Genomic DNA, 71339 nt, shown 5'->3' with positions numbered 1-71339 from the left:
GGTTTGGTGGTACTGAATTCTCTTGACTTTTGCTTATCTGAAAATCTTTTTATTTCTCCATCAATTTTGAATGAGATCCTTGCCAGGTACTATAATCTTGGATGTAGATTTTTCCCTTTCAGTACTTTAAATATATCCTGCCATTCCTTTCTGGCCTTCAGAATTTCTGCTGAAAGATCAGCTGTTAAGTGTATGGGGTTTCTCTTGTATGTTACTTGTTGCTTCTCCCTTCCTGCTTTTAATATTCTTTCTTTGTGTTTAGTCTTTGTTAGTTTGATTAGTAGTTGTCTTTGTGTGTTTCTCCTTGGGTTGATTCTGTATGGGACTCTTTGCACCTCTTGGATTTGATTGGCTATTTCCTTTTCCATGTTGGGGAAATTTTCAACTATAATCTCTTCAAAAATTTTCTCATACCCTTTCTTTTTCTCTTCTTCTTCTGGGACCCCTATAATTCAGATGTTGGTGCATTTGATATTGTCCCAGAGGTCTCTGAGACTCTCCTCAGTTCTTTTCATTCTTTTTACTTTATTCTGTTCTTCAGAAGTTATTTCTACCATTTTATCTTCCAGCTCACATTCTTTTGCTTCAGATATTCTACTATTGATTCCTTCTAGAGTATTTTTAATTTCAGTAATTGTGTTGTTTGTCTCTGTATGTTTATTCTTTAATTCTTCAAGGTCTTTGTTAATTGAGTCTTGTATTTTCTCCGTTTTGGTTTTGAGGTTTTTGATCATCTTTACTATCATTATTCCAAATTCTTTTTCAGGTAGCTTGCCTATTTCCTCTTCATTTATTTGGACTTCTGGGTTTCTAGTTTGTTCCTTCATTTGTGTAGCATTTCTCTGCCTTTTCATTATTTTTTTAAAAAACTTATTGTGTTTGAGGTCTCCTTTCCCCAGGCTTCAAGACTGAATTCTTTCTTCCTTTTGGTTTCTGCCCTCCTATGGTTGGTCCTGTGGTTTGTGTAAGCTTTGTATAGGGTGAGATTTATGTTGAATTTTTGTTTGTTTGTTTTGTGTTTTCTCTGATGGGTAAGGCTGAGTGAGGTGGTAATCCTGTCTGCTGGTGATTTGGTTTGTGCTTTTGTTTTGTCTGTTGTGTAGATGAAGTGTTCTGCACAGGATGTTACTGGTGGTTGGGTGATACCGGGTCTTGTATTCAAGTGGTTTCCTTTGTGTGAGTTCTCACTATCTGATACTCCCTAGGGTTAATTTTCTGGTAGTCTAGGGTGTTGGAGTCAGTGCTCCCACTCCAAAGGCTCAGGGCTTGAAACCATGTCTGAAGATGACCCAACGCTGGCAGGGATATAAAATTTGTTGAAGAAAAAACTGAGATTCAAAATGAGCTCAGAGGGGCTGGAGTACTGGACTGTTCCAGCCTCTTCATGGCCCGAGTGGAGGGGAGCCATTGCCAAGGGTTCTGCCCTTCAGCACTGGGGATGGGAGGAGGAGCAGGAACTGGGAGAGGAATGAGGACAAGAGGGGATGGGGGTCACAGCAACTGTGTTGGAGGCCATAGAAGGAGGAGGAGGGGGAGGAGCAGGAGGAGGTAGCAGCTTCTGTGGCAGCTGCCCAAAATACAGATTTTTAATATTTAGTGGGTACGTACTGGTCCACCTTAACCAATTGCTAAATTGGTGAAACTTCCTGTTCTCTGGGTAAATACTTTCCTGAGCACCCTCAGTGTCCCCTTTCCTGCAGAGGAGACATCCCCCCAGAGCACACTCAAGCCCACTTCCCTACATTCTGGCTATAAAGAGGTTCCATCTGGCATTAAGGACCTGCAGCTCCCTGACTCCATCACAAGGTCTCACATCCATTTGCTGACAAGTCCTTGCCCAGAGCCCTGATAGCTGTTAACTACTTTGATTATCAGCCCTGCCTTTAGGCGATGCAGTCTGCAGCCTCTGGGCTGGACCATGCAACCCTGCCTGTGGAGCAGGGATGTGTTCTATCACACATGGCTTTTTAGATGTTTGGGTCGATTTTAACTTTTAATTGGAAAAGCTCTTTTATTTTCAGAAGTGTGTACATTTCCATAGCACAGCACTAACCCTGATCAATCTGGAGAGGATTAGGTAAATTTTTATAACTGAAGGGAAACAGGAAATTTATTTTTAAGTTTTGCGGCTCCAACACATTAAAATAATGTGATTTTTTGTTCAAGTATTGAATGCCATTCCAGAGACATGTTTAAGTTCTTTATAGTCAGCATCAGATGGCAGTACAACTTGAAAAGAAAACAATAAAATATCTATTTCTTCCTTTTAAGCCTGCCTGTTTTCCTTTCCTTCACAAACAGCCATCTAAGTGAGACTGGAAGGCCAACCTTAGAGGAACCTGTTGTTTCTCCTCCAAGAGATTGTTCTGTCTCTAGAGAAGCACGTGTTCTGATTTAATTAGAAACCGGTGGGGCACTGGGCCGGCTGGCTGGCTGCTCTGGCCGCCCTGGAAGCCGGAGGGCTGAGTGGAGGCCAGGGAGTCTGAGCATATCTTTGGGGTAAGAGATTTGGTTACACAAGGGAGGGGAGCTGATGGCTGGTCTGCTCATTTGGAGAAAACTTTCTGGGTGGTAGGAACTAAGGATAGAGCGTAAGAAACTGATACACTGGGAGAGGGGTGAGGTGAGCAGAAGAGGCCAGGCCCTGGCTGCCTGTGTCAGCCTGCGGAGGGCAGCTTTGCCTCTCCCCTGCGTCTCCCCATCTCCCCCAGATGGAGTTCACGGGACTAAATCATGGTGGGGTTCGCCTGGTGCCCATTTCCACAGCTCTTCCTCCTCATGACCACCCAGATAAACCCACTTCTCAGTGCGCTGGCTAACGGGCTAACTTCTTAGTCATCCTTTCCAGGCTTTCCTGAGGTGGTGGAATGGAGAGGAAGGCAGACACTTCTTGAATTCCCTTCCTCTGAAGCAGAGTCAGTAGCTTCTGTGTCTTCTCCCTCTGCAGCTGGACTCTCCTGCTTTTATACCTCCTGCTCCCTCGTGTCCTAACCAGGGCGTACAGACCTCTCTCCCCCGTAGGATATGGATCCTGCGATGCCAATGACCAGACCTTCCCTTGTTTGTAGAGCCAGCATCTGGCGCTGTATCTGCACAGATTAATTCAGTAAGTGGAATATATATTTGCCAATCAAAGGCAGGCAAAATCCAGGCTAGTTGGAAAAGAGAACTGACATTATTGTGTACATTTGACACAATGATACTGCTTTCATGGAATCAAAGGGCAGTGAAGGCCTTGAGGTGCCTGGGGTATCAGGAGTATGAGTCACACCGGGAGAAGCAGAGTGACACAGGTGGGATCAGTGAGCTTTTAGTCATGGCGTGGTTTATGAGCTGGGAAACTGGTTGTCACTCGACGTCGAATAGTCACTCAGATTTTATGCACAATCCTCCAATGTCATCTCAGACATCCTGGCCAAATCAGTGTCCTATTGTATAATCTACATTCACTGCAATTCCAGGTTGAATTTCTTGTGTACTCCATTCCCACCCTATTGGAATTAGCTGAACTCATTTGTTGAATCCCCACAGTGAGCCTAGGAGGTACACCTTGCTGGTATGAACCCTCAAGGGGCTCTGGAAGGTGGGGACCATCCTTACTGTGCATCTGAGGCTCCGGGGCTCAGACTGGTCCCCAGACAGGATGGCCCTGTGCTTGGAGAGACTCCAGACTCTGCCGCTTATAGTTATGGGACTTGGGGGAAGTTACCTAACCACAGTCATGAAAACCAGAACATTTGGAAAGAAATCAATGTTTGTTTTGGCCAACCCATGCTGGGCCAGTGCATTAGAGTGGCTGTGGTAGTGAGTGACTTGCTCCGTGTCAGATGCACATGTATTTACGAGAACTGTGTGACCTCTATTGTTTCCTTTCTCTGGGACGCGAGGAGAGACGGCTCTAAGCGGCATGCCTTCAGCTGTGCTAGTTCCGGAGCTGGGAGGAACCTGTTCAACTCACAAGCTGGACAGGCCTTTCTCTTGGACCTGAAAGATTTATGACCTGATCATCCAGAAGCCCCACCACAAAAACCTCATTGAGCTGCTTACACGTTATCTTCCGAATATCAGCTCAGATGAAAAGGGTCGTCTGGCCCACTGACAACCGTCCATTGGCTTCTGCACAGTGTATTATTGTCCAACGCTTCCTCAGGAGCTATAATTAGGTGATGGTGTAAGGAGGCCACGGCGCGCGTTTGAATAGCGACTCTATTTGGGTCATGATGTCACTCACTTGGGTCCCTTCTCATCATATGGCCTTCACCAGAGTGTGGTTGGAATTCAGCACACATGAAATCAGACCTTCGCTGAGTTTCATGAAGTAATGATAGCCCTTGGGATGAAGAGCCTTTACATACCTGAAATAATTATGACTTACGAGTTGAAGTTCTGGGACCCCACTCTTTAGCTCTTTCATCTGAACAAGCCTCTTAGAGACTTCTTTTGTTCATCTGCTAATTAGGGATCATGGTACTAGTAACTTCTATGGGTCATAACATATGGTGTATATATTACTTGCCTTTCCCTCATCATACCCAATCGACGACTACATCCTGAATGTTCCACCTCTGAAGTATTAATATCTCTCAACTCTCTCCATGGTTCTCTGTCACCATCAGGCCCAGCCACCGTCCACTATTGCCATAGATCATTGCGCTAGCCTCTTGGCTGGTTTCACTGCACCCACTCTTATGTTCCTCTAATCGACAGGCTGCTTCCACAATCATCTTGTGGGCCAATCACCTGGAACACAGCCTGCAGCTTCAAAGCTTCCAGTGGTTTGAACTAAGCCATTCTCTGCGGCTGAAGCCCCAATTCCTCATCTTGACCCGTAAGGTAATGCATGGTCTGTCCTTGTCTGTATCGCAAAGCTCAGGTCATGCCACGCGTCTCCCCGACTCCCACCACTGCATCAGCATTCCAGCCAAATCAGCTTATTTTCAGCCACTCAAATACCTCAGGAGCTCTCCTTTTTGCAAGCCCTCTGCACTGGTTGTTCCTTCTGTTAGCACATTCCCTACCCGTTCGCCATCGCTTCCCTGCCTTGCCAACTCCAGATGCTCCTTTGAGAATCAGTTTGAAATGCTGCTTCCTCAGGAAATCCTCCTGAGATGTCCCCCGCCACCTCCACCGTTATTATAATCTCCTGATAAACAGGCATGCTCTACTTCCCAGCATATGTCACAACTCCAATTAAATAATTACCTGGAAAGCATTTGTTTAAAGCTTATCTTCCTCTCTGGACTGTTTCTAAAATCCGGTTTCATTTCTAGTACACTAAGCGGCACATAACGTTCACTCAATAAAACGCTGTGGAGGGATGAAACTTGTTATTCCTCTCAGCACCCAATCCTGCCATTTTTTGCAGTTGAATATCCTTGGGTCGCCTTTGCTAGTTAATCTCCAGCCTCCTCTTGGTTGAGGATAGAAGGCTCTGTGTGAAGGAACCCCATCTCTAGGTTTTCCTGGCCGCCGAGGGCTGAAAGCATGCTAGGAGTCAGAAAAGAGTCACTAGGCTGCTGAATGTTACAGTTAGAAAGACGCTTAGGGTTCAGTGAACCCCTTGGTCACATTTTAAAGACGGGGAAACTGAGGCCAAGAGAAATGGAAAGTTACGCTCAAGACCAGAGCTGAGGAATGGATTCAGTGACCCTAAAATATTCTTTTCTCAGGCATTAACACACACATAGAAAACATATTTATACACAGTTTGTAGAACATTTTCTAGGTTTCATTTCTGTTGCTCTATTGATCTTTATAGCAGCCTTGAGAAGAAGGTAGGGCAATCATTCATCCTCATTATACAGATGAGGAAATAAGGACAGGGTGCCTGGCGACTTATGCCCACATCCAAGGTCAACCCAACTCACAAGTGCAAAAGCCTGAGTCCCCAAACTTCAGGTTCTAGGGTGCATGTTTTTTCCACTACATTGCTCTGTTTCTCTTACAAATAAATACTTGTGTGTATGCTTAGGTGCTCAGTTGTGTCTGACTCTGCGACCCCATGGACTGTAGCCCACCAGGCTCCTCTGTCAACAGAATTTTCCAGGCAAGAATACTGAGATAGGTTGCCATGCCCTCCTCCAGGGCATCTTCCTGACCCAGGGATTGAACCCGCATCTCTTGCGTCTGCTGCATTGGCAGGCAGATTCTTTACCACTAGCGCCACCTGGGAAGCCCCAAACAAATACTTGGGCAACTCCATTTCTGGTAAGAAATGCATCAGCCAGAGAGTCTCAGATGGGAGCAGAGAAAAGTTCTGTTTCATTCTCTTCCTTGCTCACTTAGTGACTGTGACGTCTGTGACCCAGGCTTCCCTCTGTCAGGTGACACAGGATAAAGTCAGAGGAGGTGATGGGAGGTGGGGGCAGGGGGTGTAGGTGCTAAGAAGTCAAGGCTAAGCCCTCGCTCTGCTGCTCACAGCTGGGGACCCTAACCAGCTCATTAGGAGGCTCTCTGAGCCTTAGGTGTCTTGCTGTAAAACATAGGTACTTGTTGCCTCTCTCTAGCATTGTTCAGGATTAAATGAGATAGTGCTTATAAGACACAGAGAAAACAGAAGGCACTGCTTAAGCACTATTTATCCTAACACCCAAGGCAGCCCTGCAGCAACAGAGTTGAGAAAAAAATGTCAGAAAAGGTCAGCCTTTGGATCAAAGAGGTGTAAGGAGTTCTCAGGAGGGCACCATGAACCCTGAGGTGTGGTTGAAAAGGGAGGTTTGCAGCTGATGCAGACTGTATTTTAGCTGCAGTCTCTGGCTGCCTCCTGATTTCATCAGTCCCCATGTGTCCTGACTGCTGCTTCAGTGCCTTGCTTGTGGTGAGTGGCGGTGGAGTTGGGGGACTAGCTTGTTGGGGGTAGACAGTGTCCTAGCTGCCCCCTTCACCCCAGAAGAATCAACACATTTCCACACAAGTTAAAATCCTGTCTCTGCATTTGGAGTGGAGAAGTTAAAAAGGAATGGGAGAAAACGTTTATAAATTCATCTGACTGCCAATCTGAAAATGGTTCCATTCTAAAAGCCATTTGTGAGCTTTTGTTTTCCTAAGCTGCAACTTCACAAAGTGCATCCAGAAACCACGCTTTAAAGAAATCTACTCGACCGAGCTGTGAACACCGCTGATTTATGAGTACTTTTCTTTACAGTCTAGAAGTTAAAACAGCATCCCTAGTGGTGAAACTACAAAATATAAATTGAGAATTTCATTATCGACATTTAAATTAAAATGTCATGGCAGACTCAGGAGCGAGGAGGCAGGGTTGTGGAAAGAGGTGGCAGATGATCAGAGTAGAGATCCAGTTTAAAAACAAGAGATCAGGTCATTCCTGGGGAGGGTGGTCCGCTTCTGGAGAAATGACGGCCCTGGGAATTTACCATGTCCCTGGGCTGCGCTTCAGCCCACAGGCTGTCACTTGTCCACAGATCAAGGACAAGTCCAAGGGCAGACCCATCCTCCCCAAGTCCCCAAAGTGAGATGGAAGCAGAAGCTGGAATAATTTCCAGCGCGAAATCACTGTGGCAAAGGTCCGGAATCCTACGCTGGCATAGCAAGCTCATTCTCTCTGTGTGGGACTCCTTGTCTAATGAGGGGGCAGAGAACGTCTGAGTCTGCCCCCAACCAGGCCCCAGGGCACCGAGTCCCCAAGCCAAGTCTCCTGTGCCACCATTGCCACCAAACCCCATTGTGAAGGGCACAGCTTCTTTTTCTAAAGAGAAGACAAAGCCTTTTCTCCTTCACAGAATCATACAGTCCTATATTTTTCAAAGATTGAAAATGATGAATCCAAGTTCATAAATGAGATATTCAGCATGGCAACGAAATTGAGGCACGTACATACATATGCCTGGAAATATCTTCTATGGTTAAGGAGTGAGGATGTTACTGTGTGTGTGGGTGGGAAAGGAAGATGGTCTTGGACTATACTGCCTAGCTTAGCTTAGTTAAATTGTTGAGCATAAGGAACCTAGTAGTAAGTGTCCAAGTGGATTGGGGAGACACAGTTGTGATGGTGGGCAACATGATTCCCAGCATCATCACTCTGTCTGGCTCTAGGTCCCTGTTCTTCTGCTTTTGCCCACAACCCTGGGCTCTCATCCCCGCCTCCAGGCCATCAGTGATCACGTGGGTGCTGGTGACCCCTAGCTCTTCATCCTCAGGCTTTACTGTCCATCTTCACCTTCACGTCCCACAGGCAGCCTAAGGGCACCACATCCAACATGGAGAACTGGTCACCAAGCAAGGGCATCGGCTGTGCCCCTCGGTGGCTCCATCGATCCCATCATCCAAACATAAGCTTGGGAAGAGTCACACCCCCAGCTTCTCCCTCTGCCCTATGTCTAACCTGTCGCCACATTATTTCTTCTTTCTGCTCATCACACTGGTCTCACCCTCTCCTTCCCACCCCAGCTATGACTGTCTTGGTTCAGACCTTCAGCTAAGTCTTACTCCTGGGCTGTTGCAGTTGCCTCCAAACTGGTCTCCCTGGCTTCTCTAAGTATCTCCTCCAAGCCACGCTCCACACTGTTGCTGCAGGAATCTTTCTGCAGCGCAAATGTTATTTTGATGCGACCCTCAAGGCTTTGGGTCACCTGCAAGATGAAGTCCAAACCCCTCACCGAGGCAGGCGAAGTTCCCCTGGCCCTGCACCCTGTCCATCTCTCCAGCTTTCTCTTTTCTTCACTTCTCTAACTTCTTCGTTCAGCACATGTTTATTACACCTGCTTGGTGCCAGGTACTGTGCAGGTGAAGGGACATGGTGGTGAAAGTAACCATCACCCTGCACCATGTGATTTGTCTACACGAAGCACGTGCTGTTCAAGCTTAGTGCATTTGCTCACTCAGTTCTCTCTGCTGCTCCCCTGAGCCTGCACGTCCTTCCCCAACATTTGCAGGCAGGAACACTCACCTTTCAGTCCTTAGCTTAGGGCCCCTTCCTTAACAGAGCCACAGAAGAACTCTCCTTTCTCTGCACCCCAGCTACTGTGTGTACACAGGCCTTTCATGAGCTCACAGAATTCCAAGGCCGGCTGTACTACATCTGACCTCTGTGACCTCGGGCAAGTCCTGGGCCTCGGTTTCCTCATCTGTGAAATGAAGGCACTCATGATACTGCAGGGAAGGAAGAACTATACCTTGAACCATCTTAAATGTTCACTTGGGACCCTTCAATAAAAAAAATTAACAGGAGAAAAACGGTTTACTAATATGTGCAGCACACATCATATGGGAGAATCCTGTATAAAAATAAAATAACTCAAAGTGGTGGCTTAGAATTTCAGCTTATCGAGCATCTCAAACAAAGAACAGAAAATTTGGAGAGCCGTGATGGGCCACCTCATGCGAAGAGTTGACTCATTGGAAAAGACTTTGATGCTGGGAGGGATTGGGGGCAGGAGGAGAAGGGGACGACAGAGGATGAGATGGCTGGATGGCATCACGGACTCGATGGACGTGAGTCTGAGTGAACGCCTGGAGTTGGTGATGGACAGGGAGGCCCGGCGTGCTGCGATTCATGGGGTCGCAAAGAGTCAGACACAACTGAGTGACTGAACTGAACTGAACTGATGGGACAAAGGAAAGCAGTTGTAGGCTTCCCAGGGCGCCAAACTGTGGGAAGGTAAATAAAGGGAGGAAACTAATGGAATGAAGTTTGTTTGCAGATCCCTCCTGGGCCATCTCTGGTCTGATAAGAATCTGTCTTCAGAAAAAGGAGAATTTACATCCTGAAAGGGGCACTTTTTCTGACTTCGTTGCCTTTTTTTTTTTTTTAAGGCTGTTCCATGTGGGCATGCAGGGATCTTATTCCCTGACCAGGGATTGAACCTGTGACCCCTGCAGCAGGAGCACTGAGTCTTAACTACTGGACTGGCAGGGAAGTCCTGAGTTTGTTGCCTCTTAATTGCCTTTAGCTCAAGATGCCAGAGGCATATTTTGGGGTGACATATTCTGGTTTCTTCCAATTTCAACGTGATGTTTTAAACGTAACCTGGCCCATTGTGTACCCACTGAATATTAGCTGCTATGATGACGATAATGATGTTGGCAACAAGGAAGAGAAAAATGAGGCAGCTGCCATGTAAAACAGTTTGGTGGTTTCTCACAGAGTTTAACATAGAGTCATCACATGACCAAGCAGTTTCATGCCTAGGTATGTACCCAAGAAAAGTGAAAACACATATACACATAGAAACTTGTACACAAATATTTACAACAGAATTATTTGTAATATCCAAACCCTAGAAACAACCCAAATGTCCATTGACAGATGAATGGATAAACAAATTGTGTATATAATACAAAGGAATATTACTCAACCATGAAAAAGGAAGGTCTGATACAGGCTACAACTTGACTGAATCTTAAAAACATGATCTGTCAGATTACTAAGGGAGGAGTTGGGCCTTGTGGAAAACAGAATTCTAACAGTTTGTTTCAAAGTGACGTCTGTGAACACAGACCTGAAATACTAGGATTTGGATGGAAAAGGAGGGATGCCCCAAACAACAGGGAGCATGAGAGCAGGATCAAGCAAATACCAGGGAACATGGTGGGTGGGTGGAAAAAGGGATTCTTGTCAACACTGGTCAGAGGGTAGCAAGGAGGGAGGCTGGTGGGCAAGGTGCTATGGATGCCATCAAGAGATGTGTGCTCCATCCTCTGGGAAGGGCCTGCAAAAACCAGGGCAGTGAGTGAATGGGGAGACTAGGAGCAAAGGGATGAGGGAGGATTTTGTGGCTATGGGGAGAAGCCTGGGTAGAAGTAAGGCAGCTGTAGAAAAGACTCCATCTTAAGGGAATATATAGGACGGTGTGGCCGGTGAGGCTGAAATCAGACTGTGGGATTCAGTAGCAAATGTCTGCAACTCACAGCAGGCGAGCACTGCCAGTGCAGGTGGAAGTGGCAGATGCTATGATGTCTCATCTGGCAGAAGGTGGGGCTCTGAGTGGGGCTGCAGGTGCCCTGGCTCAGGGTGTATCTCCCAGGTCTCCAGTTCCTCGAGTCCACTGGACACCACCTCCCTTGTGATCCTGCAGCCTGTGGTACTTGCCTCAATTTCAACTTGTTCTTCTTTCTCAGTAGATGGGGAACATCTTGAGGGCCGATGTCTTGATTGCTGCACAGTTCAGACAGGAGGCACTCAGTCTCTGCTCATTTGATTGAATAGCATCTCATCATCTAGGGAAGAGGACTTCCCTGGTGTTTCAGACAGTAAAGAATCCTCCTGTAATGCAGGAGACCTGGGTTCAATCCCCGAGTCAGGAAGATTCCCCGGGGAAAGGAATGGCTACTCACTCTAGTACTCTTGCCTGGAGAATTCCATGGACAGGTGAGCCTGGCCGGCTATAGTCCATGAGTTCGCAAAGAATTGGACACTACTGAGCAACTAACACTTTTACTTTTCACTGCCTTCCATATACCCTTAGAAAATGAAAATGCCTTCCCAATTAATGGTTACAGGTGACATTCCTAACTTGTTGCCTGGTGCGGACAGGAAGAAGGACTTGAGGAATGAATAAATCCCTCAGTTCAGTTCAGTTGCTCAGTCATATACAACTCTTTGAGACAGAGGATGAGATGTTTGGATGGCATCACCGACTCAATGGACATGAGTTTGAGTAAACTCCAGGAGTTGGTGATGAACAGGGAGGCCTGGCGTGCTGCAGTCCGTGGGGTCTCAAAGAGTCAGAATAAGTCTCTAGAAGAGGTCAAAAGTCATCTCTTTTTTTTTTCCTTTTAGCTTCTGCATTTTTGCATGGTGGTTGCATTTCGGTGGGAAGCTTGGAAGGCCTCAAGAAGGATAATGGTAGGTTTGATCTGAGAAGAGATGAAACAGTATGAAGGAGATTTGGTGTGTGATGAAGGAGAAAAGAATCAAGAAAATGCTCGGTTTACCAGACTTTACCATGCAAACAGGCCAGGCCACAGGCCCTGGTGCAGGGAGGTTGTCACTGGGCACCTTTACTTGGCTGGGCCTCTGCTGCTCCTGGGAGGCTCTGGACCATCTGACTACATTTAAGCACTGTGCTTAGTGGACTGGCTGCAACAATCAGCGTTACAGATGCACTGTAGCTTCACTTCTGGATTTTCTAATTCCACCTCACAGGATAACTATCTGCTCTTTAAGCCAGCGTTACTTGCCTGATAGTGCTTTTCATACAAAAATTTCAGCTTTCAGCATTAACTCTGCTCGCAACTATTTACCCTTCCACCAAGGCCGGGAAAGTAGTCAGAACTGGCCCAGGCTTGTTGAAAGTATTCCTGGATCAATATTCTTAAACTTCTGTCTTCCCTGTCTCTCTCCACTGTAAACATCTGCCATGGTCTACATTGTTCCTACTCAAGGCATGGTTTGAGGACCAGTATCAGCAGCATCACCTGGGAACTTGTTAAACTATCCCAGATCTGCTGAATCAGAATCTGCATTTGAACAAAGTCCCTGGGTGTTTTGTTTGTACACTGAAGTTGGAGGAGGTCTGGTTGACATAGACAGAGAGATGCACAGCTTCTTAGTTGACACCATATCACTGATTGCTCCTCCAAATAAATATTCACTCCAGGATATCCTGATCCAAATCAGCTGGTGCCCTTAAAAAGCTCTCTCTTAATGTGTGTACTTGTGGCCTTTACTTTCAGACACCATTCTTATTTTTGCCCACAGAAATTTGTCCAGTACTTATTCTTCCATAAGTGATTTCTCCTGAGATGCTGCCTTTATTTCCCTAATTGCCCATGTCCCACAATCAATCCCATGTCCACCCCACTTCCATATCAAGCCTGACTTTCCAGATGCTACACCATGTGAGAACCCACTGTCCCTTTCTTTGCCTGGACATGAGTTGGGCAGCCTTCAGAACATACCATATTTGTTCATTCACACTTATGTATCTTAGCTTTTTGGGGGGTCACCTATGGAAGTCCTTTTACCCCTTGGGTCATGCTTTCAAGATCTAATTGTAGCTACATGATTTGTTTGAAGCCCTTCCTAGATGCATCAAAAGTATCAAGGCCACACTGCTCCCTCCCTTATCCAAACTCAGATCATTTGTCTATACCTATGATTTGGGCACAAAATCCTAGGGACCTTTGCATTGAAGTGTCAATAGTTTTACTTGCTTACAAAGAAAACAGCTGGATGATTCTCTATTTCACTTTAAATTTGGAAATAATTTTAGATAGAAAAGTTGTCAAAATAAAAAGAAGAGAGCTCCCATACACCTTTCACTCAGCTTCTGCTAACACTAACATCTTCCATAACTGCATACAGTGAGCAAAACCAGGAAATTAACCTTGGTACAATACTATTAATGAAACTACAGATCTTACTAAGGGAGATTTCTTAAGTTTTCCTACTAATGTTCTTTTCCTATTCCAGGATCCAATCCGTGGTCTCACCCTGTTTTAGTAGTCATGTCTCCTTAGTCTCTTCCAACCTGGGAATAAATCTTCTCTTTCCTTGTTCCTCCCTCCCATGCTTGACGCTTTTGAATAGTGCTGGTCAGCTATGTTGTAGAATATCCTGCAGTTTGAGTTTGATACTTTCTTAAGGCTAGACTGAGGTTTTGCATTTCTGGTAAAAATTATACACGAGTGATTTTGCACCCTTCTCAGTGCATCCTTCTATCAGGGACTTGATATTAATATACCTTATTGCTGATGATCTTAGCCTTCCTCACCTGGTTAAGGTGGCTTCCGCTGAGTTTCTCTACTATAAAGTTACCATTTCCCCCTTTACAGTTAATAACTATCTGGGGAGAGATATTTTGAAATTATGCAAATACCACTTTCTCCTCAAATATATGCCCACTGATTTTAACATCCATTGGTGGATCTGCCTTCAAAATGTATCACTGTGGCACCCACTGTATGTATATTTATAAACACTCAGTTGTGTGAGATAAGTCCCTGTTTAAATCATTCCAGTAGGGTTTTCTATTAATTAGACTTTCTTTGAATTCTTTCTAAAGAGGTCCATTATAACAGGGTGGCACAATCAAATAAATAAAGCAGTCTTGCATGCATCCATCCATACATGTAATATTTCTTTCAATTTTTTTTGTAAAAGAAATCGATTGCCAATCTTCATATTTCTCCCAGTTATGCCCTAACTGGTGTCTCCTACTCCCTGCTGTTCGGTTTGAATTATTACGTGAACTGGCTGTTTTGCCCAAATGAGTAAGCCAAGATAGGACCATTAATTTTTTTGAGCAGATGGTTGTCTAAATCAATGTGAAAAATGAGATGCCAAATTGTTTTCCTGGAATGTGCCATCACAGAGAATGCTGCTGTCGTGGACATCTGCTGCTTGTGCCTGCTCAGTGTCTCTCATCCCTTTCTTTAGGTCACAGCATCCAACTTGCTTTTTTCAGAATCTCCCCTCCTGTGTTTTCAGTCCACGTGGTTTCATGGAGTTGGCCCACCCGCTGGCCTCGGAGGTGTGCACATGCCCCAGGCCTGGACAGAATTAGCCATCCCTTTCACCATAGTAGGGTTTCAGTGGTAAAGAACCTGCCTGCCACTGCAGGAGACTTAAGAGACTCGGATTCGATCCCTGGGTCAGGAAGATTCCCCTGGAGGGGGGCATGGCAACCTATCCCAATGTTCTTGCCTGGAGAATCCCATGGACAGAGAAGCCTGGCAGGCTACAGTCCATGGGGTTGCAAAGAGTTGGACACAACTGAAGCAGCTTAGCACGCACGCACACACTGGCCATAGTAAATGACTGAAAAATTGGCATCTGGTTCTAGTTGGCTAATCAGAATCTCTTCTAAAATCCTTGGTGGCATTATTACTGGGTATTTAAGAGACAGGCTGGAAGCCTGAAGCCCCACTGGACATCTTTGCCACTGTGTGTGGGGAAAACACACTTGAGAATACGGCCGACACAGTGAGAGACAGTGAGGTGGGAAGAGTGAAAGGGACCTGTTCCTTGTGATGTCAGTTGATCACCTGGATCTAGCTTTTCCTGAAGCGAGGTCCCTCCCAGGACTTTTCAGTTTCATGAGCCTATCCATTCCCTTTCATTGTATAAGACAGCCTGAGTTGAGTTTCTTCTACTTGTAACTCAAAGTCCTGCCAAATAGGTAATTTTTAAGTATCCAGTACCCATTAGGACAGATGCTTGGGGCTCTGCAGGATTCAAAGACGAGCCAGATGTGTGCCTTGCATTCTAGGAGCCCTCAACCTAGCACAAAACACAAGATCAGTGCACTAATATCCACACGAAAAGGGCCCATGTGATCAGCCTGATCCACCCATGAAGAGCTTGGCTGTTGGACTGCAGTGAAGCGAGTGATGAATACCAGCTGGGGGGAAACTGGAGCATTGAGGAGATGAGGGACTTTATTATTCCTGGCAGAGGGAAAAGCTTGGGTGAGGTCCAACTGTGGAAAGTGTAAACATCTCCGTGTGTATTTTGAGATTTTGAGGTTCTATGGGTCATCCATAGTGACTGAAGGGTAAAGGTTAGGCTTAAAAGGAAGATTCAGGGGACCAAAAAAAAAAAAAAAAAAAAAAAACCAACCTAGAGAAAAGATTAGTTTAAAACAAATTGAAAAGCTTTTGACTGGCAGTCTGAGGGTTTGACTGGCAGCAGGAAGGCAGAGCAGGATTCTGAGTAGAGGAGCTAGGTGATTAAGATGTATTTGGCAGCAGTGAGCAGAGTTGGAGAGGGCAGGGCTGGGCAGCAGGTGAGGAGGCCAATGAGACTGGCTGGCTGAACTTCAGGGCAGGGTTGGGGAGGATCAGACGGAAAAAAGAAGACTGGAGGCGGGTGCAATCCCAGCCTCTGAGAACATGCTGCCCAGAGCCTTTGGCCATATTTGCTCAAGAATCTTCCTTGTCGTATCATTTGAAAGCCATACTTTTTATTTCACGCCAAACATTGTCAGAGGGAGCAGGGGCAGATTCATCCTGAACGTGAGCCAGCCGGCCTGGCACGCACACGTTTAATGGCATTCCAGACCTCGGGGCCTGGCAGGCGCCCTCGGAGCCCTGCCCCGGCTCTGGCTCCTGCCTCCCTGGAGTGAGGACCAGCATCCTTCTTCTTAATGGGTGACCTTCTGAGCAGAAAAAGTCCAGCCCGAGACTCCGACCTGACCCCACACAAGCCGTGGACAGCTCAGCCCTCTTAGTGATGCCTCTGCTTTGGACTCAGACTGGAAGCCATCCTGTTCATACCCTGTCTCTTCCTGCTCTCGCGTTCTCCCCATTTGCCCAGGCTTGAGCGAGTCCCATCGGTACCGCAATCACTAACCCTCGCCCAAGTCACCATCGTTTCTCACCTCGATTCCTGGATCAGCCTGGCTGGTCTCCTGGCTTCCACAGTCTCAGTTCAGTTCAGTCCAGTCGCTCACTCATGTCTGACTGTTTGTGATCCCATGGACTGCAGCACACCAGGCCTCCCTGTCCATCACCAACTCCCAGAGTTTACTCAAACTCATGTCCATCGAGTCGTTGATGCCATCCAAACATCTCATCCTCTGTTGTCCCCTTCTCCTCCTGCCTTCCATCTTTCCCAGCATCAGGGTCTTTTCAAATGAGTCAGTTCTTTGCATCAGGTGGCCAAAGTATTGGAGCTTATTCCTTACAGTGAATATCCAGAACTGATTTCCTTTAGGATGGACTGGTTTGATCTCCTTGCAGTCCAAGGGATTCTCAAGAGTCTTCTCCAACACCACAGTCCAAAAGCATCAATTCTTTGGCTCTCAGCTTTCTTTATGGTCCAACTCTCACATCCATACATGACTACTGGAAGAACCATAGCTTTGACTAGACGGACCTTTGTCGGCAAAATAACGTCTCTGCTTTTTATTATGCTGTCTAGTTTTGTCATAGCTTTTCTTCCAAACAGCAAGAGTCTTAATTTCATGGCTGCAGTCACCATCTGCAGTGATTTTGGAGCCCAATAAAATGCAGTGACTTTGGAGCCCAAGAGTTCTGCAGTCTGCAACTCAGCAAAGCAGCTAGAACAATCGTTCTTTAACATCACAAACCAGATCTTGTCACCCCTCTTTTTAAACCCTTCTCATGGCTTTCTGCCTGAGTAAGAATAAAATCCCACATCTCTGTGGTGGCCTCAGGGACTCTGTGCTCTGACTCAGAGCATAACTGAATTTCCTCCTCAACTGGTTACCTCCTCAGCTGAATTTCCTACCCTTCCCTTTGAGTCTTTCTGCTGCTCTTCTGCCAGCCTCTGCTGATGCCTCCCTTTCTCTTCATGACCCATAACGTGCCTCATCATAAGAGAGGCATGTATCTGTCAGAATAGGTGCAGGCATGCTTCAGTAACAGATAATTTCCACATTTCGGTGGCTTCCATAACACAAGGCTAGTTCTCAACCATCAGGCCATGTCTGTTGTGGGCTGGCAGAGCGGCCTTGTTCATCGGAGTCACTCCAAGTTGACAGAACAGCCGCTTTCTTGACTGTTCCTGGTTGCTGTCCTCTAGAAAATGAAAGAGACTCTCAAGAGTCTCACAAGGGCCATTAAATGTTGGTTCAGAAGAAGCCCATGTCACCTCTGGTCACATTCTTTGGCCAGTCACTGGCCTCGGTCAAGCACAAGAGAAGCCAGCGGTGTGCTCTAATCACATAGCCAGGAATGGAAGGGGTCCGTCTTTATTTGGTCAACAGCATGAATGAACAGCATGAGAACTCATTTATCTGTGTGTGTAGCATGGATTAGAACCCTTGGTGTGTCTTCCAGTCCAGACGTTGTGAATGATGGCAGGGTTGGGGTAGAGACAGTGGAGAATGATGACAGGGAGGAGGGTTAATTACCTCTGCTCAAGCACAGAGAAATGAGAACACAGCTGAGTTTGGATGCTCACTGGACCAGTAATGCATGTTAAAAAAAAAGGGGGTGGTTATCTCTCAGGTCTTTCAGGCTAAGCATGATGGCATACTAGTGGTGAGGTGGAATGGTCCCCTTGCTCAGAAACAACTTCTGGTGTCTGCAGTTCTGCCATTAGAGATTCATTCCTTTGGTTCTATAATACCATTTCCCAAGTTGTGTCCGACAACACACTTATATTAGATGTCAGCATGTGCTCCTTGGTCAAATAAGATGGTGAGGTGCTGAGTTAAGCAACAGTGAACAGGCCTTGACTGGTATGTAACATGTACTGTCTCTTCCTGAGATGGAATCAAAATTTTCGGCATTTCTCCAGTTTTTAAAATCAAGGAACCCTTTCCTCCCTGAATGTTTCCCTAATGTTAACTAGATGGTTGGGGAAAGGCTGATCTGGGAGCCTTTTCAGTCCTCTGGTGTACAAGAGGCTTTTTGCGGGAGAAGGAAAGCACTGCCGACCAGGCTTTGAGAGGATGGGACAGCAGAGGGACTGGGGGTGGGGGACAGAGGGTCTGAGAGGGAGAGTTCGGGTGCGAAGATCAAAAGTGACCCTTTCCTCAGGGATGGATATAGAGTGCGAGCTCCTGACCCCACCCGCCCCCTCTCACACACCTGCCTTCCCTGCTCCCTCCCGCCTCTTGCCCAACCCATCAGTCTCCAAAGCTCCACCTTTTCAAGCCAACAGCACACCAGGCCATCTCCAGTCCTGGCTTAGCTCTCCAGTCCTTGCTGCCTGAAACACCCTCTTTTCTTCAACTCCAGTCTGGGAAATTCCTTCTCTCTTTTAACCATCTGTCAGGCATCCACCTCCAGAACGCCATCCTTGATACCTTTATCCACCCCACAGCCTCAGCTGGGTTTATTATTCCTCTAAGCTCCCATAAAATACCCTGTCTCTTCATTGCTGCCCTCATCACTTGGTATTTTTAAAAGATATTTGTTTACTTATTTATTTGGCTGTGCTGGGTCTTAGTTGTAGCCTGCGGGATCTAGTTACCTGACCAGGGGTCAAACCCAGGTCACCTGCTTTGGGAGCTCAGAGTCTTGGTCACTGGACCATCAGGAAAGTCCCACCACTTTGTACTTTAATATTCTTATTTCTGTCCCTCTAATCTGGGATGCTCTTGAGGGCTTAATCTTTATAGCCTTATATCCTCCTCTGCTAGGAGATAGATACGAATTAATTGAATGAATGAGGCCCACGTACAAGAGTGTGTCAAAAGCCCCTACATGTCCCAGTTGAAAGAACTCCCCAAGTTAAAAGGATCTATTCTGCATATTTGAAAACCTCATCTTGTCTGTCATGCCCACCTCAGCTGGTTCTCCTATCTCCTGGGGCCTAAAGTCTTCTCTCTGCCTTCCTCACCATCCGCTCTTCTGTCTGACCCGTTCCTACCTCTCTCATCCCCTCATGTCCAATTCATGTCTTCTCAAGAAGAGTGAGTGAGTCTTAGAAGGTTAACAGCCATGCTTAGGTTTGTTTCCTGGAACAGGAAGTAAATGCAAATATCCTGAGAAGACAGTCTAACTTTAAGGGTGAGAAGAAAGTGTTTTGTTTGTTTATTTTATAGTTCAAGATTGGCTTTAATGATTGAATAAGATGGGGAAAACTAGAAAAAACCTGTGGGTAGAGGACCTGGACAGGTTGTTGCTGGCAATGCACTCAGAGTTGAATCACAGCTTTTGTGGGTCAGAGGCCCTCAGTGAGTAATCATTTTAATAGTCATGTCCCAAATAGCACATGCCCCAAATGTTGCATGAGATATAATTATATACTAAGAAGTTAGGCCTGTTTATCTGAAATTAAAGTTAACTGGGAACCCTACTGTGTAGATGTCCCTGACTTTTTTTTTTTCAGGTTTCTTCCCACCTGCTGCTCTTGGAGGCGTTCTGGCACTTTTCAGGCACCTGTCACCGCATATCCTCCACCCCGACTGCACTCCCATCATCGTTATCCTCACCTGCCACAGGGCAGGGACGTGGCAGCATATTAATGATCACATATGAGTAAGTGGATGCTTTCCTCTTGTTTCCCCAACTCTCTATTTATTTTCAGGGATGACGTGGCAACATCTGGATTTGATTTCATTCAGGAGGTTGTGTGAGGAGATGAGAGTCAAGTCAACTATTGGGTGGGATTACAGTAACACTTTTTTAAACATGCATCTCAAGGAGATACTTGGGGCTCAGACACTTCCTTACCTGGTGGAAAAACACTTGGGGCATGTGGCTGACACTTTCATCCCCTCCCTCCCGCTGTGCTCTGAGAAGCGAAGGTGGATGGTGTGAGGAGTGGACTCCCTCTTCCCTGTGATGCTGAGGTCAGGCAGCAAGTCAGCCGTGGCCCAAGAGGGTCCCTGTATGTGAAGGGAGGGGGCTTTCTGTTTTTGAGACTTAGGTTAACGGAATTCTGATTTCCCATCTTTACTTTGGGAGTGGACTGGTTCTTTTAAAAGTTCTTTTAAAGTGTTACTTTGGCATCAGATGCATAGGAGAAAACCAGCCTGAGATGATGGTGGCCTGAGATGATGGTGGGCACAAGCCCCATGAGACCATCTGAGCCTGGTGTCCAGGGTTCTGACCCTGTATTCTCACACCATCCCCAGCAGTAGGGACTCCGATGCCCAACAAGAGCTGTACTCCTCTGAGGAGCACTGTGAGGGGACATCCACCCCCCCACCCCCCCACTCCAGACTATGGGCCAGCCAAAGCATTGGTGGCTCCTAACAACTTGAGCTGGGTGAGCATGTGTGGTAGGCATCGTGAAAGTTGCTTTTCTCATTGCTGCTAAGAATTTCCCAGCTTTCAACATACTCTTTCTTGGTTGAATGGAACTTCCAAAGCTGACCACTGGTTAATCACGCTGAACAAGAAACCCACAATGCTCAAATGTCCAGAATGTGTGTGTGTGTGTGTGTGTGTGTGTGTATATACATGTGCACATGGGGAGCTCCCCAGCTGGTTCCCCATGTGTTTTGCCTTTTTACAAATCTCCAGTCCCCCTCGCTGCTCATCCCCATGTTTACAGGAGCAGGCAACATGGCCCAAGGTAGTTTCAAGGGATGGTCAACAGATATTAAGAGAAAGCAAACACAGCCATAGACGTTTTCATGGTCCATCTGGGGAAGTCTGCACTCTCCACGCTACTCCTAGGTGGTCACAGTGTTCATTAGTTTAATTACGGCTCTAATAGGTGCTACATTTCTCTTTTTAAATTTATTTTTGGCCCTGCTGGGTCTTCATCGCTGCACAGGCTTTTCTCTTGCTGTGGCGAGCAGGGGCTACTATGCAGTTGTGTGTGGGGCTTTCTCATTGCAGCGGCTTCTCGTTGTGGAGCTCAGGCGCTAGGGCAGGAGGGCTTCAATAGTTGGATCTCATGGGCTCAGGAGTTGTAGCTCCTGGGCTTTAGAGCACAGGCTCAGTAGCTAGGGTGCATGGCTTAGCTGTCCGGTGGCATGTGGGATCTTCTGGTGCTAGGGATCAACTCTGTGTCTGCTACATTATCAGGTGGATTTTCTACCACTGAGTTCACTAGGGAAGCCCTACACTTCTCTTTTTAACTCCAAAAAGATGTTATATAACTCAGTGTTTTCCCAACTTATTTGATCAGAGAACCACTCCATTTTTAAAGAATATCTCACCTGGTCTGTCATCCTGGGAACACACTTTGCGAAATGGTAAAGGGATGGGAGATAAGCAAGTGTTTGCATTCCTCTCCAAACTTTGGAGTAGAATGGAGAAAGTGTCCTAGCCTAAGCGTTGCCCTGGCGGCAGGACTCCAAGTGCCCAGGGTGGGTACCAGGCACTGTCCTGGCGGGGAGGGGGAGGGCATTTCCGGCACTGTACTGATGCGCTCCGCTGGAAAGTCTAGGCTGGTGGCCACTTAGAAGAGTCTTAAGAGCATCAGTTTTGTTTTGGGCTTGAAACGCTGTACAAGGCCACCTTTTAATAGTCACAAGGCCTCGGGTGACACAGCACGGGGTGTGTGTCATCCGAGGAGGAAGCATGCTCTCCTCCCCCAGCCCCGGGCCATGGCATTTCCTCTCTTCGGTGTGTTTTTCTTGCCACCAGAACAACTAAGCCTGGGGCCACCATTTGCACAATTCCCCGGATCCTGCTACTTTGCCGGCGGAGAACCCACGTGAACTTCGGGCGTCACCCGGGATTGTGCAAAGCAGTGGCGCCGTCCAAGTGCCTGCCTGCCACAGGGTTTTGCCAGGACACTCCCGTCTATTTCTTAAGTCCTGCCTCAATGTGACCTCCCATTAGAGCAGGCCCGTTATTTTCTATTATGATACCCTATTTGTATCCTTTATAAATGGTGACTCATTTATTGACACACAACCCCTAAATACTTTTTTGAATATTGCCTTTCTCTCCTCAAATGAAATATCAACTCCACAAGGAGAGAGCAGAGCTCAGTCTCTGTTGAGCAGAGATTGTTGTGGCCACTGTTGGATCCTTGGTGCCTTGGACAGTGCCTGGCACAATGTAGCACGCCAAGTATCTGTGGAATGAATAAAGAAAGAACAACTTTGTAAGTTCTTCCCCACTTGAGTACTGATTGGTTGTGGAGAGTTGATGGACAAGGTCACTGACCAACCAGTGGCTGAGTGGCGAAAGGGATGGACTTCTAGTCTGAGTCAGCTGTGGTCCCTAGGTCGGTGAGATAGCATAGAAGTAGAGAGAGCAATAGAAATGAGTTTTTATTTGTAAAAAGTTACAAAATAATATTGTACAAAAATAAAGTCTGTAGAGAACTTTGGTTGTATAACACAAACGACTGAGACAGATCAGAGAAGTCAGAACTTCCAAAGAAGTGCACTCCTTACTGGATCAGATGGTAATCGCAACAATAAAGAAAAATCACAAACTTTACCCTTTTGTGGCTTTGGCGGAGAGATTTGCTTCAGTGAAAACCTGCTTATGGTGTGTAGGTGATGCTGGGAAGGAGCTGTCAGCATCCGTTGAATCCTACCACCCCTGTGGGCAGAGACTCTCCACAGGGAGCTGGGGCTAAGGCTGATCCTGGGGACGCCAGCCACCAGATCTGCCAGGACTCTCTGAATTGGACAGATGATCTGGGGCTGCATCAAATTGCACTTCATGAACAACCGGTCGGCTCGACCTGTCCCTATTTTGAGCAGGCCACTCCTCAGCAAGTTCCCCGTCTTGGGCCCCAAGAGAGGGTGAGGCAGGCCCTTTTCCTCTATTTCCGAGTCCTGCAAGGGGAGCTGAAAGGACAGAGGGGGCAGAGTGATGGGCAGCTTGGGTCCGTGGGGGTGGGGGTGGGGAAGGGATGTCTGATAACTGCTGCTTTTTGATTACTTTGTAAAATTAACATGATTGTTTGAGGGAGGCCAGTAGGCTATTTATTTGCCAAATCTGTACACTTGAGCTAATAGCCACTAATGTAGTGATGTAGTGATAATCTCTTTGGTAAAAATCTCTTTTATGAGGTACGTCACAAGCTCTTAAAATAGGGCCCAGTGCATTGAACATGGAGGCAGTGACCAGACAAATCCATGACCTGGTCACTGAGATAGTTTTTCTCGCCCTATGTCCCTGCCCTGTCAAAGGCTTTCAGTATCCATGCAGTGGGGCAGGTGTACCGAGGCTGAGCCAGGGCCCATCTTCCACATCCACCCTTCCCGGCCACCTTCTTCTGAGAAGGAGTCAGGTGTATGGGGGCAGCCCCTGGTGGCTTGTATGGCAACCAGGCTGACCTCACTCTCAGAAGGCCTGCAGCACTCCTTGCCTATGCTGGGCCTGGGGAAGAGTCTCCACTATCAGGGCAGAACTCCGGCTACTTGACAGAACTGTTACTGTGAGGTCAACATTGAGTCCAGCACCACCTACTAAAGGGACTTTAAACTTTGACATGTGGTTATGCATATCACAGATAGATACATGTGGAGGGGAGGGTGAGAGCTTCAGCACAGCAGGAAATAGAGCACACGGCCTGTCTGCTGGGACAGGGAACCATGTAGAAATGAGGGCAAATGCCACGGTCTCCACCTGCTGCTCCTGAAAAAGAAGGCCCATCAGAAATGTTCCTTCTGACATGTTCCTTTCTAACATATAAAACCAGGTAAGATGCTGAGACCCGCAGGGTAGAGGGGGGTGGAATCACACAAGGGCTTTTCTTTAAAAAGGTAAAGTAAGTGATTTTTGCCTAGCGAAAGTCTTTTTAATACTTTGAAAAGCATGGACCCTTGATCCCAATTAAAATTTCCTTTGCCACCTTCCTTTGCATTTTGCGAGCACATATACTTTGGCACCTTTGAAAAGAAACTTTAATAAATAAGGGCAAAAAAGAGAAACTCATTAGTGAACGGTAATAAATAACAATAACTTAAATCTCAATAAATATCTTCTCTATATTTCTGTATCTGAAACAGATGCATTGCATCGAGTAGCTTCTCTGGTCACTGGTGACCACGCATAACGGAGCTGGGGTGTATGTAACATCTGTCTCTCTGTAAACCGACAGCCCAGCGGCCTCCCCGCCCCGGTGCAGCTGGGGGCCTTCCCGCACGCTCTCCTGCAAGAATGCTGCCGAAAAACCACACTGGTTTCCTGTTTCCAAGGGCAGAAAGGAAATACCTTCAGGTTTGGTTTTAGTCATGAGGACAGCCTTTTTGGTTCCTAGCCAACTTCTTCCCACCCCACACACCATGTTCGAAATCAATCACCCACCGTTCCCCAAAATGCTGGTTGGAGTAAACCTCAGGCTTGAACCTTCCAAAGCAAAGGTTACTATCTCTCCTGGATCTTTGATTTTTTTTCTCCCCCTCCTTTCCGGGGTATGTCTCCACTGAGTGACAGAAAAATAAACCTTTCTTGCTTTCAGCAGTAAAACGTAATGACAAGGAATGACACCAGGAGGACCGTTTCCCTGGTGTCTCTAGACATGTGAAAGCAAACCACAGGAGATACACTGGTTCGGTTTCAAGTGCATCCGCGACTGCGCCCGTGACCCATGGCGGTGGACTGTATCAGATGAAACGATGGCAACACCCAACCACGGACACCAGCCCTGAGCTTCCGGTGACGTCAGCTGCCATCCGGGAGAAGGCGGACGGCTGTCTTTTCTCTCCTGTCCAGCCTTCTGTAGCTGGATCTCCCTCCACCAGGCTCCCACAATGGCTGCCTTCCTCCTCCTCTGCCTCCACTTCCTCCTCCTCCGCCTCCTTGGTCCTCATCTTCCACTCTGGGCAAACATTTTCTGGGAACCTTGGTCCCTTTCTTTGCACTGTAGCAGGAATGCAATACACAGCGGTCTCTGGAGCCGGAGTCAGATACATCCACATCTTTTAGCGGAATGCTTTCTTAGAATATGGTAAACCAGGTTATCATCTAAAAAGGACAGGTCGTCATCAAAGGCGATGGGTCTGCAACACGCCTGCCCGACTTTGTCACTCACCAGCCTTCTACTTTTGGATAAGTTTTTTAATATTTTGTCGTACATTGTTTCGGCTGCATCGCAGGAGCCGCTGCAGTACCTAAAAATGAGTTCCTCCTTGGTTTCGTAGCCCAAACCCAAGTCAGTGACGTTTAGATGCACGGCGGTGAGGACGCAGCCGCGATTTCTGCCCCTCTGGCCACGCCGGCCTTTCCCTCTGGCACCCTCCGGGCTGGCGGCCGCCCCCTGCCGGTGCCGCTCTCTCCGAGGAAGCACGGCCATTTGTTTATCTGGTGACCTTTTCAGTCTTCGAATGGTAGCTTCAATAAAATCCATGACATCATCAAACTGATCAGGGTAGTCCTCTGGCATATTTGCTGTGCAACAAGAAAACAGAGACGGACACATGAGGCAAGAGCAACGACCATTTCAAGGAGTCTCTAAGATCGGTCTCTCTGAAAGGCGACCCAGTATGCCCCACCCCAACCCCCGCCCATGGCGAAACGACCCCTTCAGGGACCACTGTACACTCCCAAGGACAAAGGCCAAAAGGCTCCCTCCAAGATTCCCAGGATGGAAATTCAAGACTAACACGGGCGGGGAATGACACACTTCCTTGCGGAGAACAATCCTTAGAAATGGAATTTCCACTCAGATGACGTCTGCCATTTTTAACAAGTCTATGTTGAGATGCTGATGGACGGTCATTTCTTGTTCTGATAACGGTAGCCTGCAGTGGGGTTCTCAAATGTGTGGGTAGGACTGTGCTGGGATACTTGGGGGAAAATGCAGAGACCTGGCCGACCCTTAGGGGGAAGTGTGGGAAGGGGCCAGGGAACCTGCACCAGTTTAAGGAGCCCTGGGGGAGTTCTGAGGTAGGTGGTCCCTGGACCATACCTTGAGAAACCCTGTCTTAGAAGGTGAAAGAAAGATTAATCTTGGAAGACAATGCTGCTTTCACCTGTAATGTCAAGTGTTCCTCCCTGAATTCCACCCTGACTTAACACCTCTGCCCTGCTGAGTTTCGGAAGGAGACCCATTTGGATAGATCACGTGAAAAAGTCCTGAATTCAACTATATTTTAAAACTTCCTTCTATATTTTAAAACTTCCAAAGTCGGGCAGGCGTGTTGCAGACCCATTGCCTTTGATGACGACCTGTCCTTTTTAGATGATAACCTGGTTTACCATATTCTAAGAAAGCATTCCGCTAAAAGATGTGGATGTATCTGACTCCGGCTCCAGAGACCGCTGTGTATTGCATTCCTGCTACAGTGCAAAGAAAGGGACCAAGGTTCCCAGAAAATGTTTGTCTCTTAAAAGACATTAAGAGACTGAAAAACAGCCCACTGCTCGCTAATAGACTAATTTACCACTTCCTTGGATTAGCAGGACTTTAAAAATACAAGGTCAGATCATAAGATGATGTTTACATGTATCACAGCAATACATGGAATGCAATGCTGCCTGTGGACAGGGAGGTGGGGTCCTGCACTGGCTTTGGCTGCAAACAGGACAACAGACACGCGCCTTAGGAAGATCACATGGAGCAGTGACTGAGGTGATGCTTCCAGGGTGTTGGAGACCTTTGGGCAAATGCATGAATTCAAGGGTTTTTGGCATTTTTGCTGTATTTCAAGCATCTGCTTCAGCTGATCAGGTAAGAGAAGAGAAACTATTTGAACACCTGAATACATTTCTAAAAGAGGAAAGTAATTCAAACGTCCATGTATTCCGTACTAGACCGTTTATGCTCCCCTCATCCCTTTTTCAGGGCTTCCTTGGTGGCTCAGATGGTAAAGAATCTGCCTGCAACGTGGGAGATGTGGGTTTGACCCCTGGGGTGGGAAGATCGATGAAGAAGGAAATGGCAACCTACTCCAGGATTCTTGCCTGGGACATTCCATGGACAGAGGAACCTGGTGGGTTCACAAAGAGTCCATGGCGTCACAAAGAGTCGGATATGATCCCATTTTCAGGTAATTAGAATGTTTAGGGTTATACATTGCTTAGAAAAATATACCCCAAAAGAGTTGTTAGCAAGAGTGAACTTTTTTTTTTGCCAAGACCATGGTAAAGCAGAGGATTACATTGTACCTAACCCACGTCAAATTGTTTTGTTATGAACGAATTGCTAAAACAGGTATCAGGTATCCTAGTGTGGAAGACATACTTCAACTAAGGAAACTTAACCATATCGATCTCTCTTTCTTACCTGTCTATACAGATAGATAGCTAATATATAATATTATCTATATTAGGGCAAAATGTAGGACATATAGTAATGAAAAGAGTGGGGATGGTATGGAATTTCATAATTCTAAATCTAAATCTAAAATCTGGCACTGGGTGGTTCTGTGCACAGAGGTCTCGAAGCTGCTTCCACTGGTGTTCGGCCAGTCGCCTCTTGCCTGGATAATCACACCAGACCCGAGCCCCTGCATTCCCTTACCCTCCTTCAGTTTGCCTTGCACCTGGTAGCCAGAGCGATGCTCTTGAAGCTGTGAATGCAGCTCATGTCCCTCCTCTGCTCCACGCCCTCCAAAGTCCACACTGGCCCAAGGCCCTCCCTGACGCCCCCCGCCCTCCACCCCAGTCTCAGCCTTTGTCACCGCTGACCTCGTGTTCGACTTCCCTCCTTACTGCCTCCCCTCCAGCTCCTCTCGCCTCCTGCCTGTTCCTCAAACACAGGGTTTCTCAACCTCAGGGCTACTGACCCTGGGGCTGGCACATCCTTTGTTGTGGGAGTGTTTAAGGATGTTTAATTACATCCCTGGCCTCTACCCAGGAGACGCCTGTAGTAGCCTCCACCCCCATCCCAACGATGACAAATGGAAGTGTCTCCAGATATGACCAGACGTCCCCTGGGTGCAAAATTGTCATGGCTGAGAACCGCACACATCAGACACAAACAGGCGCTCGGCCTTTTGCTGGCTGTCCCCTCTCTACAGAAATGTTGTTCCTGCAGAGAACCCAGTGATTCACACTCACATCCCCTTCAAGTCTGCTCAAAAGTCACCGCTACCCAGCCCCAACTTGACCTCCCTGTTTCAAATTCAGTTCCTCCCAACCCTGAATCCAGATCCTCTTGCCCTCTTCCCCCCAGAGCATAATACTCGACCCCCTCCAGCACACTGTCGAACTCTTCCCATGGTGATTATTTGCTGTCTGTCTTCTCTGAGTGAATGTCACCTCCAGGAGGCAAGGACCTCTGCTTGGCTTGTTCACCAATGGATCCTGGGAGCTTACAATAGGATCTGGTCCCTGGAGGCCGGCAATGATTTTTTTTTTTTTTTTTAACAACTTAGGTCACTTTACGAGGGTAGAGAGTCCTTCATTTCTCAAGGGGACACTTGGGCTTCAGTTCGGCCACACCATGATGAATTGAAAGGCTCCAAAATACACGGTCTCCATCTCATGGGCAGCCCCAGTGCCCAGAAGTACAGTCATCTCCTGCTGCTGCTGCTGCTGCTGCTACTGCTAAGTCGCTTCAGTCATGTCCGACTCTGTGCGACCCCATAGACGGCAGCCCACCAGGCTCCCCCATCCCTGGGATTCTTTAGGCAAGAACACTGGAGTGAGTTGCCATTTCCTTCTCCAATGCATGAAAATGAAAAGTGAAAGTGAAGTCGCTCTGTCGTGTCTGACTCTTAGCAACCCCCATGGACTGTAGCCTACCAGGCTCCTCCATCCATGGGATTCTCCAGGCAAGAGTACTGGAGTGGGGTGCCATTGCCTTCTCCTACCCGAGAGCAAATAACTGTCTCAGAGCTGTCCCCCTTGCCAGCTTCCCCCGCACCTTTACAGTGTCACCTCTCAAAGCCCACCTCATTCCGAGAATTCTGAAAGGCTCTGGCTTCCTGGGAGCAATGTTTTCTCAAGGAATACTGGGAGAGTGAGAGGGTATTTGAATTCGAAATTTCCTCTGAACCATTTCCTACAGGAGTCCCTTAGGAATCTTTTTTCCTTCCTTCCTTTCCACCTTTCTTTGTTCCTTCCTTCTGCCCTCCCTTTCTCCCTTCCTTTCCTTCTCTTTTCTTAAAAAAAAAAAAAAAAAAATTATTATTTCTGGGCTGTGTTGTGGGGCTTACTGGATCTTAGTTCCCAGACCAGGGATTGAACCAAGGCCATGGCAGTGAAAGCACCAGGTCCTAATCACTGGATCACCAGGGAATTCCCTAAAAAATTTAAAAAATCACTCGATGTTAAAGACATGAACTACTTATTTTGACAGATGAGTTGCTTCTGCTATTTGTGACTTTTTTTCAACAATAAGCTATAAAAGAGGAAATTAGGTATGCTTGGTTTCAAAAACCTGAACAGAAGTCTGAATTTCTAACTGATAAATTAGTGATTAGTCAAAATACAAAAAAAAAAAAAAAAAAGAAAGCCTTCAAATTTCTGAAAGACTCTTTGTTTTACAAAAGGATTCACATGATGGGGTCCCTAGTTCTCTTTAAGAACTCTTGAATAGATCATTAAGTTAAGAACCTGGGAACATGGAAGTTAAAACTGATTAAGAATCAACTAAAGATTAATCAGAAATGAGGATGAAATATTACTGAAAGTTTAACATAAATGGGAAAACATTCAAGTTCAAAAGTTCAGCTTATACTAGTTTAGACTCATTAATTTATACATCATGATAAATTACATTCTTTTTACTAGAGTTATAATGATTTGAATCAGCATTTATAATGTTTTTTATTAATTGCCCAACAATTTCAAAGTTCCGGAAAAATACTGTCCCTCCTTTTTATGACATTTCAACCGTATGCCTTTGTCCACTGGCTTTGCTTGCCAGATAAAATATAGAATACCAAGTTAAGTTTGAATTTCAGATAATTAGCGAATGAGTTTTTAGTATAAGCAATCCTCAGTAATGATTGGGACATACTTATCTTTTACTGTGAGAATGTTTAGTTCCTTTTTCTTTAGTTTCTACTTGGCCTTCGGGGGTGATGTGTGTAGCCGTGTGGATGTACTCACTGATCATTTATGCTTTAGGGTGAGGTAGTGAATGGATCATTAAACTTGAATTAAAAGTCTTTCTGACACTGGGGAAGCAGTCAATCCGTGTTCCCTGCGTTAAACTGAAGAGAGCCACTATGAGAACTTCTCCTTTCATGGGACATCTCCCTCATAACTTGTTGTTAAGGTGGAAATATTTATTTAAGCCTCAAGTTCAGGACATAGGCAATTTTAATTAAACTGAAGGGATTCCGCCCTCCCCATCCTCTTTTCCTTCTTGAAGAATAGAGTAAAAAATAAATATTTATGCTGAAAGTTGTACATGGATACGAATTTTGGAAACTAGAAAAGGGCAACATGATATTTTCCAAACCACAGAGCAAAGAGGCCTGTCTCTTCCAATGGAAAATTCCTAATCCCAGGCCTTTTGCTGCTGACTGAGTTCATTACTAGAGAGACCTCCATTTATCAACACAAGGTATTTGTGGGGTGCGTTGGGAGCCATGCACCTCACTGAGCCAATCTTTAGCATCCTGCAGAGGCCCAGTACCCAGCCCAGTCAAGTAAACTCCCCAGCAGGAACCAAGAAACCATGGCTGCCTCCATGTTCCTGGAATTCACTGAGCAAAGTGGAAAGAAAGGGGCTTGTGTTTGGATTAGTTCCCCAAATGAAGACTTGATGTCATATCACTTTCTTCATCCTATAAAAAGGGCTTGGCAGCATGTCAGCTACACAAATGGCCCTTGTTAGTAAGAACTTTGACAGTAAAATACTTGCAAACCACAAAAGAGAAGCATTGTTTTGAAAAAACAGGTCAAACACTTGCTCATTTCCCAGACCCACTTGGAGGTTCGATCTTGGAAAACATGGACTTCTAAAAGCTAAAGTTTTTGAAAAATCAGAATGCTCAAATGCATTTAAGTCATCCTTTTAGTGTGCAACTAAATATTTTGGCATTATTCTATTTAAAATATTTAAACTTTGATGTGTCCTTCATATAAACAATGTTATTTAAACAAGTGAAACCTTGTACTGGGCCAGACTCCGGGAACAAACCAAACTATTCACTACCCAGACTTAGCCTTCCTCAATTATGGGAAAAAAACAATAATGCTACCCCAGGAACAAAGGCCTGGGATACTGACTATCTTGTAAAGTTAATTGAGTTTTTATAGGAACAATGGTGAGACCTGGGAATACTCCTTGTAATAGCCCAACTAAAAAGCACATAATTCAAAACATTATCTTGGCTAGGCTGGCATTTAGTGGACAAAGTTTTCTTTTAAATGTTAGATTTATCTTAAAAAAGAGTACAGGTTAATGATACTTTAATCAAAGAGGTCATTTTATATTCCTATTGGATGGTCGCCCTCCTCTCCCCGGCCGGGTTTCTAAGCCACTTTTCAGCCTGTCTTCCACCCATGGGCCCCAGAGGAAGCCCACAAGCTCAAGGTTGTGCACAGAGCAGAGAGGATGTGACCCCTTACCTAGAGTGGGAAGGGTCTCTGTGAGGCCCAGAGAAGAGGGGCCTGGACTTTGGTACCCACAGAGGGCCTCTTGTACCGGAGCCGTCTTCCAGGCCAGAGCCAACCACAAGGCTGCAGGGGTGCTGGAGAGAAGGCCCAGATGTTCCTTGTTCTGGGGCTCCTGCCTCTATGCTTCACTGGAAATCACCCAGCTGCTGGGTACTGGATGGGCAAGAGTTAATATGCTGAGCTCCACAGACGTGACCTATGGCCTGAGCCAGGGCCACACAGGTGAGACGTGCATCTTCAACCAGCACCTGGGTGCCCTCGCTCCAGGCAGTGCCCAGTTCTGGGGTGGGCTCGACCCGGGATACGAGGCCTAAGATGCTGCATCTGGGGGCACTGCAGGGCTGGGCAGCCCACCCTCACATGTGGAGCCTCCCCTGAAAGACGGTCTACAAAAGGAGGCGAGTGGAAACCCCCTCGGCAGTGGAGGACATTTACTCTGATATTCATTGCCCACCTGAAGCCCAGGTAAAGTACAAACTGCTCTGTAGACCAAGTATATGAAGAGAGAAGTTCTCTCTCTGTGTATGTGTGTATACACATGCACATGTATACACACCTGTACGTGCATATATACATGCACTTCTGTGTGAGTCTGCATGCTGTGCTTGGTTGTGTCTGACCCTTTGCAGCCCCGTGGACTGCAGCCCGCCAGGCTCCTCTGTCCATGGGATTCTCCAGGCAAGAATACTGGAGTGGGTTGCATTTCCTCCTCCAGGGGATCTTCCCAACCCAGGGATTGAACCCGCATCTCCTGTATCTCCTGAAATGGCAGGTGGATTTTTTTACCCCTGAGTCATCCGGGAAAAACCAACATATATACACGTGCACGTCTGTATGAAAAGAAAGGATCAGCCTAAGATTTATATAACCTCTCAAGAGAATTCCCAACTAGTGTCATTCTTTAGAACGTTATTTTTACTTTTCAATAATGTACAAACATGATTTTCTTTCACTAATATTGAAATAAGAACTACATGGTAGAGCCTCACCTTTAAAATTCCTCATATTACAAATGGCATCATCCTGTATTATAAGCGATAGCTTCCTTGGTGTACTTAATAGTCACAAGAGAAAGGTCCCAACCTGAACTTGAACCCCAGTGACATCCCTGCAAGGTTAAAACAGGGGTCGCATAGTATCTGTACTTTATAGAGCAGGAAACTGAGCCTCAGAGAAGATAAATATCTATCTGCCCAAGGTCACATGGCTCATAAAAGTGGACTCAGTTGGTTTGGTTTCAAATCTCAGACTGGTTCCAGTGCTCCTAGCTGCCTATCTGTTTTTAAGTAAAAATTCCACGGTGGTGCAGCTTGCCTGCTCTCAGCCTGTGGCAACTTACTCTGGAAGGAGGGCAAGGTATGCTGACTCCATCTGCATGCATTTACCACATTCAGAACAGGAAGGGAGAAACACACTTCCTATTGGAAAGTCCGGCAGGCATGGAGGTGCATTAAGCACATTCTGAAGTTAGGCTGCCACAGCCACAGAATTCAGTATATTGTCTCCAAAAAGGGAAAAGCATGCGGGTCAGGGGCACCTCTCCCAGCTCCTGGGTCTTGCATGTCACTCCAAGGCAGAACTGGCAGTTTCCCAGTAAAAACCGGAAAACCGGCAGCCAAGGGCGGCGGCAGATTCAGACAGAGAGGCCCTGTCTCCGGAAGCTCCTCAAACTCACACTGGCGCCAAGTGACAAAGTCTCACTGCAGAGCTGGAGAGGACAGAGCCCGGGATTCCATCTGGGGTCAGTCCCTGCTCAGCCTTGCAACCTTGGACTAGGCAATCCTTCTGAGGTCGCCTATCCCTCTGGGGTGGGAGGGGGGCTCCCCAGTGCTGACAGCCTAAGATGTGGACAGTCACGAGTCTCGGTGGGAAGCCCCTGCCCGACACTCATCTCTAGTCACCCCCATCAGGGAGAGGACCACCTCTGCTGATGTCCCAGCGCCATTCTGCTCAGCCGCCACCATTGTGGCCCCAGGAGACCCCACAAGAGGTTCTAGCAGCCCTAAATGTTTTTTGTTTGCCTCTTGTCTCAACATCTTGGTTACTTTTGAAATAACCAAGTGCCTCTCGACTCATCAAATCACCTTCCTATGTCGTCTTTAGGAGAGGTGAAGGGATGTGTACAGGGGGCCATGTATCTGAGTCTCAAAACATCCAGGTTCTTGCAGGAGGCAGCCTTACATTTCAGTCTCCACCTGGAAAGGCAGAGATGGAGCCCATCATCTCTGAGAGCACAAAGACACCAACAGGCTATGCTCCTCCAGCCCTTCTCACCCAAATGGCCAACAAAATCGATTTTTCAAAATAAAACATGTTCTCAAAATCTCCGTTTTATTCATTTACGATTTTGCTGCTCCTGTCATATGTAGGTCATGCTTTGACCAACGTGACACATACTTATGAGCTATACCATGTCTGGACTGTTTATTCTGCAATTTAAGAAAACATGCTTAGGTCTTAGAACTTGGTGGCTAGAATCATCCACGGCAACCGCTGCCAAATGGATTGTGACAGTCCCACAGCTTGTCCTGGAAACTGTTCACCTTGTTTTTAATCTGACCTTCCGTGACCTCTGAAATGTGCAATGTTGGTCTGGGAGAATGTTCCAGTTCTCCAAAAAATTCAAAGTTCTGTCATCTGCTATTTAAAAGTTTTGATTTTGCCACTCAATTGAAAGCATTTTAAAAAAGCGCCCCTGGGTCCCTAAGCACTAGATTCCCGAGGTTATCTTGCACTATGTAATGACTGCCCTGGGCTCCCTATTTTGGACAGAGTATTCACCTAGCATTACATAGGCCATCGGTCACTTCAAGAAGGGTCCATGGCGTCTATTCTATGAACAGTCACCAGCTGAAGCCATTTACTAAGTCATTGTGACCACTCCTGGAGCTACTGGTGTATTCTCTTCGTGACCAGTGGTTGGCTGGCAATAAAACATGACATGGGTTTATTTGAAAAGTATTTGTGTTGTAAAAACACTAGTGTTTTGTCGTTTAAAAAAGTATTTCTGGATCCTCTCAAGGCAGAAGAAAAGACCAACCAGTTCAAAATTCAGAAAAAGGAGTTCTGGGTATACTGTTAAAGGCCACTTTGCCCAACCAAAATGCCATTTTATTTACCATCTCCACCTACTTTGACCAACATCACACGTACCTCTTAGAAATACCATTTCTTGACTATTTATCCTACAATTTAACTAAGAAAACTTATCATCACTATAGTTGAAATTACCCCATGAATACAAATAGCTCAAAAACTTTCACTCAGGAAGGATGGACTATATTCATTTTGTTATTCAGATTCCAATTGCTCTGATTTCCACCTATGTGGTCCATGCTGTTATTATAGTGATGTTAATAATTTTATGGTAATACAGAAATGGCTCCCCTGAGGGGAAAAATGTTCATTCTTCTGCTTTTAAGTCAGGAAAACATGCAGTAGGGTGTCCATTTGTCAGCTAATCCATGAATACCTGGTGTGAGCTGAAAGCACTCCACAGCCAGCTATAATCACCTCATGCTCAAGAGTGCACACCAGGGGCCCTGTTACTGTCCTTACAAAACACTTTATGGGGAGGGTGAGAAAGTTACCCAATGAAACTAAGCACACACAAAGAGAAAATAATCCCTTGTGGTGTTATCAAAGGTGGGTGGTTTCTCAGGGGAAACCCCAGAGGAACCTGCAAAGCAACGGAAGCTTACTCCCTCCTTCCCAGAAGGCCCTGTCTGCAGTCCGAGAGGCCTGGCAATTACACTGGGGCCTGCATCAACTTTCCTGGGCCTCTCCCCACTGGGCCAGCGGAGCACTGCTGTCGTTTAGTCGCTCAGTCATGTCCAGCTCTTTGCGACCCAGTGCACTGTAGCCCACCAGGCTTCTCTATCTATGGGATTTTTCAGGCAAGAATACTGGAGTGGGGTGCCATCTCCTTCTCCAGGGGATCTTCCTGACCCAAGGATTGAACCTGGGTCTCCTGCATTGGCAGGAGGATTCTTTACCACTGAGCCACCTGGGAAGCTATTAACTGGGCATTGGGTAGAAGGAACTCGAAGGGCTGGAGAGACCTGGGCAAGAAGAGGAAGGACTGAAAAGCTGAAAGGAGAATAAAGAGGGTGAAAGGGAAGTGTTCTCTATCATTCTAGCCTGCCTGATGGATTCCTGCCATCAGAGTGAGGAGGGACTCTCTATCCCTCAGTGAATGACTTTACTGGACTCTCAAGGACTCTTCAGGTAATTAGCTATAAGTATCATTCAAACCAGTCAATCCTATAGGAAATCAGTTCTTAATATTCATTGGAAGGACTGACGCTGAAGCTGAAGCTCCAAGACTTTGGCCACCTGATGAGAAGAGCCGACTCATTGGAAAAGACCCTGATGCTGGGAAAGATTGAAGGCAGGAGGAGAAGGGGATGACAGAGGATGAGATGGTTAGATGGCATCATTGACACAATGGACATGAGTTTGAGCAAACTCCAGGAGATAGTGAAGGACAGGGAAGTCTAGCATGCTGCAGTACATGGGGCTGCAAAGAGTCGGACATGATTTAGCAACTGAACAGCAATCATTCAAAACCAGCTGCATTCAAAACCTCCACTCCTGACTTTTCTCCTCCCTGACCTTCTGACACAGCCAGGAGAGGTATGCAGCAGTGCACTGCACTGGCAGGAAGTGGTCACGTGGTCCCAAGGTAAGTGTTGGGTTAGGCTTTCCCAAGCCCAGTCTGGCTGAGGTGCCTATAACTTTGTGTAACCCCGACATCCCCCTAAAATGGGGAGCATTACTTGGAATGGGAGAAAAGTTTTTAGCGTAGGGCCTGGAGGCATTTAACAAATGGCCCACAAAGTAAGTCCTATAGTTTTCACATACAGAGTACCCTGAAGGGGACGCAGACACTGGCCCCTTGCTCATCCACTGTGTCCCACAGAGCAGAAGGCCTGGGGGCCCTGGCATGGTGGTCTGTGGGCAGAAGGAGCAGACCCATCTTGGGAGTCTGGGCTGCCTCTTCCCTCTTCCTAGGAATGCCCTCAAATTAACCATGCAAACCTCAACTGACTCCATGAACAATATTTTGCGTTCACCAGGGCACTGGTCAGTGTCTTCAGACTGTGGCATGTATCCCTCAGGGGGCAGTACATGAGGACTTTCTAGAGTCTACGGGGAATTTTAGAAGAATTCATGTCCAGATCCATAACTTCCACATGTGCTGCATTCTAAGCCCAGTCCACAGACAAATACTCCTGCAGCCAGTTTTATGATCACCCTTGGACTTCCTCAGACAGATGCACTTCTTGCCCATCTCACTCATTTTACCACAAGGCACTGTCTCGTGGATAGATACCTGTAAGGACAGTCCGGGTGTGCAAGGCTCCTTGGGCTAAACTGGTGCTGGTGACTCACGATGTGAAGACACGTCATCAAGAACACAGTGTTCCAAAGATGTGAACCTGAATCTAATCAAGTGCCAACAATCCCACAAATGCAACCAGAGGGGCAGTCTGCAGAACCGCAGGCAAGACAGCCTGGACTTCTCAAAATGTTGTAGGGGGAAAAAAGGGTTGGGAGCTAATTCCAGATTAAAGGAGAATAAACAGACACAACAATCAAATGCAATTTGTGACCCCTGATTAAGGAGAAAAACTATGAAGGACATTCTTGCCAATTGAGGAGATGTGACTTTGGACTATCTATTGGATAACAGTATTGTACAAATGTTAAGTTTCCTGAGACTGATAACTGAATTGTGGTTACATAAGGTAATGTCCTTGCTCCTTGAAGGTTCACACTAAACTATTTATTGTTAGGTTTGAAAGTAATTCTCAAATGAAAAAAAAAAAAAAGAAGCAAAATGCTAACAAGAAGTCCGTCTTGGTGAAAAAGACCCGTGGGTGTTCATTGTACTATGAATATTTTACTAAGGAAAAGTCTCATATGAATAAATCAGGAAACATCAAACTGGGTGGTTCCATATTTCATTCTGGTCAGGCAGTCATGGCAAGGCATGATCTGCTTGTCGGTCCATGCACCCACCCATCTATTCATCTTACAATTAGGATCCAAAAGGGTAGTGGTTGCCATAGATGCAGACTAACATGTGTATTTGAAATGAAAATGAAGTTGGACCTTTTCTGATGAAAAAAATCAATGTATTTGAGCTGATACATTTGGATAATTTCCCACAAATCGAATAAGCTAAATTTGCAGCTCCAAAGTTTTGCCAAAAATATTGAAGCACATGTCTAGCTGCCAAATGGTCTGGAAATTACTTCTGCTACAACCATTTAAACTTGTTGGAAAATTATAGATGTTACCTTAGGAGTGTGTGCTAGTTTTTCAACATAACTTTTTAGGTTTGCAAGAAGAAAAGTTTTAAGACTTTCAAAACTAGGCCTTCCAACTCAGTTATCCTATAAAATCATTAAAAAGTGGGTTTTATCTCTACTGAGTTAACCAGTTGATTCTCAGTAGAGACCTAAGATCTGCTTATACAAATCCACTCCCATTCCCACAGAGGCGGCTGTTCTGGCTGTGTGCTGTTGTCCTTGGCTTCCCATGTGGACACTCCCTGCCCTGGGCAGAACAGAAGCCATCTGAGAACAAGTACCCCCCTGAAGGCCTCAAGTATTTGAGGAGACCTCACTCTGTCCCAAAGAGTTAGGGAGCCTCCCCTCATTGCAAAAACCATTGATAGTTTAGGAGTGTGTGAAGAAATACACGTTTCTCTTTCTAAAATGTCCTGATTTGGATTCTGAAGTACCATGAATAAAATAACCCTAGGTACACTCTGGCCCAAACAGGGATCAAAGAAACGGCCTGGAGGAAATAAAATATTCCTTGCTTCGGCTAATTGATTTTCCTAGAAATACATGTTTCAGAGAGTGAATGTATTTTTAGCAAATCAAGATTTGTGTTTTCTTAATCTACTAATATGAGAGTGCAGTCTGTATTAAGCCAAAATTACTGGTTTGGGGAGTAAAAGTTTGAAGTTTGAATTCTGGCTTCATCACTTACTAAATTTGTGACCCTGAGAAAATCTCTAGGTCTCATTGCTTCATCTGTGCAATAGGGATACATAACATCTCTTACCCAGTACAGCTCAAACTTACTCGATTTTAGGACAATACATGAAATCTATTTAAAAAATAACAAATGCTGGAGAGGGTGTGGAGAAAAGAAAACCCTCCTACACAGTTGGTAAAGGAATGTAAATTGGTACAGCCATTATGGAAAACACTACAGAGTTTCCTCAAAAAACAAAAATTGAGTTTCTGTATGATCCAGCGACAAAACTGTAATTCAGAAAGATATACGTGCATCCCTATTTTCATAGCAGCACTATTCACAATAGCCAAGACATGGAAATAGCCTAAATGTCCACCGACAGATGAATGGATAAAGAAGACATGGTGTGCACGCACACACGCGCACACACACAGGAATACTACTCAGCCATTAAAAAGAATGGAATAATGGCATTTGCAGCAACATGGCTAGACCTAGAGGTAATCATACTAAGTGAAGTAAGTCAGAAAGAGAAAGACTAACAACTATGATATCACTTATATGTAGAATCTAAAATATGACATAAATGAACTTATCTATGAAACAGAAACAGACTCACAGATGTAGAGAACAGACTTGTAGTTACCAAGGGGGAGGGGTGTTGGGGAAAGATGGGCTAGGAATTTGGGGTTAGCAGATGCAAACTATTATACATAGAATGGATAAAAAACAAAGTCCTATTTGACAGTTCAGGGAATTATATTCACTATCCTGTGATAAACCATAAGGGAAAAGAATATAAAAAAGAATACATATATGTATATATAATTGAATCACTTTGTTGCATAGCAGAAATTAACACAACATAAATCAACTATACTCAATAAAATAAATTAAAAAACCCTATTTGTTAAAAATTGGGTTACTACATGAAAAGCAAAGAGGCGTAATGATACTAACTTTATTTTTTGTTTTTATTTATTTTTAATTGAAGTATAGTTGATACATATATTCTTTATATATCTACTCTTCTTCAGGTTTTCATTATAAGTTATTGCAAGATATTGAATATAGTTCTTTGTGCTATACAGTAGGTCCTTGTTGGTTATCTATTTTATATACAGTAGTGTTCCATGGAGGAGCCTGGAAGGCTGCAGTCCATGGGGTCGCTGAGGGTCAGACACGACTGAGCGACTTCACTTTCACTCGTTGGAGAAGGAAATGGCAACCCACTCCAGTGTTCTTGCCTGGAGAATCCCAGGGATGGGGAAGCCTGGTGGGCTGCCGTCTGTGGGGTCGCAGAGAGTCGGACACGACTGAAATGACTTAGCAGCAGTGTGTATCTGCCAGTATCAAACTCCTAGTTTACCCCCTCCCACCTTTCCCTTTTGGTAACCATAAGTTTGTTTTCTAAGTCTGTGAGTCTATTTCTGTTTTGTAAATAAGTTCATTTGTATGATACTAACTTTAAGTTTTTACTTGTAGCTTTTCACTTGTTAACAGGGTGATTCAATTATGCCCATGCCTAGACACTTTTTAAAAATAAGGGCACACTTTAAAATGAAAAATATGCCTATGCTATAGATTCATGAAGCCTGGGGCTTGAATAATTTTTGCAGCAAGAAGGCTTAGCAGTGAGATCCCACTTGCTGCCACCTGCCTGCTTGAGATACCCCAGTGGCACCCCGCTGCCATCAGAAACAGAGCAAGCACCTTCTTTTCCTGGATTTTACAGCATCTCATAATCTGGGTATCACCTACAGAGATAGCCTAAATTTCACACCACTTCCCGCCACCTGTTCTCAGTACTTGGCGACTGGTCTGGCCTCCTCCTTGTATCCACCACCTGCGCCTTCCCCATATCGTGATCACAAACTTGCCTGTGCTTCTCCTTGGTCTGGAATGTGCCCTTTTTCCTTTTCCTTCCTTTCTTAACACACATCTTTCAAGTGCTAGCTCAAATCCTCCCTCTCCACCGAATTGTTTCCTGCTATGATCTCCAAATCCTAGTGACTTCATCCCTAGGAATTCTTACCATGACCACAGCTAATGCACATGCCTCGGTAGACATAGCTATCTGTTGGACTGACAGTCCGCCCACCCACCCACCCATCTGCCTATCCATAGTTTACAACTAGATCATAAGCTATTTAAGTCCACAATTTTGCCTTTTAGATGCCCACACAGCACCTAGAGCATGAAAGATATTTAATACTTGCTTCCTGATTGAGCTCAAGTGATTAAAGAATACATTTTAATTGAATAAAGAGGCTATCGACCATTAAGTGCTAAATAAACCAAGAAGAAAGGGACATTTGGAAGGGAAAATGCTAGAGAGCTTTTATTTTTCTATCAGTGAAAGGAGAATCTTCTGAGAATAATTCTTTGGCTGTTGGATCGGCCTGAAGTCCTAAGACTGGCCAATTCATATTAAGCCTGAAATAGATTTCTCTGAACAGCAACAGTTTGAAATAGGTCTTCAGACTGAGGCCAGAATGAGATGTTGGTCTCAGATCTTGAGTGAGGAATCAGTGTTTCCTAAAAGCCTGACATGGGATTTCTTGATTCCAAGCACCTCATCCCAAATGGCAGAGCCCCCTTCCAACTTAGGGACTTTATTACAGTATTGTCTGTTCATACAGTCCCTAAAACAATAATTTAAAAAATAGATGGAGAGTGCTTATTTATTCTGAACTCTGTATCACACAACATTAGATTTGAAAGCCTAACATTTAACTACCTTGTTGCATTAGAAGGTTTCTTAGCTGGATATCAATAGGCTGAAAGTTTACTAAATTCACTAACAGTCTTCTGCTGGGGTTTGTGAAACAGCTTGGATTAAATATCCAGGTGGGATCACTTAAAACAGAAATGCTCTATCTCAAGACAGGGAGCCTCCAGCTCACAGCCTCCTTGTTCCCTTACATGTAAGGATCTTATGGTGTCCTGGCTCCCTTCTCCCCATAGGGGACATAGAGGGTCTCCCTAACATGACCATGGGAATCTGGTGGGAAAAATTCCGTAGAACTATGTGGGCTCGGCAAATGGGGAAGGGAAGAAGCTGTGAAACCTGGGAAGAGCCAGGGGGAGCTGACCCGGGGGCAGAATCCCACGCAAGGCTGGCCCAACTGACTGACTGTGGGGCCCAAAATAGCCTCCCCGCAAGGCCTGCATTTCTTCCACTCTCTGTACTTTGTTGAGCTGCTTGAAATTCCACCATTTAGAGCAATGTCTTGGCAGAGGCTGAACTGAAAGCCTGGGACGGGAGAAAAGGCCCTCACCGGGTGCGTGTTGGGAGGAGCAGCGTGGCTAGTACGATGGTTGTTTATGGGGCATGGGCTTTACAAAGCATTGCCTCATGTAACTCTGTTCCCAGCAGCCCCGGGAGGCAGGATGAATAGTGTTCCTATTTCACAGATGAAGAAACTGAGGTTTGGGAGCTGTTAAGTAACAGTTAAGTGGCCAGGCTGACTGAACTGATGTGAACTTGAGCTCTTGCTTTTTGAAACTCCATGATTTCTCGCTCTGTGTCCCCCTTCTGCAGATTATGGGAAATGACAATCTGGGAAGAGACTGCAGCTTCACAATATTGTGAATCATATCTCAAATTGATCAAGGTTACACAGAGTTTTGTGGGTTAGTCTGAGAACTTGATGGCTTGATTTGCAAGACTGTTTCTCTAGGAAATTTTGTGACTTGCTGCCAAACCGGTAGAATGGATATTACAATGCATTGTGGATTACTTGCAATTATAATTTAGCAATGCTCAGTGTTTCTTCTAGTTGATTTCTGGTCACACAAAGGCCACCTTTTCTGACCAAGGTTTAGTTTTAGTTTACAATGCCACCAAATTGCACCACACCCTGTACCTTTATTAGATAGTACATTTTGTGAGGACAGGGGCTTTTGTCTGTGTTCTGAGGATTCCCTAGCCCTAGGACAGTGCCTGGCACACACAGGCATACATTAATTACTTGTTGAATGAATAAGTGCTTTTAGATCACAAAGTTTTAAAAAGCACGTGCGTTTTATGCTTTGTGAAACACATTTAGAGTTATCATGCACAGCTGAGATCTGGTATATGACTATGATTAACAAACCTTTAAAAACTTCAAGCAACCCTGTTCAACACAGTTTTATTCATTAGTTGAAAACTTTCCTCCCATATAAAGTATTTTCTCCTAGGTAGCAAGGCTGAACACTCTGCAATTCAGTGGTTTAGAGAAACTCAGGTTCTGGCTTTAGCAATCTTCCTCCTGCCATCATGGAACCCTGGCATTTTGGATAAACTGCTTTACATCTTTAGGCCTGGGAATTTTAGGGGCTACCTTTCAGCTCTGAAATGCCATGACATCTGTGCACAAGACCTTCTAGTTTCACCTTTTACATGCCTCAGGCCTGCTCTAATCACTCGTTAGTGAAGACACAGGTAAAAAGCACAATGATAAAATAAAAACCAAGATGGTGAAACGGAAAAGTCTTGGATGACCAGAAAGGAAAACCACGCGTCTTTAAGTTTAGACAAGTTTGAAGCTGCTACAAGAAGCAGCCACAGCCCATGAACTTTATCGTCAACCTCTGTGCAGACAAGTGGGCCAGTTACGAATTCTACTTGGTTAGTTCAACATGTGATAATGGTAGGAACAAGATTCTGGCTGCTTCATTTACATCAGAACCAGCAGAATACATGCGATCTCAAGGGGGAATGTGCAGACAGGGTGCAGTCCAGCCCCCTTTGAACAGTACAGAATGACTGACTCAGGTAGCACGAGAGCGCCTTTGCTCAGTTACTAAGTTCCAAGCATTCCAAGAAGAGGGATCAGTATTTATGGCACTTTCTATTTTCAAATGATGAATGACTTAATGTTTTCTACATAAGCCTTAACTGCACGGTGTACAGTGCAGGATATAAATGTCAGCACTGTGACAGGGGCATGTTGACACTGGTTGAGTGTTCAAAGTCTGCACATTGTCTTTATCCTGCCTTCCCCGCACTGACAACTTGCTACCGAATTGAACATACCTGGAAAGAAGTCAATTTGGCTTAGAATGCAGCTCACTTTCTCTTTGGGAACATTTCTCTTTCAAGGATCTATTGGGTCTTCCCATAGATAAAACAGAATCGGGTGTGCTCTGCTGGTTCAAATGTAAATACAGTAGTCAGAATCTTGTCCATCGATACTACTGATACTACTGATGACTTAGTATCAGTTTTGGAAAAAACCTCCCTTCCCCCACAACTCCCCCACCCCAATCAATAAGATTAACGTTACCTTGCTTGCTTTGTGACTGGCTGGACCTTACATGAGGCACAGATTTTCTTAGGGTATTATCAAGGCATAGGGATTCACCTGACTGCACGTTAGACTCACCTGTGGAACACCTAAATCTCTAGTTGCCCAGGCCACACCCTAAGCCAATTAAATCAGAATCTCTCTGGGTGAAGCCCAGCACCAGTAGTCACTAGAGCTCACCAGGTGAGTCCAGTAAGCAGGGGTCTTATGAGTCTCTTCCCAAAGGAAGGTTAGGGTGGAGCGTGAAGGTTGGGGTAGGCCAAATCTCAGTCACTGGCATGTTGGCAATGCCTTCCTTTACTGTACAGTTGTAAACTGTTCATTGAGTTTGGCAGTAAGTAATTTGTCTGAGGTGACAAAATTAGCCAAAAGCAGAGCCAGAAGCAGGAGCCAGCATTAAATAAGCCTAGGTAGACAGGATACTAATATGTTATTAAATTTCCATGAACTAATCAGCTTCATAATCAGGCACAGTCATTTTTCCTCCAGAGCGCCTTGGTGAGAAAACTATTACCTTACACTGGGCTCCTGGTCCTCTGACCTAGGCTATTTGAATGAATGAAAAGCCATTTAGCCATCATGGGTACTGTTCTGAAGACTATGGCACTAAAGCGCATTTTAAGTTTCTACTGGAGAAACATTATATACACTAGGATAGAAATTTGTGGCTGAAACCAAAACCTTTAAAAATAGGTTTATACAACTAACTGACATACACTCTTGGAACAGTTACTTCAGTTTCAAGGGAATCAAACTGTGTTCTCTAACCCTAAGTCACTCTTGAAGACTTCATTTGTCTTAGAAAAATGCACTTTTTCTTGGGACTTCAGGAAGAAGATGCTTTTATTGTAATCAAGCATAAGATAAGCACATCACATTTCCTGGGCTACTTTTAGCCCAAGGCCACAGGTTTGGGGGACTCCAGCATACAGCTGACTTTGGAGCCCTTTCCAGTGGTGCCTATGATCACAATAATTTTCAAACGCAGAATAGGGTAATAGAAATGGGGAGTAGCCAGCATGGTTATGGCTATGGTTTACTGTTGCTTTAGTTTGGGGTTATGCAAATTTTCTATTCCTCCCTAGTAATCTCTAACTTGTGACGAAGCATATTCTGCTTTACGCAATAGATAAACTTCTCAAGAGCAGAGGGTAGATTATATCAAATCATAGTTGACATGCCCTGATAAACTGCTAAGACATTTCGAGAGGCAAATCACAGATTTATTTTCCAATATGAATAATCTAGTCTTAAGAGTTAACATTGTCATGTGTGGAGTGAACTACAGTTTTTTGTTATTCCCCCCTAGCCCCAGCCCAGCACTATTTATCATTTTCTTTCTAGAACCGGAACTTTCCTGAACACACTTGACACTGCCCAGATGCTTGTTCTGGAAATCAAGGCCTTTCTGTGTTTTCTCTGACTCTGGCATGGTTTTGTGAAACCTCAGCCTCTTCCCTTGCAAGGGCAGTTTAGGATGGAAAAGCAATTGTTCTCAATTCAGCATAGCCAGGCACACCCAAACAGAGATAGAGGGCTTTGGAACAAAACATGGGTGTGAGTGAGTGAGTGAGTGTGTGTGTGTGTGTGTATGTGTGTGATGGGGAGGCAGAGAAAAGAGAACAACTGTGTGTTTTCCTGTGGTGGTGGTAGTGGTGGGGAAAACAGCTGTTGATCGGAATCTAAACGAGCAGCAGAAAAGTGTGTTACCCTCTGTGTTGGGCAAAGCCAGCGCGTGCCATACACAGACTAGGTGTTGCAGCCTTGGGGCACCAGCTGGTGGCGGCGCACCGGGAGGGGGCTCCGGCGCCTGCGCGGCTCTCCCCTGGGAGGCCACTCTGCGGCCGGGGCTAACTTGGGGGTGCGTGCGGGCGGCGGGTGGGGTGACCCTTGCAGGGAGGGAACGGTTCTTACAGTCACTGCTCAGCGCGAAGGGCGCGCGGCGGCGGCCGAGGGAGCGGTCTTCGGCGGGCGCCTCGGGAGGCCTCTTACCGGCGGGCAGCGGGAAGGCGGACGCGGTGTGGAGCAGCACCAGGCAGACAGCCACGACATCCCATAACTTCATCTTAGAGTCCCGTCCGGCCGCGGCACCTGTGCGGGCGGGCGGGCGGGGGCGCAGAACCGGGGAGAGCACGTTAGGCCTGGATGCTGGGGCCCGCGCGGGTCCCCGGGGCTCCCCTCCAGACTTGGCACCGCCCTCCTTCCGGACCGCTGCGGCCGGGCGCTTCCCAGGCACCCCCACCCTTCTTTCCTTCCCAGCGCCCTGCCTGTCCCCGCTTCGGGGTGCGCCTCTCCGGCTTCCAACAGACAACTGCTTTTTTCTTCCGCCATCGGATCCCAGGATTTCGGGGCAGGGCTGCTTCCCCCCGCCAGTACCAATACGACGACAGCAATACTGGCGCGCAATCCCATCCCCATTCTGGGGGGCGACTGGGCAACCCTCACCCTGTGCTCCCGCCCCGTCCAGTAGCTCCCACAGACCACCCCCACCCCTCCCCGGAGAACGAGCGCTGAACCCAAGCAAGAGACTAGCCCGCCCGGGGTCCTGATCCTGTCCTCAGCTAGCGGGGCAGGCTCAGTGGCACCACGAACCCTGCCCAAGCTTCATTCCTGCCATTTCAATTAGTGTTTTGTCGTCGGAACAAGAAGCCAGTGGGGACTTAAAGACTTTGAGGCTGATCAGGAATATCTGTGTTAAGCTCCTGAACTTTCCAAAGTTTCAACTCGGTTTAAAATACGACTTCCACTTCTTAAGGTTATGAATATTAACATATGAAAAGGCCTAACCACGCATAACGTAAGGGTTCAATAAATGCTTTAGCGTTACAGTTAGGGAGGGATTGCCTCGGTCTTGAAAATGTTCGTGGTGTACTCGAATACACTCTTTATTTTTACATTTTTGCAAGATTCTGGCCTTAAATCCTTTCCCCTCGCAGAGGGGTTTCGAGCTCCCCACCCCGGGTCACAGTCACTCCTGGACGATCGTACCCTGTCGGGGACGCTACACAGGAGGGCGGGCACCAGAAGGTCTAGATCGGGAAAGGGCGCACGGTGGGGGCTCAGTTCCTCTTAGAGGGCTCCGTTTGGCTTCTCAATCCTCGCACCCCTAGAAAGGAGGGTCACGCAGTTGAGGGCGGGTGAGAAAAGGGGTACTCTCAACTCAGGGCCCAACTCCAGGCAATAAGGAGACGGGGTCGGGGGGAGACCCGGGCACCTTGAGGTTCCTCCCCAATGGCCAGCGTTCTAATTTCCAAGGGCATTCTAAAGTGGAAATTACGAGATTCGTGCAGTTGATTATCCCCGTTCCTCCAAGTAAAAGAGATTCTTAGGAAAAGCTCCTTGAACTTTTTCAGTGGAAGAGAGTAAGGCAGTTCCCAGGTAAAAATAAAAACCTCGACCCCATTCCTCTCCATCAGTCGCCAGGAGCTCCCGCCTCCCTTCCAGCAACCGCCCCCACCCCCATCTCTACCCAGAACGCCCTCGGGGTTCCAGTGCAGGCCACCCCGGGAAGCGTTTAATTCGACCGCCACCTCCCACCGCTGCGGAGACGAATGCATTTTCCATTCCTTGGGGGTCTGTTTGTTGGGCAGCTGTTGGGCTCGGGGAGTCTGTAGAGACCACGAGCTCCTAAACCCTGAGGCTCCCGGCGCTCCATGCCCCCCTGGCTGGTTTACAAAGCCGGGGAAAAGGAAAGGCTCTGGGTTGAGGCGCGGGGGCCCCAGGCAACACCTCACCCAGGCCGTGCAAAAAGAGCCCTGCGAAGCGCTCGAGCAGAGGCGACGCTGGAACGCGAGGCCTCCTGCCCCCTCGCCCGGGTGCCAGATCGCCGGCGCGTGCGAACTGTCTGGCTGCCCGGAGGGGCAGGGAGGCGCGCGGTTAATGCGCTGTCCCAAATCGCGGTGCCCGCCGGCAGGAAGCGACAGAGGCACCAGGTTTCCCTTCCTCACTAAGAGGGTTTTTCCTTTTTTTTTTTTTTTCTTTTTTTTCTGCTTGGCAGGCGGAGGGTTTTTTAAATTGGACGTGGAGATCCTCAATTAGAAGTGTGACGAAGCTGGCAAAAGAGGACACAGAGGAAAACTCCCCGCCTCGTCCAAAGGAGGCTCCCGCCCCCGCCCTCTGCCGGTTGAAAAGAGCTCGCCCACCTCCCGCGGGCGAGAAGGGCGTCTTCTTCCCTCTGAGCACCGCCCGCGCAGGCTGTAGTCAGAGCGGCTTTGTAGTTCCCGGTGTTTGCCGGGCGGAGGGAGTCTGGAGGCTGAGCGTTCACAGCGGTCTAAGGGGAGGTTTTTCCCAGATCCCCGTGGGGTCCCCACATCCCCACCCCCAACACACCCAGTGGCTTCCCTGTCGGTCTCTTTATCGCTTTCTCAAAGCACATCTGTCCGACGTGTTTCTGCAGCAACCGGCAGTCTCTGCTACGCGCGCCAACTGCCCAACGCACTGCCACATGCGGTAATAAACAAGATCTCCTCCGCTAGGTGCCCCCGCACCCGTTCCGGTACCCCACAGGCTGGTCCCTCTCTGCGTCCAGCAGAGCAAAAGGGGAAGTCGCGGGCACTGGCACCTGGTGATCCTCAGGCCTGGGGCGGAAAGGACGGACGCCCCAGGGAGCCGGACTGCGGGACTCGCCGCCGGGCGCTTCTGAGTTCCCAGCACCAGGGGGCACCAGAAACCGCCGGAGTCCCGAAGCGCCCACGCGGCGGGGCGGCTGCCTTGCCACTTTAAGTATAGAACCGCTGCACGAACGCTCTCCACTACCCCCCAATCCTCTCCAAATCCAAATTACCCCCCGGAACTTTTGGATATCCTCACCAGCATCCCTGCTGTTCATCCTCTCCTACCGCTCTTATCCTCTCTCCCGGATTTTTCTCTACCCGCTTCACTTAAGCTGGTTTCTCGGCAACCTGGTTTTTGAACTCCCCCTCCCTCCCCCGCGTCTCTGTGACAGCCTCGCCGCGGGTAAGCGCTCCCGCCGCCAGTGCCCCCGCACTTTCCCGTGTCTGGCAGGCTGGGAGGTTTGCCCTCGAGATCCAGGTCTCAGGAGGAGAAAAGGGGAGGCGGGAGTGGATGGGTGGGGGCGCGCTGTAACTCGGAGGCTTTCTTTCGGAATACGGACAGAAGTTGCTGAAAGATGTATTGCTTTTCAGCTGTGCCTTGTATCCTGAACTGACGGTGGACTTACTCAGTTGGGCCCAAGACCGCAGTAGGGAAAAGAATGAGCCACGCTTTCTGCAGACAGTCTGGGAATGGGTCAAGGGCCCGAGGCCGTGTTTCAGATCCAGAATGCACCCGAACCCCTTGCGAGAATGGGCTGGGGACGCTGCGGGCTCCTCGGACACCTGACACTTGTTGTAAAGGCGCTACTGTCCCTGAACCCTGCCAAAGCGAAGATATGGCGAAACTCAGTGCAAACCCGGTCGCCGATGGGCGGAAGCCCAGAAGCTCGCATTGGAGCTTTGCGGGTAGAGGTGCGTGCGCGAGGTTAGCAGTAGCATCTCTTCCTTGGAGTACTTAAGTGAACATCGAAAATACTGTGCAAGAGTCGAGTGCGCTCTAACATATCCGCGGCAGCGCCCAGGAGAGTTGTGTTTGCCCCCACCAATGAGCAAAAATTTTGCGAGCACCGGGTTGGGCAGCTCCCCCGGAGTGCGCGCGTCGGCTCTGCAGACCGGTTTGCCACCGCCGAAACCAGGGAGGCGCCAGAAGGCTGGGGAGGTCCGCGGAAAGTTATTTCCCGCCCCGAGAGGGGCTGGAAACCAAAAGGCGGCGAAATCAGCCCTGAGGTTGTGCAAGGTAGTGGTGGAGAATGTTAACTGGGGAGGTGGCACAGAGTGCAGGAGAAAAGCGGTCATTCAAGTCATCACTTAGATGGCGTAGGGGAGACCTTGAGGCTCGAAAGTCTGTTGGAGACGAAGACCCAGGTCCTGGGCTATCCCGGAAGCCCCTCGCTTAACCTCGACGGGGATGGTTAGTTGAAATTGCGGGCTCATACAAGTAACCGGGTTCAGAAAAGGGCGAGGAATGTAGATTTGCAAGACGGCTCCAGAGAAGATGAGCGCTCTGTTTTTAGGTCCTCAGCACCTTTAGCAGCAGCCCCTCCCGGGGCCTACACTTTCCCTCGGAACAGACCAAAACAAGTTACACCCCAGTAATGATATCTATGCAGCAGCGCCTCCACAGAGGACCCAACTTTGGCAGTGGTGGGTTCAAAGACGATCCCAGCCCGGCACCTTCCCAGGACTTGACAGAAGAGCGCCCCGCCGAGTCGGGGAGGGAAACTGTCCCTGTCGAATACCTCGGGGTCTAGAGAGAGGCATGAGGGACCCCAGAGATCTTTGCCCACGTGGAAAGGCAAACTGTCCCTCTGCAAGGCCAGCCTGTCTCCAGTTTAACTTCTCTTTCTCTGTCCTCCCAGTGTCTCGGTTCCCTCTTAGTCTCTTCTCTTTCTAGACCCACTGCCCGTTCTGAGGTCCAGCCGCGCCCCCCTCTGTCTCCAGCGCCGCGCAGCCCGCCGCGCCCCGCAGCCCGCCGCGCCAGCCTCCCCTTAGGCCCTCTCCCCCACTCACCTCGGATCCGGTCTCCGCAGACCCCCAGCTGGACATTAACTCCAGGAGCCCCGAGTCCCAGCCAGGAGACCCATCCGGGCCGAGGGCAGGAGCACGGAGCCCCGCCCAACAGGTTAGGGGCGCGAGTTCGCAATCCTGGGGCCGTTCCCGGCAGGGAGGGCACGCAGGAGGCGGCGGCCAAGGCTCCAGCCGCCGCCGCCGCCGTGAGAAGGGCGAGGGATGCCGACAGCTCCCCCGCCGGCTCTCCGCACCCCCAGAAGGCAAGGTCCGAGCAGCCGCCGCTGCCTTGGTTGGGGGGTGACAGGGCTGCGCGCGCCGCGCTCTCAGCCGGGGCCGCGCGGGCGCGGGGCGCGGCGGGCGCTTCAGCGGCGGCGGCCGCGCTCTGCGCCTTCTTGGGGCGCCGCGCCGGAGAGCACGAGACTGGCCGGGCTGATGCTGCCGCCGGAGCTGAGGTCTGGCCTGGAAATCCGAACGAGACACCACGTCAACCGGCGCCGAGAGTCCCGCGAAGACATGAGGGCGCCAGGAGCGCAGGCTGGTCCTGGAGAGCCCGGGCCGGGGGCCGGGGTGGGGGAGGGGAGGCGCGGGGCCCCGGGAGGGGAGGGGTCGAGCGGCGGCGTTGGCGGGGAGGGAAAGGAGAACAGCGAGGAGGCGCCCGAGCTCCCGAAGCGGGGGGCTCCGGGTGCGAGTGGGTGACGCGAGGGGCCCCTCCCCGGGGTGCAGGGAGAGAGCGCTCAGCGCGTGGAGACGCGGCCGGGCTCGCGCTTCCTCCTCGCCGGGAAGATCCGGAGGAATGTGCGGAGCTCTGCGCGGACCAACCGAAGGGGGCAATCCGAACTTGACCGCGGCGCCCGCGCCGGGCTTCGCCCTCGCGCCTAGCTCTCTGAGCCCGGGCTCTGTCGAGTGGAGAGCTGCACTGGGCTTTCCTCGCGCCTGTCGAAGGCTTTCCTTCCACCTCGATGTCTAGCTTTCTGGCTTTTCTGCAGGGCAGAAGGCAGTGGCGAGGAGAGCTGCTGCTGGCCGGAGTTCTCCAGCACTACGAAGGAGAGATGCGCAGCGGCCCAGGGAGGGAAGCCGAGTATTTGCCAGGGGACGCTGAGACTGGAGCAGAATTTATAGGGCTCTCACTCCGTGACGTGCCCTTCAGTGGCTTTTCTGATTCGCTTTCTGACCTAAACACACATTAGTTTATCCCCCATGCTAGGGCCAACGCGGTCTCCACATATCTGCTGGCTGAAGTCAGAGGCTTTGCATATCATGTATTACACGGCAGGCAATGAAGAAGGCTTCTGAGGCTGGCCGCTCCTCGGTCCTAGGCTCCATTTTCATGCTGTTGTAATATAATACCAGACGTGGGGTAGACACATACATTCAGAATCCCAGTTCCAGAGGCGTAAGATCACTTGATTGAGAACAGGTCGGGGGAGGTTGGACTAAACCTGCTTGTATTTTCGAAAATGCAGATGGGAGACCTAAGCAAGCACTGCTTTGGGTGCTGAGTTTCCAGTGAGCAGGGACCCAGTGCCCATTCCTGATCTCTGTGAGACCTTTTAGGCATTCCTTTTGTTGGTTTGCTCACCACCAGACGCGCCAGAGCCTTCTTTTGTAGAGGACGTGAGGAGGGCAAGTCCTTACACACCCTGCACATGACTCTCCCCATAAATCCGTTGCATTCACCCAGGGCATGAAATTAGCTCTACCTTTAAAATAATGTACTGAGTAAGGTATGTCTTTGCTAAGCAGAAACCTGTTTTCCGGAAGCCACTGGACCTGAATTCAGTGGGACCTCTTTTATTTTATTAGCTGGGGCCAGGGAGAGCATAAACAGGCTCAGTTTACATCCATGTACCTCTTATTTTATGACTCATCCGGCTGTTGAGGAGTATGTGTTGGTGGAGTAACTGATACAGACAATAGACAGGGGAATTGTGTGTGGCAGTGTGGGGGGAAGAGCCCATATTACTAAACGTCTTGAAAGACAACTATCGGCTACCTTGGAAGTTTGTCAGTGAGGTTAGCGTGGGAGGAAAATTGTTATTAATGTTACCATGATTTAAGGTTAAGCGGAGTGAAAATCAAGTCATCCAGACATACCTTAGCTGAAATTAGGATGCCTACTGGAGTTCTGCAGAATGTGACATATCCTCCTTTGATAGATTACAGTAGAAATGTAGATGGGTTTGAAAATGGGCTAAGCTTAATATACTTATCCTACTTTAACACTGTTTTTGGAATTCGAAGGCAACCCTCGCCGGTGTTCTTCACTGTGAATGATTTCTTCATTTTCTGAAGGCTTTTCCACTGGGGATGGTCCTGCCTTTCAAACACTTGCAATGATTTAGCGCTCGCTGCTGTGCCAGGCAAAGTGCTAGACCCTGGGGATTGTGCCGACTGGGACTTTGGGGGCATTGCAGAGCACAGATACCACTGAGTTTACCCTAAGTAATGGGAGTTGACTGTGGAAGGAAGGCTGACCGGAATCTTCACTGCTCAGCCACGTGTCTCTGAAAAGCCTTCCGGAAAGGCCACCCAGCCAGGCCTCACGAAAACTGGATTGAAGTTCAGGAACTGGAAGGTCATTCAGGATCCGGCTCTGTGACTGGGTTATCTTGCTGCCCCCCTGAGCCACAGGCATCTGCCGTCCCTTGAGCCGCCAACGTGATTCAGCTCCTCTCTCTCTGTTTTTCTCCGGGTGTCTCTTGGCTTCTGCTCCTGCTACCAACTGCTCAGCTCTCTGTTGATCTCACATTTAAACTCCTTCAGTGAGAAGATCTTATTGGCCCCACTGGGCACTAGCTAGGTGCTCGAGATGGACTGAGAGCTTTTCAGTCAGGACATACGGGTTACTGGGCACCCTGGAGCACAACAGACCTTAGTCAGGTTCTTATTCCCGGACTAATCACCCATGTCTACGTTGTTGGGTCTCATGGTTCCAAGACTGGCCATCTTCACTTAAGACACTTCCTAGAGTTCCTCTTTGCCTTCCCTGCACAGGATTTGGGCACCCAGAAGGAGCTGTGTTAATGGCAGGCACTTGGGAGTTTAACAAACCTCTGTCTACTACAAGACTCAAGGATAGATAAGATATGACTCCTCTTTCTCTGGAAGCTTACCATCTCTAAGGAGAGGGAGGCATGTACACAAGTAATCATAGTATAAAATGATAAATGCCGTAATAGAGGTATATGTGAGGTGCTCAGATGTGATTTTTACCTGGCAAGCGGAACCCTGGGGAGATTGCAAACACATACCCATGCCTCGGCCTTGTTCCTGGGCAATTAAATGTGAATTGCTTGGGTGGTGGGGCCCAGGAGTTGGTATTTTGTTTTAAGCTGTTCTAAGTGCAGCCAGGGTTGAGGTACCAGTTAGTTTTCTTTCCCCTAATGATTATAATAATCATTAATATGATTCTTTTTGCGAGCCAAACTAAGAGGCTTACCTATTTTGATAGGTTCTAGGACTCAGACTTTTCCAAAACATTAAATCCTTTTGAATTATCTTAAATAGTAATAGAAAAGGAAGTATAAAATTAACTTAGAGTTAAGGCAAACACTTAGTTTTGAAAGAACATTTTTTAGATGATTACAACCTTCCAACGACTACAGAAGAGGTGAAAAAGTCTAAAATTTTTCAAGATCCCCCACTATAAAGCCCAATATTTAAAAGTACTATAATTGACATTGACAAAAATCTTAGACCTTCACGGACAATGAGAAACAAAGCTGCTTCCAGAGTGACTGCCAGGAAGCAAGCATTCAGTGTCTTGGGCACAAGGGGATGGCCTGATGTTACCATCTCAAAGTCCCCAGATACTGGAAGTAGAGCCCCCCAATAGCTCTGTGTCCACCTCTTCTCCTTTCTCCAGGAGACAAAGATATGTTTGATTTGATGTTCCTCAACATCGTCCAGACAAGAACAATTTGCCATCCAGAAGAGAACTACTTTTGTGCTGAATAGATGGATGGTCCCCTGATAAAGTAATAGCAACACACTGCTAAGAAATCTCACAGTGTCCTTAGATCTCAGCCTCTCATCTGGAAAACCCTGCCAGAAACTCAGGAGAGAGGCAAGTATGGTTCAAACATCTCATCTTCTCTTTGAGAAAAAGAGTTCATCACCTTGCTAATTTCCCATTTCACCATTATCGTCATCTTCATCAGAACTCATTGCGGATCTTTACCTGAAAGATGTCAAAATCATGGGCGCTCCCGGTGCCCGAAGTGCAGGGGAAGAGAAAAAGTGAAAGTGAAAGTGGCTCTGTCGTGTCCGACTTTTTGTGACTCCATGGACTATACAGTCCTTGGAGTTCTCCAGGCCAGAATACTGGAGTGGCCTTTCCCTTCCCAAGGTGATCTTCCCAACCCAGGGATCAAATCCAGGTCACCCGAATTGCAGGCAGATTCTTGGAAGGAAGAGAAAACACAAACAAAAAATGATAAAGAATACAGGATATCCTGAGGCTATGGGCCTTAAGTATGACCATATTTGGAACTCAAACTGGGGCTTGATAGGGGTAGTAGGTGGAGAGGAGGGGAAGCCAAGGGGGAACATTCCAGGCTAGGTGTAGGGGTCCTTGCAGACTCAGTACTTCGAGATGCAACCTGGAGGGGCAGTGGGGTGGCAGGGCAGCCTTTGGCCCTTCACAGAGAGTCCTGGTGAGCTCCCAGGGGAGCCTTGCAGCTGCTTTGCCTGTAAGGGCCAGGACCCGGGTCCCTGGACTTCCTCATAACGTGGGTCATGACGGCTGAGACCGAATCCATCACTGGAACAGGGCAATTTCCTTTTCAAAGTCACCACTTTATTGGGCAGGGATTTCTCTCATGCTCACTCACTCTTTAACAGTCATTTTCACCAATGATACGATTACTCATAAAAGAAAGATAAATGTTCTATCCTTCAAACCACTTAGAAAAGAGAAAAAAACAGAACAAGGGAAAAAGTGGACTGCATTGGCTTCTTTGTAAGGACTAAATTGTAAAGTAGATAACTTCTTTGGAGTAAATTGTTTCTCTTAAGAAATTGATTCTGACATTGACATGGTAGATTTATCAGTGATTTCCAGCAGTTTCTTTTATAGGGATCAAATTGCCTAATTACCCATAATTTTGTTTTTGTTTCTTAGGATTACTTTATGGGAGTCTTCTTTCCTGGTAATAAAACTTAATCAGGTAAGAGGGTTCCAGCAGACTCTTACTCTGCAAAGAGTCTAGTGGCTTCAAGTTAGGTTTGGCAAACTTTTTCTGTAAAGGGCAGGCTCTTTTGGGTAGATATAGGCAATATTTTAGGCTTTGCAGGCCATACAGTTTCTCTTGCAGCCACTTAACTCTACCCTTGTATGGCAAAAGCAGCCATAGATAACATATAAATGAACAGGCACAGCTGTGTTCCCATATAGCTTTATTTATGGACATTGAGATTTGAATTTTATGTAATTTTCACATGTCGTGAAATACTACTCTTTATTTTTTCTCTTCAACCATTTAAAACATGAAAACTATCCTTACTCCTCAGACCACACAAAAGGAGGTGGTAGGTAGGATTTGGCCTGAGGGCTGTACTTTGCTGATTCCAGTTAGGTTCAAGTTGTAACTCTCAGGAACTATATCACCTATAGAATTAGGGAATTCTGGACATGACTGAGGTGACTTAGCAGCAGCAGCAGCAGAGCTGAAAAGCACCTGAAGCTTATAGTCTAATCTCAGTTTACCAGGAGAGAAAACTGAGGCAGAGAGGGTTAAGTGACTTATCCAAGGTCATTCTCTGAGTGAGTGACACACTCTTACTATCAAGAAAACGTGGGATCAAATGACTTCACTGGTGTCTGTGAGTGCACTGACATTTGCACGTGTGCTTTAAGGACAGCAGTGGGGAGTACATGGGGGATGTATTGTATCATTTTTCTTTGAAACTGGGACTTAGTATTTTTTGTTGAGGCAAGAAATAAGTCCAAATACAGAGAAATCAGTTCAACTCTTTACTGGTGGTAGAGGTTGATGTCTGGCCAAATGGGGAACAAAGCTTTGAAAAGAAGTCAGTTATCACCTTTCAGAGTAGCAGAGGGCTTCCAGGTGGGTCGGTGGTAAGGAATCCACCTGTTGATGCAGGAACCACAGGGACATGGGTTCGATCTCTGGATGGGGAAGATTTCCTGGAGGAGGGCATGGCAACCCACTCCAGTATTCTTGCCTGGAGAATCCCATGGACAGAGGAGCCTGGTGGGCTACAGTCCACAGGGTTGCCAAGAGTCAGGCACAACTGAAGCGACTTAGCAGACATGCAGAGTAGCAGAGGGCTTCAAAGGTGGCTCAGTGGTAAAGAATCCACCTGCCAGTGAAGGAGACTCCGGTTTGATATCTGGGCCAGGAAGATCCCCTGGAGAACGGAATGGCTACTCACTCCAGTATTCTTGCCTGGAGAATTCCATGGACAGAGGAGCCTGGAGGGCTACAGTCCATGGGGTCACAGAGAGTCAGACATGACTGAATGACTGAACACACATGCCTAGAGAGTAGCAGAACTTCCAGGAAGAGCACGACACTAAGGACATTTCCCCCGCCCTCCTTAGTAGTCCACTGTATTTGGCTTTAGACAGTGGGTACACAGCATTTCATCACAAAGGCGCAAAGATATGTTGAGAGAGATTTGAGTGGGGAATCAAGACCCCTGCATCCTAATCCTTTTTCGACCACATCATGCTTGCTGCAGAGCTTCTGGAGTCTTCCTAAAGATGTAAAACACAGGCGATAGCTGGAGATACTGCCGAAGACGATGGTTGACGCTGGGGCAAGGACTCAGCATTTGGACCTTCAAGCCAAAACATGCCAGGGGACCGCTTTGCCACATATTAATTGCATCACACAGACTTCAACCTGGCTTCTTCTCCTTTGGCCTATAGACCAACGATTTGACCATTTCCAATTTTGGCAACAAAACAAGAAGACAGCCTTCTCTGCCATCATATCCCCTCCCCCATTGCCTTTTCCACTTTTCCTCATTGTGGGAAAACAGCTAATGAATCCTCATCAGTATTTATGGACTTAGGGATTTCCCTGGTGGTCCAGTGACTAAGACTGCAAGCTTGAAATGCAGGGGGACCCAGGTGCGATCCCTCATACCGCAACTAAGACCTAGCACAGCCAAATAAATAATTTAGAAAATATTTACAGATTTAATAGAAGCTAGCAATGGTACCCCACTCCAGTACACTTGCCTGGAAAATCCCATGGATGGAGGAGCCTGGTAGGCTGCAGTCCATGGGGTCGCTAAGAGTCGGACACGACTGAGCGGCTGCACTTTCACTTTTCACTTTCATGCATTGGAGAAGGAAATGGCAACCCACTCCAGGGTTCTTGCCTGGAGAATCCCAGGGACGGGGGAGCCTGGTGGGCTGCCGTCTATGGGGTCGCACAGAGTCGGACACGACTGAAGTGACTTAGCAGCAGCAGCAGCAGTAAACATATGTGTGAATTTTGTGGCTTCTTCTAAGCAATTATCCAAGACTCCCTCGTTGAATCAGCAGCAGGGCCAAGACTACGGGAGGAGCCAAGGCTTCTCCTTTAGCATCCTAGGCACCTCATTTGTCTCACCTCCTCCCAGTTAGCAGAAACTTCAAAATGAGAGCCCCAAATCCTGAGACCTGGTTACCAGGAAGCCAGTCCAAGGATCAGGCAGATCAGATTGGAGCTCTGTCCCTGACAAGCTGCAGGAGCTTAGGAAACTTCTAGCCTCACCTATTTTCTCTTGCTGGTTCTCTCTTTCACAGGGATTCTGTGTGAAGTATCTGTGTGAGTAGGTGAGATAATAAACCAGATTTTCCGAGTTCATAAAGGACTCCCTGGGAATAATTTATGCTGCATGTAATACCTTCTAGCTGCTGAGGTGCTATTTGATAAATGACTGCCCTCCTGCAGTGCTCTAAGTGGAACCCTAGTGACCCAAAAAGAATTAGTACCTCCACCAAGAAATTCACTGACTCCTGGGGCATAATTTACCCTCCAGCAGGATCTGGCCAACCATATGTGAAGTGCTGGGCGTTCTGTGAGAGAAAGCCAGCTTGAGAAATGTAAAGAATTAAGACTATAAAAAGCACATTTGCAGACCATTCTTCGAGGAATCCATCATGTAACTTTTTGCAAAACAACCCCTAAGATAGGTTATTGTTATCCTCTTCAGAGTCATTCTCCAGCCAGTGCAAGATCAGTGCATAATATACCCAACATAAGTTTAGGGAAGAGCATATTTGTAGAATGACTTCATTATTCAAAAAATAATGGATGAAAGGTTTGAAAGTGCATTTTAGACATCTGAGTGAAAAACAAAAGGTAAAAGTAAGGTAAGTGGAATAAAGCATGGGCTTTACAATGTTGATAGTAGGAATATGACCTAAATGTGCTGTGCTTAGTCACTCAGTTGTGTTCGACTCTTCGCAACCCCATGGACTGTAGCCCTCCAGGCTCCTCTGTCCATGGGGATTCTCCAGACAAGAATACTGGAGTGGGTGGCCATGCCCTGTTCCAGGGGATCTTCCCAACCCAGGAATCAAACTGGGGTCTCTCGCACTGCTCTCGGATTCTTAACCATCTGAGCCACCAGGGAAGCCTGACCTAAATGTAATGGATCACTTTTTCGTACAAACACAGGAACACTGACATGTTAAAATGTGACATCCATTTCTAAATGGTCACCTGAGGAGACTGCATGTCCTGCTGCTGCTGCTAAGTCACTTCAGTCGTGCCCGACTCTGCGACCCCATAGATGGCAGCCTAGGATGCAGCTATTGCTCAAAGCACTTTTAGGATGTGGGGATGTATTTGTTCATCCAATATAAATCGTTCAGGCATTTCCCTTCCCAAGGCCTTGTGCTGGCAGTTGTCAAGGGACATAAAAAGGCATGAGCTAGCATTCCTCTATTCAGTGGTGGCAATTAACTGGATTTTGAAGGTGGATTTAATTGGGGACAAAGACCAAGTCATCTGAAATAAATTCTAGTGATAGAGACTAGAGAGAGAGATTTAGAGACTACTCCTCTGGTATAAACCAGTGGTTAATTGTAGTGATAGGCTCAATTCTTCACTCTTCTCTGTAGCCATGCTCTTTGTCATGTCACTATAAAAGTGGAGTCCATTTCCCCATCCCTTGAATATGAACCAGCATTGTGACTTGTTTTGGCCACTGAAATGCAATGGTACTGAGGGTTGCCACTTTTGAGCGTGGGACCCAAGAGGCCAATATGTTTCCACTGATTCTATCAAACCTCACTGATTCTATCAAACCTCTGCCATTAACCATGAGAACACACTTGGGCAAGCCTAATGAAGAGTGGGAGACAAGTGACAGCCAAGGTCAGCTGATAGCCAGCTGACTCCTACCCTCCCTGTCCCCACCCATGTAAATGAGCCTAGTAAAGATCATCAGAGCTGCCTTTCTGAACAATAAATACTTCCTTTTGTATGTTACTGGGGTTTTGTGGTTGTTACACACCACTGTTCTGGCAACAGACAACTGATAGAGCTTGCAAACTGATTCCAAAAGAGGACCTCACAATGTTGAACAGGAACAACAATGTTCCTGGGTTAAACAGTGTCTCAAGATGACTGCAGGAGGCTGAAATACACATTTGAGAATACATGTCCCAGTGTTTATTGAGTGTCCTTCTGCTGTCCTGTGGACTTTGTACCCATTATATACAATTGCTTGCATGCATTTGACCAATTATTCTGCAAGGGTAGCAACCATATTTTTTGTTTTTGTATCCTTACTATCTAGCATAAAAATTGTTGTTCAGTCTCTAAGTTGTGTCTGACTCTTTGTGACAGTGGTAGCTTCCCTGGTAGCTCAGCTGGTAAAAACTCTGCCTGTAATGCAGGAGATCTTGGTTCGATTCCTGGGTCGAGAAGATCTGCTGGAGAAGGGCTAGGCTACCCACTCCAGTGTTCTTGGGCATCCCTGGTGGCTCAACTGGTAAAGAATTTGCCTACCATATGGGAGACCTGAGTTTGATCCCTGGGTTGGGAAGATCCCCTGGAGAAGGGAAAGGCTACCCACTCCCCCACTCCAGTAGTCTGGCCTGGAGAATTCCATGAACTGTATGTATAGTCCATGGGGTGGCAAAGAGTCCGACACGACAGAGCCACTTTCACTTTCACTTTGTGACCCTGGACTGCAGCATGCCAGGCTCCTCTGTTCTCCACTATCTCCCAGAGTTTGCTCAAATTTGAGGCTGTTGAGTTGGTGATGCTGTCTCACCATCTCATTCTCTGCCGCACATAAATGGTATTTGTTAAATGATGGGGAGAATTTCATTTAAAGTCAAAACTTGCATTGTGTGCTTTTAGTAACTTTGATCTATTTGCGGCCTGTGTGGTATGTAGTATGTAATTTTAAAAATGTAATTAAATTATGCAATTACTTGGCTAGATTATACCTGCACATGTTACAACTTTCAAAAGGCACAAAGGCGTTTTCATTGATAAGTGATTCTTTCTCCCCTGCCACCTTTAAGCCATCCATTCCCAGGGAACACAGTTATTGGATTCTTATTAGTTCTTCCCATTGTCTCAGTGGTAAAGAATCTGCCTCCAATGCAGGAGCCACAGGAGATGCAGATTCGATCCTTGGGTCAGGAATATCCCCTGAAGGAGGAAATGGCAACCCACTCCAGTATTCTTGCCTGGAGAATCCCTTGGACAGAGGAGCCTGGCAGGCTACAGTCCATGGGGTCACAAAGGGTCAGACATGACTGAAATGACTTAACTTTTATCAATTCTTCCAGAGAATTTGCAGTCATTACAAAAAAGCTTTTGTCTAGGAAAGAAAGAACACGTTCAACTATTATCATTGAAAAAGTCTGCATATTTGACAGCCCCTTTACTTTTGGATGGTTGGTCCTATCGGATGTAACCTTTAGGTCCTTTGTTAGAATTTTGAAAGACTTGTTATCCCTCAGTTTGTTCCTTTATGATTCAGCACTTTCCCTCAGCTTAAGGTTTGAACATTGCTGGAGTGAACACAGCTGTTTGTGTTTACTTCTTTGCTAGTATACTTCTATCACATGAGATGTCAGCCCAGCTCCAAGAGCCTGCTAATTACCAGGCAGCAGAAGGAGCAGATAAACTCAAAACATTGAGTTCTCTGGGTGACAGGGAGCCTAGAGCTCTAATGTCCTAAAAAGAACCTTTTATCATGGAGAACTCAAGCCTTTACCTGATGATAGTGGGGTGAGTATAATTTTAATTTAAAACTCTTAAAGCATCTTTATAGATTAGCATGCTGACTCTGTGTTATAACAATGCAAAGGTTTATAAACATGGCAAAACCATGTTGGCTGGAATAGAGCTGGCATTGTATCTTTTAAGGCATGTTTAGGGGTTCTATGAAGTCGTTTAAACCAAAGCCACAAGAGTGAGAAAAAACTTATTTTCAGATGGATTTTAGTAGACTGCTGGTTCCTCAAATTTATGTGCTAAAGATGCATACTTTAAAAAAAATCTATTTTAACAATTAAGTGGTTTAAAAATTTTCCTTCTCATGATTCATGGAATTTCAGGTTCAACTAGTTTTTGAGCACAAAATATGTACTAGGTATTGTATGACGTTTGTATATATTTTCTCAGTAAATTATATTGATGATTACATGTTATGTTATAAAGATCCAAACAAGAAAAGACTTATGAAATAAAATGATGTATTTGCTTTATATCTGCTTTTTATGATTTGCATAACCTTGATTTACATATTATGGTTGCCCATAATTTTGCCACAGAGGAAGTCTGTATGTTTAGCACCAAATTTAGCATGTTTCAGTGACACTCATGTGATGGCCATTCTCAGAGAAGAAACACTCCTGCAGCCTGGCATGACTGGGATGTTAGTTTTTTTCTTTATGATTGAGAGACTGTTTCATCAAAATATTGTTTTAAACAGATGTGCTCTGGTGTTTACGGAGGGGAGAATTTAAGCCAGACTGATTAATTAGCAGTTAGTCAAGACATTTCCCTGCTCCTATCTGGGTAGTCTGGGGATTATGAAGCTGTCAGTAGGTTATATTCAGATGATGAAAAAAAAAAGGAAACAGCAAACCAAAGTAAACCAAACCTCATATCACTGTGGTGGGATGTAAAATATTGTGTCCTAAATGCTTGACACAGTTTTTATTGGAACGTGAGTTTTTTTGAGTGGGCATAATAGTATTAACCCAGGGGTGAGCATACTTTTCCTGTAAAGGGCCAGGTAGTAAATATTTTAGTCTCTGTGGGCCATAGAGTGACTCAGCTCTGTAACTGAAGCACTAAAGCAGGCATAAACAATATGCAAATGAATGAGCATGACTGTTTTCCAATAAAGCTTTACTTATGGGTATTAACATTTGAAATTTCATGTAATTTTCTTCTGTCACAAAATATTACTGTTTCATTTCCCGCCCCCCCCCCCACCCCCACTGCCCCCAGCCATTTAAAAATGCAAAAGCATTCTTAGTTTGCCAGTTGACCATTTGCCCTGGGGACCATAGTTCGCCATGGACTAAAGCGAAGAATCTTGAATCTGTTTTAATCTTGTTTCTTTTTGTTTTTTTCACATTAGACTAATTCTCTCAAAATCCTAGTTTCTGTATTTGTAAAATGAGAGATAATAGTAATTGCGCTATTTCCTTGCAGGATTTGTTGGCAAGATTGAACGAGGTCATGGATACAAAAGAATTTTGAAGAAAGTGATGTGCCAGACTTATATAAAATATTGACTATGCTGTGATTTGTATCAGGAGTGCATTTGGTTACCGGTAGTTGAGAGCTGGATTAACAGTGGCTGAAACCATGAAGATATTTAGCATTCATTTTCTTGGATATGCGAGGCCCCAGGATTGGTGCTCTGACTCCACGATGTCACTTGAGACCTGATGTTTGTGCTCTGGATTCTGATATTCATGTGTCAGTAATACCTCCTTTCACAGTGCAGAACGGATATCATAACTCCAAAAGTCATGTTCTCACAGGACAGTGTCCCAAAACAGGACAGTGTCCCAAACAAGGATGAAGGGAATGGAGAGAAAGGGAGTCTCTTTCCAGCCCTTTCTCCTTTTATCAAGGAGGAGCATCTTAGCTGAGACTCCCCTAGCAGCCTTCCCTTCTCGCCCCAGAGTTGGCTCATAGGTCCACCCTAGCCCAGCCTCTAGCGAAGGAAAGGAGGACTGCTGTGCTCAGCTTGTAGACCAACCATGATGTCGGTCTCCAGGATTGGGTACAGTGCTGCCTGCACTCACAGGGTTGATCACATTAGTCTCTCCCTTGCTACAAGTCGTGTGGCTGGCATCAGGTTCAGGGAATAGCTGATGAGCTCATTTCCTAAGAACACTCAGATGAATCCTCCACATGCCACGCAAGCTGTCCTCGTAGGCATCTGTAGATGGACACCATTGTAGCTGGGCTGCGGGGTCAGGTCTGAGTGGAGGATGGACTTTCCACCTCACTAACCCGAGACAGAGCAGGAGGGAGGAACTCAGGGTTGTCTTCTGGGACATACTAGGGAGAACCAGTTTAATCTCCATCTATTAAGTATTATGATAAACTGCTCCCAGTCATCCCTTTGAGGAATCTCTTCTTTGTAAAATCCAGTGCTAGAGGTGTGTCTCATTTTCAGAAAGCTAGATTAAAAATCTAGACTTGAAGTACACATATCAGGGGTCAGATAACCTAAAGTTTAAAATAGTCTAGAATTTACCTTAAAATTCCTTTAAAGAGTAAAACACTTTGGCGCACTTTAAATGATTTCATTGGTAAAAACTTGATTTCTGCATAATTAATATATGAGTGCACACATACACACACATCCCTAATGCCTTGCACTGGGATAGATAGAATTACTAATTGATTGAAAAAGCACAAGAAAAATCGTCACTGATGTGAACTAAATCTTAGTCTTAGGGTTTCAGGGTAACCAGAGCAAATGATGTCTCCCAAGGAAGTAAAGGCCTACTCCGAAAAGAATTATACACTTTGTTCATCCACTTTGTTCATACAGGTCAAATCTCATTACAATGCAGAGATTCCTACATTGTGTGGGAGGTTGAACCACAGGTTCCCTCAGAACTCTGATTCTTTCATTCTGTGAGTACCATTTGACTTTGAAGGTTTCTTCTTTTCTTAAATACTGCAGTTCTATGATTACAGCAGAAACCTCTTTATAATGAAGTTCAAAGCTCATAGCCTGCTTTGGTTGTTCACTTTTTTCCCTTTCAGTTCATGCATGCTCCCTGTTCTCATGGAGTGTACAGCCTGGATGAGGATATCAACATTAAACATCTACTTGATTGTACTGACAGTGCATAACTACATATAGATTAGTGCTCTGAAGAAAGGAACGCTGTACCGTGAAAGGACAGCGAAGGGATCTGACCTTGATTGGGGAATCAGGGAAGGCTTCTTGGAGGGAGCAATGTGTGATAGGAGAACTGACATGTAAATAGGGGTTAATTAAGTGAAAGAGAGTGGGATGGAAAAGGCATTCCTGACATTGGTACAGCGTGTGTATTTACCTGTCTATCTGTCCAGTCTGACCATCCACCCACCCATCTACTTACCTGTTCAACTACCTATCCACCTATCTACCCATCCACCCATCTGCTTACCCATTTACCCATCCATCTATCCTGTTTTACCAAACAGTATTGTAATGCAAACAGGTAGAAATTAGCTGCTTTCTAAGTCTGTAAGTCTGTTTTGGGAGATCAGAGGAGTGTTTTTTAAAAAATCCTCAGAGAACATTAGGGGGTTATTTTAAGTGACAATAGGCCGTGATATAATTTCAGCCCTTTCTCTTGCTCTTGCTGGAATGGGATTTGCATGCATGTGAACACCCAGAGGGAGCTCTCCTGGGGTATCAACTGTGCTCTAACCACCCCCCACCCACAGAATGAAGAGTGTAAAACCCATGTGCCAGAAGCCTGCTTCTGCTTCCCTGGGAACTATAATTTGCAGTTAAAGATTGAAGCGAAATCCTGCATTAACAGGGAGAATTGATCTAATTTTTACAAGGAATTACTTTTTCCTACCAGAAAGGATCTGCCAAAAAGCAATATTCAATATTAAAAAATGAGAATTAAATTGGTATCTATTTTACATAAAGAAACTTTAAGAATAGTTGCTTGAAGTCAGGGGTAGTTTGTGGGCTTGCCGATTATCCATTTACAGCTGTTGTCAGTTAACCATAAGTATTCTACTGAGTTCACAGCACTTTGGCATTAAATTTATACCTGGAGTGAGCTTAGAGATCCAATGTAACGTTCATTTTATACAAGAAATTGAAAGCTGGATAGGTTAAGTGACTTTTTCAAGCCATTTAAAAATTTATGCCTCAACTCATTTCACTCCCTAGGCTCTGTGCCAGGAGGGGGCAGGCAGGACCTTGGGTCTTCTAAATCCTGGTTCAGTATGAGGAGCTCTGGAACTGACTCGGCACTCAGATCCTTGAATTGCTTAACTTTTTAACTTTAAAAATTGCTTAACTTCCCTAAGTCTCAGTTTCTTCATCTATATAAGGGGATAATCATTGTATTCACCTCATTGTGCTCGCTTCAGCAGGAGATATACTAAAATTGGAACAATGCAGAGAAGATTAGCATGGCCCTTGCACAAGGATTATGTGCAAATTCATGAAGTGTACAATATTTCTGGGCTTCCCAGGTGGCTCAGTGATAAGGAATCTGTGTGCAATGCAGGAGACCCAGGTTCGATCCTTGGGTCGGGAAGATCCCCTGGAGAAGGGAATGGCAACCCACTCCAGTATTTTTGACTGGAGAATTCCATGGACAGAGGAGCCTGGAGGGCTACAGTCCATGGGGTCTCAAAGAGTCAGACACAACTGAGTGATTAATACTTTCACTTCACTTTCAAAGGTTAAAATGCCTGAAAAGAGTCAAGTCTGTAGTAAATGCTCAGTGAATGCTTTGCCAACAGAAAAAGGACTGAAGTGACCGTGGGTCGGTTCTCAATGGGGCTTCAAGAGGTGAGGCAAGCTTCCTCCACTTTCTGGTGCCCCTGGACTCTACCATGAGAAAAGCCTGTCCTGGGTAGTCCATTATCCCAGAGAAAGGAAACAGATGGAATGAATTTGAACTATTATGACTCGTCACCATGCCCAATCTTCTGCAGGTCTTTTTTAGGCATCTGCATTTAAGTATGTACCTAGGAGTGGAATTATATTAAAAGCAGCCTAACAGCTTTCCAAAGTGGTTGCACCATTTTATGCTCTCACTAGCAATGAAGGAGACTTCCAGTTGACCTGCATTCTCACCAGCTCTTGATATTGGGAGTCTTTAGTTGTAGCCTTTCTGGGGGGAGGGGGGAATGTGATGGTATCTCATTGTTGCTAGCCTACTGAGCTGAGAAGAGTTTCTGGCTTGTTTAAGAACTTCTCCTACTAACTCTTGAGTCCTCCGTTTCACCCTCAAGGATGGAGCTCAAAAAGTCTGGTGAAGCCCATACCGAGATTTGTCACTCAGCCTTGCTCATGGATGCCACTAACTGGTTATTGGCCAGACCAAGCAGCACATACCCCTAGAAGTGCTCAGCTAGTTCACGGGATGGTTGTGAACCTTCCAGGTAGCCACACTACTTAGATGCCAAAGCTCTTTCTAAGTAGTATGTGTGTATGTGAGTGTAATGTGGGTATATTGAAGGTCTTTTCTATACCTTCTGTGTATTTAATGAACCGAAAAAATTCGCACTTTTTGGTGGATGAAATCACATTGCATGTATATAGTGCACAGACGAGGAGCCTGCTCGTGTTCTGCAGGGGTGGGGTGGGGTGGGGTGGGGAGCACAGGTTGCTCCGGTGGCCACTGCAGGGAGGTTTCTAAACCATCTTCCTCTACCTCTGCTCTCCTTTCTACCTGAACGGTCCATTTTCACCATCCCCCTTCCTTCTCTCTCCTCCCTCCCTCTCCCTTTTCTCCTCTTTTCCTTTCACCAACTGAACAAGAGTTGAACAAAACATCTGATCACAAATTTGCAATCAGCAGAAAAACTCAAACACCTGAAATGTCATGTGTATGCCCTAATCCCTTCTGAATTTGATATGAAGTGAAGTCGCTCAGTCGTGTCTGACTCTTTGCGACCCCGTGGGCTGTAGCCCACCAGGCTCCTCCGTCCGTGGGATTCACCAGGCAAGAATACTGGAGTGGGTTGCCATTTCCTTCTCCAGGGGATCTTCCCAACCCACGGATCGAACCCAGGTCTCCCACATTGCAGGCAGATGCTTTAACCTCTGAGCCACCAGGGAAGCCTGGACCTGCTCTAATTCATGCTTTAGTTCATAGATAATTTTAATGGGTATTATTGAGTTCTGTTTTGTCCTGTTATTACTTCATGTTGTTTTTTCCATACTTCTTGATAAGCTTTGTAATTGTGATTCCAAATGTCAGTAGTCAATCATATGCATTCAGCAGCTTGCTGAGCTATTCATCTAGCAGCTACACAATATTCCAGCATATGGATATTGCAAAATTTATTTGATCAATCCTCTTTTATTGGACATTTGTGTTACTTTCAGTATGGAGCATTAATGATAATGCTATAGAAAATATCTTTTTACCTAATATTTATCTGCCTTTCTGCTTATTTCCTAAGGAGTAATTTCTAGACATAGAATTGCAGTCAAAGGGCAATGAACCACTTAAAATGTTCTTTCCACATATAATAATATTCCAGAAAGACCCAACCAACTTTGTTACTACAATTAATATATGAGAATGCCTATTTCATAGGAAATGAACACTTTAACAAATATTATAATTAAAACAAAAATCTTCTTTTTAAATTACAAAGCAACACCCATCTGCTACCAAAACCTCAGTCTTACAGAAGTACATGATGATTTCTTTAAATATCAGCCTGGTCAAGGCTATGGTTTTTCCTGTGGTCATATATGGATGTGAGAGTTGGACTATAAAGAAAGCTGAGCACTGAAGACCTGATGCTTTTGAACTGTGGTGTTGGAGAAGACTCTTGAGAGTCTCTTGGACTGCAAGGAGATCCAACCAGTCTGTTCTAAAGGAGATCAGTCCTGAGTGTTCGCTGGAAGGACTGGTGCTAAAGCTGAAAATCCAATACTTTGGCCACCTCATGCGAAGAGTTGACTCATTGGAAAAGACCCTGATGCTGGGAGGGATGGGGGCAGGAGGAGAAGGGGACAACAGAGGATGAGATGGCTGGATGGCATCACCAACATGATGGACATGAGTTTGGGTGAACTCCGGGACTTGGTGATGGACAGAGAGGCCTGGTGTGCTGCCATTCATGGGGCTGCAAAGAGTCGGACACAGCTGAGTGACTGAACTGAACTGAGCTGAACTGAAATATATTTGGGGAAATATTCTCTGCTTTGCAAGATATTATAGGCAGTAGTAGATGCTGTTAAATTGGAACTAGGATTAGGTCAGTGTTGGTGGGTAAGATTTCTTAATGTGTCTTTCTCAAAGGTAGTCAGTTACTGGCTTCTTCTCCCTTTTTAACTCCTGTCTTGGTGGTCAAGAGTGCTGTTCCTCAAATCTTTCTGGCTCTGTGACTTCCTGGCACATGGTAGGGTTTCACATGCTGGCCCCCTTGTAGTTGAGTGACTGTGCTCGGGTCACATGAGTAGCTCTGGGCTGTAAGATGCACACGGAGGTGATGTGTGTCACCACCAGCCCAAGTGTGTCATTGCTGGTGTGAGGCCGAGCACTTTTCCCCTGCCGCATACCTGGCTACAGATGATGGGGGTATAGTGCAATGAGAAAGATGCCTTTGAGATTTTGGTAGTGTTGCTCCTTCTGCTGCTGCTGCTGCTAAGTCACTTCAGTCGAGTCCAACCCCGTGTGACCCCATAGATGGCAGCCCACCAGGCTCCTCTGTCCCCGGGATTCTCCAGGCAAGAACACTGGAGTGGTTTGCCATTTCCTTCTCCAATGCATGAAAATGAAACGTGAAAGTGAAGTCGCTCAGTCGTGTCCAACTCTTAGCGACCCCATGGACTGTAGCCTACCAGGCTCTTCCATCCATGGGATTCTCCAGGCAAGAATACTGGAGTGGGTTGCCATTTCCTTACCACAGCATAAACTGGAGTGTTCATAAACTTTATGAACATAAAGCCTGTTCTCAATGCAGTACCTTCTGCTCCCTCTCTTCCTCCTGACTTTTATGAGTAATTCACCCATATCCATCATGCAGTCATAAGGCCTTTGCCATGAGCCTAAGGCTTGGAAGTCAATAGAAATGTATTTGAATCTCATATGTTGCAGAATTGTCGTAAAATGTTTGTATATAATTACTACTTAATTAAAAAGAAACCCTATCTGATGGCAAGTAAACCAAAAAGAGGGCTTCCCTGGTGGCTGAGCGAGAATCCACCTACCAATGCAGGAGATATGGGAGACATGGGTTTGATTCTTGGGTCAGGAAGATCCACTGGAGAAGGAAAATGGCAACCCATTCCAGTATTCTTGCCCGGGACATTCCAAGGACAGAGGAGCCTGGTGGGCTATGGTCCATGAGGTCACAAAGAGTCAGACACGACTGAGGGACTAAATAACAACAAAACTAAAAATAAGCACCTTTGTTTACTGAGGTTCAAGAACAAATGAATTGAAGGTTTCAGGATGCAAAGGCAGTAGGAAAGGAAGTGATATTGATGACCAGCTGAGAGAGAGATGGAAGTGAGACCAGTAGGTATCACAGAAGCATCAATGTCATCTGTAGCTTTAAGCTCCCCAAGGTAATCCAAAAAGGCTAAGCCCTTTATTACTTAAGAGCCTGCCCAGAGTTTTATGCCTTGTGCACAGATAGGCTTTGTGCGTGTGTGAGTGAAACTGTGAAGAAACCACATGCGCAGTGGAAAATAATGCCCCTTTTAAACAAGCTGAGCAGGGCTTGATACAAGGCAGTGTGGTCTTGCTCCTCTGTTTACACAGGAAGCCTTTCATGCAGGCATGATATATGGAGGATTTAAGCCATTGAGATCCTTTATGCTAACAGACCATTCATCTTGGATTTTCCAGGTTTCTAGGTTGTCTTCGAGGAGTACACCATTGGCTCTGAAACTGGCTGATGTGTGGACAGATACATTACAAGTCCCTAAATTATCAAGTTGCAGGAACTTGTCATTATAAGGCTCTAATGGCACCCAGCTCTGCTCCAGCCTCCCTCCGACCCGAGACATTGTCACATGGACAGTGTCAGAGCTCTTTTGCTTTTGGATGTCATAGCCTCAGTTCCTTATTAGCACCAACATTTTCTTCTTCTTTTTAGAATATTTGTTTGTTTCTTTGGTTGTGTTGGGTCTTAGGTGCAGCACATGGGATTTTCGTTCTGGGTGTGTGCTTGCACGCTAAGCTGCTTTACTTGTGTCCAGCTCTTTGCAACCCATAGACTATAGCCTGCCAGGCTCCTCTGCCCAGGGATCCTCCAGGAAAGAATACTGGAGTGGGTTGTCATTTCCTTCTCCAGGGGATTGTCCCAACACAGGGATCGAACCAGGGTCTCCTGCATTGCAGGCAGATTCTTTATCAACTGAGCCACTGGGGAATCCCATAAGTCCTCACATATTTATTTAGTGCTAATTGTCACAGACCATTCTAGGTGCGTTTGACCTAACTTTGCATTCCTCAGTCTTTTGTCAGACATGAAAAAGAAGCTAAAGTTTAACTCCCAAATTATCCCCCAAATAGGCAGGACGAGCAAACCAATTAGAAGAATTTAGACAG

General features: G+C 46.5%; 1 protein-coding gene, 1 long non-coding RNA gene and 1 other non-coding gene across 6 annotated transcripts; 2 read left to right on the top strand and 1 right to left on the bottom strand.

Annotated features, from left to right (window-relative positions):
- Window positions 1–22534: 22534 nt before the first annotated feature.
- On the bottom strand, window positions 22535–50943 carry GDNF (glial cell derived neurotrophic factor). Of its 4 annotated transcripts, none has more exons than XM_060400487.1 (3): window positions 50612–50943; window positions 45963–46139; window positions 22535–25629 (listed from the first exon to the last, which is right to left on the bottom strand). In XM_060400487.1, the coding sequence occupies exons 2-3, from the start codon at window positions 46111–46113 to the stop codon at window positions 25145–25147; spliced, it is 636 nt and encodes a 211-aa protein (XP_060256470.1). In that variant the 5' UTR covers window positions 46114–46139; window positions 50612–50943; the 3' UTR covers window positions 22535–25144. The 4 variants fall into 4 exon arrangements, with proteins under 4 accessions (XP_060256470.1, XP_060256471.1, XP_060256469.1 ...); XM_060400488.1 differs by having other exon boundaries at window positions 46041–46139; XM_060400486.1 differs by lacking the exon at window positions 45963–46139 and having other exon boundaries at window positions 50612–50709.
- Window positions 25614–34081, top strand: LOC132657962 (uncharacterized). The gene is made up of 3 exons (XR_009596792.1): window positions 25614–26911; window positions 27026–27230; window positions 28560–34081. It is a non-coding gene; the product is annotated as an uncharacterized LOC132657962 (long non-coding RNA).
- A 15227-nt stretch (window positions 50944–66170) lies between the features above and the next one.
- LOC114118792 (U6 spliceosomal RNA) lies at window positions 66171–66274 on the top strand. Its single transcript, XR_003591955.1, has one exon. It is a non-coding gene; the product is annotated as a U6 spliceosomal RNA (small nuclear RNA).
- Window positions 66275–71339: the final 5065 nt, after the last annotated feature.

The sequence above is a fragment of the Ovis aries genome, chromosome 16 (assembly GCF_016772045.2).
Source record: "Ovis aries strain OAR_USU_Benz2616 breed Rambouillet chromosome 16, ARS-UI_Ramb_v3.0, whole genome shotgun sequence".
Lineage (NCBI taxonomy): Eukaryota > Metazoa > Chordata > Mammalia > Artiodactyla > Bovidae > Ovis > Ovis aries.
This window is presented reverse-complemented; position numbering and strand designations above follow the sequence as displayed.

Excerpts from the sequence above, each read along its gene's own strand:
- GDNF (XM_060400487.1), bottom strand. The coding sequence starts at position 46,113 with ATGAAGTTATGGGATGTCGTGGCTGTCTGCCTGGTGCTGCTCCACACC. Across the intron at positions 25,630-45,962 it reads CTTCGCGCTGAGCAGTGACT|CAAATATGCCAGAGGACTAC; the intron begins GTAAGAACCGTT and ends CTTGTTGCACAG.